At 42.3% G+C, this 66,347-nt stretch overlaps 1 protein-coding gene across 1 annotated transcript; it reads left to right on the top strand.

The window, feature by feature from the left end:
* The first annotated feature begins 30,695 nt into the window (after positions 1-30,695).
* On the top strand, positions 30,696-57,048 carry LOC124711873 (spermine synthase-like). The gene is made up of 8 exons (XM_047242112.1): positions 30,696-30,756; positions 31,377-31,597; positions 38,586-38,697; positions 46,437-46,559; positions 46,685-46,839; positions 50,211-50,300; positions 54,296-54,487; positions 55,858-57,048. Exons 1-8 carry the CDS (start codon positions 30,696-30,698, stop codon positions 56,008-56,010), a joined length of 1,107 nt encoding a protein of 368 aa, XP_047098068.1. The 3' UTR covers positions 56,011-57,048.
* Positions 57,049-66,347: the final 9,299 nt, after the last annotated feature.

Below are 66,347 nucleotides of genomic sequence, written 5' to 3'. Positions count from 1 at the left end.
ACTAGGGAAATAATACGTGTTCTCAAATAAAAAGCGGGAAAAAACTCTACTAGTGTGTGAGTATAAGCGCGGTCCTCGCTGGCTCTGCTGCCTGTGGGAACGTCGTTTCTTACAGCTGGGGAGATAACCGTTTCGTCATGGCCAGTGTATCCCTCTTCATCGTGTTCAACATCAGCTTCTCATACCCAGTACATTCCAACTGCGTGGGGGATCTCGCAATGCACTCCTCACGAAATTAGAAAAATATTGTTGGTATTTCTGGTTGTACACAATTTCCGTATATCGTTTATGCAAGTGGTTCCAGAAGTCCAGCACATTCTTCGGGCGGTCGCGAAGCAGGTAATGCACCGCTTGTACTCATATCCATATCACCGCGTTCGTCTTGGCTCGTACGTAGTAAGTTCTGTCCAGAAAAAGAAAAGTCGTAGGGTCAATGGCTTGCTGTCCTACACGGAGAAGGAAGGAAATCGTCTTCTTCAGTAGATGCCTCAGTTCCGCAGAGGGACCGCACATAAGACGGTGGGCGTGGTCGTCTCTGACCTGACACACTTAGCATAACGGGTAGTTCAGCATATTGATGGCGTGGAGACAGGATCCGATGACTTGTTTACCGTTAAATACCAGCTACCGCGTCGTTCGTGTTTCTGTGCCAAGGGTGGTATGGTGAACTGTTCGCCACATCACCAGCCAGTAGATTGCGGGGGGCTGCGCTTCCACAGGGTTGGCGGGGCTCCTGCTCGTGAGTATTCGATAGATATCTCGCGCTGTCAGCGGCCAACTGGCCGGGAGATCTTTCATAACGTAACTGCATTCAAGGACAAAAAATCTCTGATATGATGAAATGGTTCAAAAATGTTCTTTATAGTCACTGGTGCAATTGGAGCACCTGTTGTTAGTTTGTCTATCAAGAGTCCCGACAAATTCGGCTGTTGTCCATCCCACATTTTCAACATCGTGCTGAGATAAAGGGCCACCGTACGATCGTGAACGTGTACGAACCTGAGGCGTGTGGGTAGGATCATGGCATCATACTGGATCTTGAAGAGTAATCCCGCGCTGCCAGTATGCGTCGAGCGATCATCGTCCGCATCGGAAGAATCTGTGCCTAATGGGGGATACGCGACGCCAAGTATATATTTATGTAGGCGACCCGTTGAATCACGTCGAAGGCGGTCTCACGTCATTTGCAAAGACGATCCCCAGACATTTTGTACTGTCCTGCATCTGGAAGAGTACAACGCAGTCAGCCGGCCGCAGTGGCCGAGCGGTTTTAGGCGCTACAGTCTGGAACCGCGCGATCGCTACAGTCGCAGGTTCGAATCCTGCCTCGGGTATGGATGTGTGTGATGTCCTTAGCTTAGTTAGGTTTAAGGAGTTCTAAGTTCTAGGGGACTGATGACCTCAGACGGTAAGTCCCATAGTGCTCAGAGCCATTTGAACCATACACCCCAGTCAGCAGGTACTACAGTACCAACATTCAGGGCGACCGATTTGTCTACGTTCACACAGCTACCAGTAGCAGCGCCATATCTGTTGATCAGTCCAACGCCGCATTTGTGTCGTTGCCAGTCGGCACCACCAGTAATAGCTTGTCTGTATACTTGCACTGAAAAGTGTGTCCCCACATCGTAAGTCTTCTCAAGTGTTTTACATATATTATCGTGGATAAGGGACAATCTTGTCGCATTGATCTCGGAATAGTAAGGGGCCCCACCAATCGGCGATTAATAAGCACTTTGGAGGTGGCCCCTTGTAGTCGTCGTGGCAGTGTGGGGCTGCAGAAACATCATTTACGTTAACACTTTCGGAATGTAGGTATGGCTGACACTGTCAAAGGCTCGGTTGAAATCTATGGATGTCAGAGCTCCACGTAGTTGACATGCTTTCGCCAGTGCGACCGAATCGCGGTATTCGCCGCGTGCCGCTTGGACGCTGCTATTGTCGACTAGAAATATCTGGTCAAGTGACATCAAGCGATGCAGTATTCTTGTAAGCCATGCCTCCATCAATCTGGTAAAAATATTAAAATCACTGTTAAGTAGTGTTAGTGGGCGGTAGTCTCTAAGCCGTGTACCGCATGAAGATTTTTATAATGGGATGATCAGCCCCTGTACAAAGTTAGGCGGATGTGGCACGTCGAGAGACATTAGTTCGCAGCAGATTTCGGTCCAGCAGTGAGGCACCAAGGTTCGTTAGAACTCTAAGGGGCGCTCCTTTGCCTATCACTTCTAGCACTTCGTCCTCGTCAATTTTGTCCCGTAGTATTGCCTCCGCCTCTTGATCGAGCGTCCCAAACGGCGTGTGAGCAACATCTTGTAGGGCAGGCCTGCCATGTTCTTCTTCGGCGTATAAACGAGCGTAATGGTCAACGAATGTATTCGCCATGTCATTGGAACGTAATAGGGCTCTGCGGCGCCGCTTATGTTCGGGCGCAGGATGCATCGAAGGGCGTTCGCCCACGACCCGATGTAGTATCCTCGCGCGGACCGCCTCTCCTGCCAGATGAGAATGCATAATAGCAATAATTCGGCCCATGGCTCGTTGAACCGCCATTGTCGTTCAGGAGAGGGGATCCGGTTGGTACATTCTAGTAATACCGTGAAACAGAGGTTTAAAGTTTGCTGTCTCCACTGTGAATGTTCAGGTACCGACGAAATCAATGCACGCCGTATCGCCGGTTTGTTACATTCCAACCACCAACGTAAAGTCGTATGATATGTATATACGTCGACGTCTGTCACAAGATCGCCAGACTTCTTTAATAACATGGTGACACTCTAGAGCTTTAAGGTGGGCCATATTCACTTTTCATAAGCCGTGGCTTAGCCACACCTGATGCCTTTGGAGGGCGATCTTGCAGATATATACCGGGTGGTCGGTGAAGGCAGCAGGCTATAGTCCTGCATTGAGGATGTCAGTTAGAAGTGGCGCGCGATCAATCCCTGCTGGTGGAGAAGTTAGTTACATACGAATACCCATTTCCGTCCCCATGGATATGTTCCCATGAATCTACCAACGACAGATCTTGTACCAACGTACTCAGTTCTGGGCACCCGTTATAATGTGGGACCTGATTCTTCGGCGCCAGCATATTGTTGAAGTCGCCCCCCGAGGATGTAATGAGCGTGCCGTCATAGAAAGAGCGGGACTATTTCTTCCATGAAGAAGCGTGATCGTTCTCTTCGTTTATCCGTGCCTTACGGCGCGTAGACGTCGATAAGCCGCACTCCAAGTACCGCTACAGCCATTCCACTTGCTGTGTTTAGTCGGTGATGTCCTTCCTTAAGAAGTAGCGCTATTCCACTACCAGTTTCTGAAGCTGGTGACATCGAGTTGTCATAACCATAGAGGAACGGGAATTCGTCGACGTGTACTTCCCGTAAAATACACTCCTGGAAATTGAAATAAGAACACCGTGAATTCATTGTCCCAGGAAGGGGAAACTTTATTGACACATTCCTGGGGTCAGATACATCACATGATCACACTGACAGAACCACAGGCACATAGACACAGGCAACAGAGCATGCACAATGTCGGCACTAGTACAGTGTATATCCACCTTTCGCAGCAATGCAGGCTGCTATTCTCCCATGGAGACGATCGTAGAGATGCTGGATGTAGTCCTGTGGAACGGCTTGCCATGCCATTTCCACCTGGCGCCTCAGTTGGACCAGCGTTCGTGCTGGATGTGCAGACCGCGTGAGACAACGCTTCATCCAGTCCCAAACATGCTCAATGGGGGACAGATCCGGAGATCTTGCTGGCCAGGGTAGTTGACTTACACCTTCTAGAGCACGTTGGGTGGCACGGGATACATGCGGACGTGCATTGTCCTGTTGGAACAGCAAGTTCCCTTGCCGGTCTAGGAATGGTAGAACGATGGGTTCGATGACGGTTTGGATGTACCGTGCACTATTCAGTGTCCCCTCGACGATCACCAGTGGTGTACGGCCAGTGTAGGAGATCGCTCCCCACACCATGATGCCGGGTGTTGGTCCTGTGTGCCTCGGTCGTATGCAGTCCTGATTGTGGTGCTCACCTGCACGGCGCCAAACACGCATACGACCATCATTGGCACCAAGGCAGAAGCGACTCTCATCGCTGAAGACGACACGTCTCCATTTGTCCCTCCATTCACGCCTGTCGCGACACCACTGGAGGCGGGCTGAACGATGTTGGGGCGTGAGCGGAAGACGGCCTAACGGTGTGCGGGACCGTAGCCCAGCTTCATGGAGACGGTTGCGAATGGTCCTCGCCGATACCCCAGGAGCAACAGTGTCCCTAATTTGCTGGGAAGTGGCGGTGCGGTCCCCTACGGCACTGCGTAGGATCCTACGGTCTTGGCGTGCATCCGTGCGTCGCTGCGGTCCGGTCCCAGGTCGACGGGCACGTGCACCTTCCGCCGACCACTGGCGACAACATCGATGTACTGTGGAGACCTCACGCCCCACGTGTTGAGCAATTCGGCGGTACGTCCACCCGGCCTCCCGCATGCCCACTATACGCCCTCGCTCAAAGTCCGTCAACTGCACATAGGGTTCACGTCCACGCTGTCGTGGCATGCTACCAGTGTTAAAGACTGCGATGGAGCTCCGTATGCCACGGCAAACTGGCTGACACTGACGGCGGCGGTGCACAAATGCTGCGCAGCTAGCGCCATTCGACAGCCAACACCGCGGTTCCTGGTGTGTCCGCTGTGCCGTGCGTGTGATCATTGCTTGTACATCCCTCTCGCAGTGTCCGGAGCAAGTATGGTGGGTCTGACACACCGGTGTCAATGTGTTCTTTTTTCCATTTCCAGGAGTGTAGCAATACCTGTATCTGCCACATGTAGTGTATCAGCAGGTAAGGTCGTCTTGATCGGGGATCGCATGATATTAGAATTAATGGATGTGATGCGGAACGCCTTTTGACGTCTTATGTATTGTGGACTGTGCGTGTTAGGCACACATTGTCCTGGTCGGTGTGCTCTACATCGGTGGCTACAGTGAGTCGGCCATCGTCGGTTACAAAGTGGGTTCCGTGGGGGTATTGCTTCAACCGTGATTACCATGGGTGCAGACGGCTGGAGTTTCCATCGTCGACCCAGTTTTGCCAAGATGACTCATGCGGGCGGACCTTCTTAGCCTCTGCTATTATGACCATGTCTTTCTCTACTGTGTCCAGTTTTGGGACATCCTGGGGATTTGCCTGAAAGGTCGATGGTGGAAAGAAGGCCTTCAAATTCGATGGTATAATGTTGGTCGTCGTCGGAGACTCCAGCACTCCCTACTGTGCCGTCTGCCTGTTCTCGTTCATCGTCTCACGTACAGAGAAAGCAATCGTCCGACACTGTGCGACGTCTTTTCTTTTGCCGTTCTGGTGACCTCTGTTTGCGCTATTGTTCATCCATTTCCATATCCGAATGCTTTCTGGAATCCCCGTCGTCTTCGAAGTATGGGACAAAAGCAGCCGTCGGTACCATCAGCCGGCCGATTTCCATACTCGTCTCCGTTCCCACGACGTCGGATTTTTGTTGCTACTGCTCAACGGGGCGTTCCTCGCTTGTCATCTTGGACGCATATTCATCCATTGGTACATCTACATCTACATTTATACTCCCCAAGCCACCCAACGGTGTGTGGCGGAGGGCACTTTACGTGCCACTGTCATTGCCTCCCTTTTCTGTTCCAGTCGCGTATGGTTCGCGGGAAGAACGACTGTCTGAAAGCCTCCGTGCGTGCTCGAATTTCTCTAATTTTTCATTCGTGATCTCCTCGGGAGGTATAAGTAGGGGGAAGCAATATATTCGATACCTCATCCAGAAACGCACCCTCTCCAAACCTGGCGAGCAAGCTGCACCGCGATGCAGAGCGCCTCTCTTGCAGAGTCTGCCACTTGAGTTTGCTAAACATAACCCTGTGACGAAACGCGCCGCTCTTCTTTGGACCTTCTCTATCCCCTCCGTCAACCCGATCTGGTACGGATCCCACACTGATCAGCAATACTCAAGTACAGGTCGAACGAGTGTTTTGTAAGCCACCTCCTTTGTTGATGGACTACATTTTCTAAGGACTCTCCCAATGAATCTCAACCTGGTACCCGCTTTACCAACAATTACTTTTATATGATCATTCCACTTCAAATCGTTCCGTACGCATACTCCCAGATATTTTACAGAAGTAACTGCTACCAGTGTTTGTTCCGCTATCATATAATCATACAATAAAGGATCCTTCTTTCTATGTATTCGCAATACATTACATTTGTCTATGTTAAGGGTCAGTTGCCACTCCCTGCACCAAGCGCCTATCCGCTGCAGATCTTCCTGCATTTCATGGAATGCGCAAGGTAGACTCTTTTCGGAAGGCGGCAGCTTACGACAGAGGCATGGATGGTGTCGTGGATGGTGGTAGAACTTCGCCCTTCGGTACTTAAATTATTCTCCTTTTGACGCGCTCTGTACCTGGCTCTCCTTGCCACAATCCGAGCAGGTCGTAAATAATTATCGCTCTGCAGCCACCAATAAGAAGGTAAGATGGGGCGTGCCTTGTATGCTCGATGCGAACATGCCTCACTCCAATAAGAACGGGATATGTCGTAAAAGTGGTTCATTTTTCGGCGACATGGCTGAGGACGTAAAGCACTGACCACTACGTCTTCCGGAACTACGAAGGGAAATTCGAAAACCCTGCGTGATCGATTGAGACTTTCTGCACGTTGCCATCAGAATGTTTTAATTTCAGCCCATTCTTATGGTCACGTACAATTTTATCACATACTATGTCGTTGACCAATTTAAGGTAAACCACACTACTCATAATAGAGAGGTGGATGCCTATCGTCCTATGGATCTACCCCGATCGCTTCCTATACGAAGCGTTCGATTTCGAAGGCTTTGTGTCGCGCGAATCCAGTAGGGGAGCTGATCTTGATGGTTGACTTTCTGTAGAAGTGAGTCACGCTGCGCCTCTAGCTTAGTTCCGAGGCGTATTCGGAAACTAAGGTCCGATTAGGCGTGGAATGGAAACCGCTGTGAAAATCTTATGGAACTTTGCACATATATGTTGGGCAGTGTCTTTAGTGTGCCTGTCGATCGCTTCTCGTTGATATTTTCAGTTCAGAGAGGAAAGTGATCACGTGGAAATGCCTCAAACAACAGTATCTCCCGCTAAGTATGTGAATCTGATGAGAGATTTCACCTGAAGCAATGCACCCCACATAACGTAAATGCTATTCGTTTCTTTCTTCAAGACAATTTTCAGCCACATTCTGCAGAGGCAATGAAAGCGCTCCTCAGCGTTTTCGATAGGAAGTGTCTGATCACCCACAATACAGCCCTTAATTGGCTCCCTCCGTTGCTCATCTCTGCTCACACGAGCCGCTAGCTATAAAGACAACATTCTGGCACAAACAACGAAATTTAGACCAGCGTAATCAAATGGTTCAAATGGCTCTGAGCACTATGGGACGTAACATCTATGGTCATCAATCCCCTAGAACTTCGAACTACTTAAACCTAACTAACCTAAGGACATCACACAACACCCAGTCATCACGAGGCAGAGAAAATCCCTGACCCCGCCGGGAATCGAACCCGGGCGCGGGAAGCGAGAACGGTACCGCACGACCACGAGCTGCGGACGTAGAGAATCGGCGGAAAGCACAGGCGGCTGCTTTCTTCGACGAGGGTACTGGGAAGTTTGTACAACACCACGACATATGTCTAAGTCGGAGCGGCGACTATTTAGAAAGGTATATGAAGCTGGTATCTGCTCTTTCTGACATGTCCGAAAGAACAGACACCATCTTCAAATATAGTTAAGGCTAACCGGCCACTGACCTTCTTCTTCTGTGCTGGATGCACACGCATTGCCCGAACTCTTACGGGACTCGGTAAGATTGTCTGCCGCGAGTAATGAGTGTAATGGGCAGGGGCACTACGAATGTAGTGTGTGGACATTGAGTTGGGAATGTGAGTCTCACGGGGAGCGTGCACTCACATATCCATTATGTATATTCCCGTACAGGGGATGCATTTTAATTGAAAGTCGCTTGCCCGGTGCATACATATCCAAAGGAACATGCATCGTACTTCTGAACAAAAAAAGGCACTGTAATATCGTATATGTTAACATTGGTTTGCGAGACGAGCTGAATAGCCGATTAAAAGCAGTCGAAATATAATTTGATATTCACAGAGAAATAAAACTTTCTTAATGTTTTTCTCAAATTGTTAAACAGTATTCGCAAATAACTAAATGAAGTGGCTCACGCGTTCCCTGGCATGTGCTGCCCTGGGGTCAGGCAAGTACAGCTGTGTAAGCGCGGCTAAAATGCAAACAAGTTGACGAGGAGACGTGAATTACGATGTAAGTAAAGATAAAGGACAATATATTAACAGGTACCATATAGATACAAAACAGCTTACAGCGATGATGACGCTTAAATGCAAGAAGTAAAGTTCGGAACGAACTTAGATCAAACGCCTCGATCAGTTGTCAAATAAAGATGGGTCGTTAACAGTGTACAACAGGATGTCTTCTGTTACTGGTGTTGCAGTCTTCAGTCTGAAGACTGGTCTCATGAAGCTGTCCACGCCAGGCTATACCGTGCGTCTCTCCATAACTGAACCTACTTCCATCTGAACTCGCTTCACCCTTCACTCCATTACTGTACTGACGATTTCTTGATTCAGTCCCATCAGCTGATCTCTTAGTCCAGTTGTGCCATGAATTTCTTGTTTCCCTAATTTGATGCAATATCTTGTGACGGGACAAAAGATTTAGAGTGCCGTCACGGATTCTTTAGCGTTTCAGCTTATTAATTTAGAGGTTGGAAAGACGTTAAAACTATGAACATTGTTGTAACTTTATTGATGTTATGGAGCTAATGACATTGCACGTCAATATGTTGTAGAAAAACGAGCAAACGTCTGCGCTTAGAAGTACGAGGAAGTTGCGGCAAAGACTCCCCAATGCGCCGGCAGCAGAAGTCAACAGATGACCGCGCTAGGGATCCCATCTCATCCAGCTGGCCACTACATGACGCAGCGAAGGCCGCAGGACAATAAATATTGAATTGTTAAAAGCGATGGAATCGTAATATGATTGTCAAAAAGTTGGTGCCCCTACGGTTAATATGGGTTAGATAGTCAGTTCTGTTTCAGATCATGTAAAGGAAAGTCAACATTAAGTTATTGCGTGTAACAGTCGCCTGTGAAAGACAGACTATCGGTGATCTAGCTGAGATCGCAAACGCTAAATTTGTTGGGAATATCATCGATGAGCTTGTCTGATGTGAGATATCGATGTAGATGTTGTTGGGAATTTTTATCTGTTAGTCTGTGTGATCGATTATCGAATACGAGTTGTGCAGTGTGTCTGCCAGTAAGAGATTTCGTTCCGTAAGAGAGGATTAGGGTACGTTGAGGGCAGTCAGTTTTTTTTGCAAGGTGTCCAGAAGTGACAATCGCAAAGATGTGTCTTTTTTCAGGAGTTTTAGAGATAACGAAACAATGAACCATTATTTGTCGTAATATTATTCAATTATAGTTAAAGGTTAATTATGCATCGGAAAAAGTTTTAATAAGAATTTCAACTGAGCGATAACAGAAAAAAGTAATAACTTCCCTAATTAATAGCTTATTTCAAGTATTTAAAGAAATAAAGATAACAAGGCTAAAAATATAAAAAAGATTAAATATCTCAGAGGTAGATTACGCTCTATCGCTGATCCATAGTAAAATTATAACTGATTGCATTGATCGGAATTCACGTTATAAGATACGAGTTTTAAAATTATTATTTGAGAATTCTATTTAAACTGAAATAACCGTAAATAATATTAGCAGCAACTACCAGTAAGGTTTGTAAAGTGTGCTAATAGGCATTGAGTTTAATGAAGTAATTTTACGCACTCTGTCGTAGAGTATTTCACCGATCGATAGCATTTATTTGCGATAAAAGACCAGCACTAGCCGAAGTTATCTCTCACAGAGAAATTAACAAATATCTTAACGTAATCGTAATTTCAATTGTTCTATTTGATAGTTCATGGTTTGCATAATATTGCGTGAAAATAATTCCAATACGATTTGTTGATGTGACGATTACCATGGCAAAGTCCTGTGTAACAGAATTAGAGTTCGTGATTAAGACTCATTTAACAAGTGCCAAGGACACAAGGCTTACTTAATTAATATTTATTATCGGAGAATATACTAGTTCCAACGCTTAAGATATATTTACCACTTTCAGCGTGCCTTAATTTTACTGTTAGGGACAGTTAATTGCATTCATAGCATACTGATGCTTTATGCATGAACTGGTGATTCATGCCAGTGTTCTTCTGTAATGCCATTGCACATGCGTTAACTGCGCGCAGCCACGATGACGTAAATGTAATAAACAATCCTGCATTAAAATTTAACTTTGTATTCGTACTACGAATGAGGTGTTGCTAATGATAATGGCAGGGCTGGAGTCTCATTGACAGGTTAGCGTAGCATCTCGCCACGACAGTTAGTTCATGGGTTATACGATCTACCCATCCAGTCTTCAGCATCCTTCTGTAGCACAACATTTCAAAAGTTTCTACTCTCTTCTTGCCTAAAGTGTTTATCGTCAACTTTTCACTTCCGTACAGAGATATAATGACTTGCTAGGACTTAAATTTACATTCATTGTTAACAAATTCCTTTTTCAGAAATACTTTTGTCCTACAGTCAGTCTGCATTTTGACCTACTCCTGAATTACCCCTACCTGATTCATAACGCTGTACTCACCTGACCAGAAATTTTGATCCTCCTGCCATCACACTTAACTGATTGCCACTATATCTAATTTAAACCTACTAATTTCCCTTCCTAATATATCTAACGCTGCCTTCCCGATTAAGGGATCTAACATTCCACACTGTGACCTATAAATGCCAGTTCTGGTTTTTTTTTCCTGATAATAAGATCCTCCAGAGTGCTCCGCTCCCACAGATACGAAGGGGGAACTATTTTACATCCGAAACATTTTAAGCAAGAGGATGATATCAGCATTATGAAAAGCAGAAAATATGTATGCAGTATTTTCCCCTTGTTTTGAGGTATTTACAGTACCAACATAGCAAAGCCGTATTGACTATTATTACAAGACCAGATAAGTCAGTCATACAGCCTGTTGCCTTTATAACCGCTGCTCGTCTTTAGAAACCACGTGTTTGTCTGACTTCTTCACAGGCACACCGTCGACAAGACTGAAAGTGTTGTAGAGGTCCCTGTATCGTTCAGACACGGAATCTACGACACCTCGGCACATTTCTCTTTACCTGTCTTACTCTTCATTTGACAGAAGTCTGAAAAGTGAGCAAACTGTTGGGCTATATATATGTCAGCAACAGCGAAGCACTGTAGTGTGACAACGATTGACAATGTGTCTTTTCGCATTGCTGTGCTTCCTGTACAAGTTATCATATGCGAGGAGGAATAATATAGGTAATTAAAATAAAGTCTTATGTTATGCACGGAACTACAGTCTAAGATAAAAATTAAAAAAAAAACTCATAACGAAAGACTTATCCAAATGGGACGGAAATCGGTAGATGTATTGTACATGTATAGACAAACAAATGATTACAGTTTCAGAAAAATTGCATGATTTAGTCAAGAGAAAGAGCTACACAAACTGAGCAAGTAAATAACGCGTTGGTCCACCTCTGGATCTCGCGCAAGCAGTTATTCGGCTTGGCATTGATTGACAGAGCTGCTGGATTTCCTCCTGAGAGATATCGTGCCAAAGTATGCCCATGTGGGCGTTAGGTCGTCAAAATCTCAAACTGGTTCGAGAGCCCCGCCAATAATGCACCATACGTTTGCTATTGTGGAGAGATCCGGCGACCTTGCTGGTTAAGGTAGGGTTCGGCAAGCACGAAGACAATCAATAGAAACTATTGCGATCTGCTGCAGGCAATATCTTGCTAAAATGAGAGCCCAGGATGGCACCTTAAGAAAATGGCGTGAAAGAAAGGACACTTGTACTAACTTCAGTCGCCCGACCACCACCTCCTCCTAATTATTCGTGGAAAAAATTACTTGGACATAAGTCTTTATTTAAACAATTTGAAACAGGTGTGTTCCACACAAGGTCTGGACTCCAACTGACTTAGCACACTTCGCCACCACCAGAGGGCTCTCTCATCTGTGACGTAATCCAAGATGGAGGCAAACAGTGTGTTCGCCACAAGGGCTGGACTCAAACTGGAGTGTAGATTAACGTCGATGTATTGTTGTGCTGTAAGGACGCCGCGGATAACAACCACAGGGGTCCTGCTACGGAATCAAATGGCACCTTAGACCATCACTCTTGGCTGCGGTTATTTGTCGGGCGACAGTCAGGTTGGTGTCTCACTGCTGCCCGGAGCGCCTCCAGACGCGTCCTCTCTGGTCATCGGGGCTCATTTCGAAGTGGGGCTCACCACTGAAGACAATTCTACTCCAGTCAATGAGATTCCAGGAGAATACGTGTATGGATACGTCCCAGACAGAGGTGGGATAGCAGCCTGACTGTCGCCCGCCATATGGCCCGACAGTATTGGGACAAGGGTGATATGGCCCCTAAGTACTGTTATCCAAGATGGCGGCCGTGACGTCAGATGATGACGCAAGTATCGTTATCCAAGATGGCGGCTTTTGGCGGGAAAGTGCCACGCCCCCATTCCCCATAAAAAATGGCGGGAAGTTCAAATTCCAACAGGATAATGCATCACACCCCGGTTATCTCTACTAAGCAAAGTAAGTCGCGGGAAAATAGCTCACTTAGGCTACCTCCACTAACCTAAGCCACTCGACCGCCACTTCTTCCTACGAACTGGCGCCAAGTTTGAATTTTGGTGGTAAACAAAGGTCAATTTACATATCTCTAATAAACTAAGAAAATGGCGCGAAAGAAAGGACACTTGTACTAACTTCAGTCGTCCGACCGCCACCTCCTGCTAATTATTCGTGGAAAAAAGTACTTGGACATAAGTCTTTATTTAAACACTTTCAAACAGGTGTGTTCAACACAAGGTCCGGACTCCAACTGACTTAGCACACATCGCTACCATCAGAGGGCGCTCTCATCTGTGATGTAATCCAAGATGGAGGCAAACAGTGTGTTCGCCACAAGGGCTGGACTCAAATTGACTTAGTACATATCGCCACTGCCAGAGGGCGCTACCGTGACGTCAGCTGATGCAAATACCGTAATCCAAGATGGCGGCAAACAGTGTGTTCACCACGAGGCCTAGTACATATTGTCACCATATAGAAATCTGTCCGATGGTCAAATGAGGGTATGTTCGTAGGGTAGCGTCAGCTGAATTTCGTTATTAGACCATGATGCGACTTTTTCATTCTTTATCCACTTACAAGGCACGTAACTCTCCAGACCACGATTTACAATCTGGTTAAACTTTGTCCATAATTCCTATACATCCATCTTACGCCAATTCACTGTTTAATCGAGATGTTAATAATTGCTTATCTGCTGTATCTAGCAGAAACACACTCCTAGCCTTCTTCACTGATTTATTAACTTTCGTAATCATAGTTGCTATAGTGACATCATGATCGCTAATCGCCGTTTCTATATTGGCATTGCCGATAAGGTCCAGCCTATTTGTAGCTACAAGATCTAAGATATTTCCAATGCGTGTGAGCTGCCAAGCTAGCTGCTCAAGACTATTTTCAGAAAACGTTTTCAAACGCGTTTCGCATGACTGTCTGACTGTACCCCCCGGAATGAATCCATAGACATCTCAGACTACACTCGGCAGGTTAAAGTCGCCTCCAGCCAGTACTGCATGATCTGGGTATTTACGCGCTATTGACCGTAGACTTCCTTTGATAAGTGACCCTACACGAGGAGGTTCGAAGCAATCGATCGTCGTCTTAGGGAACATGGGACTTTGAAGCCCACTAGCGACTGGTGGAGGCCTAAAAGGTCGATGATACCTCAACTGGAGGAGGAACTTCTTCGTGTTGTTGACAACAACACTAGTGTCAGCGTGAGACAATTAGCTGCAACAAGCAACGTTGATCAAAAGACTGTCTGGGTACGAAGAGTGCTACTTCCGAACCTGCTGTACATGCGAAGAGTTGTACAACCCGAACTCTAACATGAAAATAAATCATTTCCGGACCCATGCCCATATAACATCCACTGCCGTAAAAGAATTAGTACACCATTTTAGAGGTTTCCAATCCACACAAGACTTATTATTGCAACAGTGCATATGAAGTACATAAAATAATTGCATTTACAAGCTTTTCTGAGGTAACAGCTATCGACCCATACTGAAACACTCATATAAGTACGTGGTGAAGCCTCCACGGGTGGCATCCAGTCGATTGTACAGGTGGCGAATACTGTTCTGGGATACATTATGACACTCCTGCTCAAACTGTTCATGTAGCTCTGTAAGAGTTGTCGGTTGACAAGTTAGATGAGCCACTTCTCATCCCGCCACATCCCACATGTACTCGATTGGATACAAGTCCTGAGATTGTGCTGGCCAGAGAAGCTGCTGCACGCCTTGCAGAGCACGTTGAGTTTCGCGGGTAGTATGTGAGCGCGCTTTATCCTGCTGGAACGAAGTATTGCCTTCCCGCCGAAAGAACGGCAAAAGAACACGTATGACAACACTCTGCACGTAGAGAGCGCTGGTTTGCGTCCCCTCCAGAAACACCAAGGGTAGACGAGCGTTGTAGCTTATTGCACAACAGACCATAATGCCTGGTATAGAGCCAGCACGTCTTGGACGAATGCACTCTACGAGACAGTGCTCGCGAGGTCTACATCGTACATGCAAACGACGAACACTTGAGTGCAGGCAGAATCTGCTTTCATCGATGAGGGCCATGACGCGCCATTCCATGACCCAAGTAATCCTCCGACACCAAAAGTTGAGTCGTGCACGTCGATGCTGTTGCCTAAGTGGAAGACGGGCAGGAGGTGTGTGTGCCCGTGGTCTCACAGCTATTAACCAGTTCGCAACAGTTCGTGTTGACACGATTGGGCTTACAAGCCCTCTTATCTGCACTGTGGCAGCTGTAAGATCTTCCAGTGCTGCCCTTACAATACAACGATCTTGGGGGGCTCTGTGCTGTATGGCTGTCCAGAACCTCGTCTACAGGAGTGGGAATGTTCAGTGACTACTGAAATCAGTATCGCTGCATAACTGACGCAGCACGTCCAACTTGTGTGTCAATCCCCCGAAAGGACTATCCCGCCACTAGGAAGACCACAATTTGACTCCTTTCAAACTCGCTAGGTTGGATACAGGATGAACGAGTACGTCTCTGACGCATGGTTGCCTGTTTACTTCGCATTTTTGCGCCACATTGAGCCTTCTGTCTGTGAGCCTTCCGTATTAAAGGGTAGACATAGATGGCGCTCTAAAGGATATGACATATCCTGTCTGTTGGCGGACGAGGGTGAAACGTTTATCGGTATATCTACTATGCCCCAAGTGGAATATGCCGTTATCGGATTAAAATCGGCGTCATTTTTCCAGGTGTATTAATTTTTCTCGGCAGTGTATTTTCTTCCGCTACGTGTGAGGAATGTTTCCTGAAAATTTGGCCATTTCTTTTTGTTTCACTTTGTAAACTCCTACAAACTGTTCACCCAGGTATTTGTATGAGTTGACTGATTCCAGTTGTAGTCACGGAAGACTATGCTTTTTTTCCATTTCACGAATACATAACTTTACATTTCTGAATATTTAAAGCAATTTGCCAATCTTTGTTTCACTTTGAAATCTTATCAAGATCTGGCTAAATACGTTTGCAGTTATATTCACCTAACAGACAAGACTGAGGTTACTTTTAGTATTATCTACATTATCTACCTGGCCATTATTATACAACTTGAGTAACAAAGGTACCAACAGACTTCCTTAAGGCACACCTGAATTTTCTTCTTATTCTGTCTATGGCTCTGCACCCATGATAACATGCTATGTCTTCCCTATCGAGAAATACTCAGTCCAAAATTTCGTTTGCTGCCTTTAGTAATAGTATTTTCGTAGATGTGATACTGAGTCAAATGCTTTTTGCAAGTCAAGAAAGTCTGCATCCGACTGTTTCCTTTATCCATCATGGTTTCAGGATGTCATGTGAGAAAAGCACAAGTTGGATTTCGCCTGTGACATATCCTTTCTTCCACTCAGTGGACACAGTTCTTTATATACAGGGTGTTACAAGAAGGTACGGCCAAACTTTCAGGAAACATTCCTCACACACAAATAAAGAAAAGATGTTATGTGGACATGTGTCCGCAAACGCTTAATTTCCATGTTAGAGCTCAATTTAGTTTCGTCAGTATGTACTGCACTTCCTGATTCACCGCCATGATTTCATACGGGATACCCTACCTGTGCTGCTAGAACATGTGCCTTTACAAGTTCGACACATGTGGTTCATGCACGATGGAGCTCCTGCACATTTCAGTCGAAGTGTTCGTACGCCTCTCAACAACAGATTCGGTGACTGATGGATTGGTAGAGGCGGACCAATTTCATGGCCTCCACGCTCTCCTGACCTCAACCCTCTTGACTTTCATTTATGGGGGCATTTGAAAGCTCTTGTCTACGCAACCCCAGTACCAAATGTAGAGACTCTTCGGCTGTGATACAATACGACATTCTCCAGGGCTGCATCAGCGCATCAGGGATTCCATGCGACGGAGGGTGGATGCATGTATCCTCGCTAACGGAGGACATTTTGAACATTTCCTGCAACAAAGTGTTTGAAGTCACGCTGGTACGTTCTGTTGCTGTGTGTTTCCATTCCACGATTAATGTGATTTGAATAGAAGTAATAAAATGAGCTCTAACATGGAAAGTAAGCGTTTCTGGACACATGTCCACATAACATATTTTCTTTCTTTGTGTGTGAAGAATGTTTCCTGAAAGTTTTGCCGTACTTTTTGTAACACCCTATATATATATATATATATATATATATATATATATATATATATATATATATATATATAGAGAGAGAGAGAGAGAGAGAGAGAGAGAGAGAGAGAGAGAGTAATAATAATTATTAATATATATGGTTCAAATGGCTCTGAGTACTATGCGACTTAACTTCTCACGTCATCAGTCGCCTAGAACTTAGAACTAATTAAACCTAACTAGGATGCACTGACAAGCTGACACAAACAGTCATCGTCTCCGAACTGTTCCTCTGCAGTAAGCGGTACATTTTTTCTTTCTTTGTCATCAGTCTTCTGAATGGTTTGATGCGGCCCGCCACGAATTCCTCTCCTGTGCCAACCTCTTCATCTCAGAGTAGCACTTGCAACCTACGTCCTCAATTATTTGCTGGATGTATTCTAATCTCTGTCTTCCTCTATAGTTTTTGCTTTCTACAGCTCCCTCCACTACCATGGAAGTCATTCCCTGATGTCTTAACAGATTTCCTAACATCCTGTCACTCCTCCGTATCAGTGTTTTCCACATATTCCTTTCCTCTCCAATTCTGCTCAGAATCTCCTCATTCCTTACCTCATCAGTCCACCTAATTTTCAACAATCGTCTTTAGCACCTCATCTCAAATGCTTCGATTGTCTTCTGTTCCGGTTTTCCCACAGTCCACGTTTCACTACCATACAATGATGTACTCCAGTCGTAGATTCTCAGAAATTTCTTCCTCAAATTAAGGCAGATATTTGATATTAGTAGACTTCTCTTGGCCATCTTTTTCCCATTGCTAGTCTGCTTTTGATGTCCTCCTTGCTCCGTCCGTCATTGGTTATTTTACTGCCTAGGTTGCAGAATTTCTTAACTTCGTGACCATCAATCCTGATGTTAAATTTCTCGCTGTTCTCATTTCTACTACTTCTCATTACCTTCGTCTCTCTTCCATTTACTCTCAATCCATACTCTGTACTCATTAGATTGTTCATTCCGTTCAGCAGATCATGTAATTCTTCTTCACTTTCACTCAAGGTAGGAATGTCATCAGCGAATCGTATCATTGATATCGCCGGCCGGAGTGGCTGAGCGGTTCTAGGCACTTCAGTCTGGAACCGCGCGCCTGCTTCGGTCGCAGGTTCGAATCCTGCCTCGGGCATGGATGTGTGTTATGTCCTTAGGTTAGTTAGGTTTAATTAGTTCTAAGTTCTAGGGGACTGATGACCTCAGATGTTGAGTCCCATAGTGCTCAGAGCCATTTGAACCATTGATATCCTTTCAGCTTGAATTTTAATTCCACTCCTGAACATTTCTTATATTTCCATCATTGCTTCCTCGATGTACAGATTGAACAGCGGGGGCGAAGGACTACATCCTTGTCTTACACCCTTTTTAATACGAGCACTTGGTTCTTGGTCGTCCACTCTTATTATTCCCTCTTGGCTATTGTATATATTGTATATGACCTATAGCTTGGCCCTACGTTTTTCAGAATTTCGAACATCTTGCTCCATTTTACATTGTCTAACGCTGTTTTCAGGTCGACAAATCCTATGAACGTGTCTTGATTTTTCTTTAGTCTTGCTTCCATTATTAACCGCAAGGTCAGAATTGCCTCTCTCGTGCCTTTACCTTTCCTAATGCCAAACTGATCGTCATCTATCGCATCCTCAATTTTCTTTTCCATTCTTATGTATATTATTCTTGTAAGCAAATTGGATGCATGAGCTGTTAAGCTGATTGCGCGATAATTGTCGCACTTGTCAGCTCTTGCCGTCTTCGGAATTGTGTCGATGATGCTTTTCCGAAAGTCAGATGGTATGTCGCCTGACTCATACATTCTACACACCAACGTGAATAGTCGTTTTCTTGCCGCTTAGAAATTCTGATGGAATGTTATCTATCCCTTCTGCCTTATTCGACCTTAAGTCCTCCAAAGCTCTTTTAAATTCTGATTCTAATACTGGATCCCCTGTCTCTTCTAAATTGACTTCTGTTTCTTCTTCTATCACATCAGACAAATCTTCACGCTCATAGAGGCTTTCAATGTATTCTTTCCACCTATCCGCTCTCTCCTCTGCATTTAACAGTGGAATTCCCGTTGCACTCTTAATGTTATCACCCTTGCTTTTAATGTCACCAAAGATTGTTTTGACTTTCCTGTATTCTGAATCTGTCCTTCCGACAATAATTTCTTTTTCGACGTCTTCACATTTTTCCTGCAGCCATTTCATCTTAACTCCCCTGCACTTCCTATTTATTTCATTCCTCAGCGACTTGTATTTCAGTTTCCCGGAACATTTTTGTACTTCCTTCTTTCATCGATCAATTGAAGCATTTCTTCTGTTACCCATGGTTTCTTCGCAGTTACCTTCTTTGTACCTATGTTTCCCTTCCCAACTTCTGTGATTTTAGAGATGTCCATTCCTCTTTAACTGTACTGCCTACTGAGCTATTCCTTATTGTCGTATCTATAGCCTTAGAGACCTTCAGCCGTATCTTGCCATTCCTTAGAACTTCCGCATGCCACTTCTTTGCGTACTGATTCTTCCTGACTAATGTCTTAAACTTCAGCCTACTCTTCATCACTACTACGAGGGTTGGAACTTAAATAGTGGCAACACTGCTGTGGAGACACTATGCAATGGAATCTAGTATTGTCGCTGATAGCACACGTTGTTGACATACCTACCTTCCCCCCGAGCAAATGGACTCGCCCGTCCCACGTCACCGGCGTGCGCACAATCGAGGGAAACACGGTCACTTGTGAGCGAGCGGTGTAACGTGTGTTACCCTAACGCATTTCGTTCCTCCACGGCAGACCGTCAGTTCATTTTTGAAGCATCACCTGCGACAAGCTTTTCGAAAAGAAGCAGCAGCAATTTCTGCGCAACCCACCAATCATTTTGCACGACAATGCGCGGGCGCATATAGCGCAAGCTGTGGCTGCCCTGTTCGGTCGATGGGACAGGGAAGTACTGTACCATCCACCATGCTCCCCGGACTTAAGTCCTTGTGACTTTGATTTGATTCTGAAGATGAAGAAACCACTTCGTGTCATTCGCTTCAGTACTGTTGCAGAGATTCGACAGGCAATAGACCGCTCCATTCGCACCATCAACAGAACAGGTTCTGCTAACGGTATACTACGCCTTCCTCCTCGCTGGAAACGGTTTCTACACAACGCCGGTGACTATTTTGAGGGACTCTGGTAACAGGTGCAAACATGTAACTCTTTTGTATCAGTTGTGAATAAATAGTTGCCACTATTTAAGTTCCAACTCTCGTATATTGTGAGCTGAGTCTATATCTACTCCTGGGTACACCTTACAATCCAGCATCTGATTTCGGAATCTCTGTCTGACCATGATGTAATCTAACTGAAATCTCCCCGTATCACCCGGCCTTTTCGAAGTATACCTCCTCCTCTTGTGATTCTTGAAGAGAGTATTCACTATTACTAGCTGAAACTTGTTACAGAACTCAATTAGTCTTTCTCTCTCATTCCTTGTCTCAAGCCCATATTCTTCTGTAACCTTTTTTTCTACTCCTTCCCCTACAACTGCATTCCAGTCCCCCATGACTATTAGATTTTCATTCCCCTTTACATACTATACAGGGTGGTCGGAAATTCCCGTTACAGACTTCTAGGACATGTAGAAGGGAATGAGTGCATCGTATTTTGAATAGGAACCCATGTGCGGAAACGTCATCCAACGAGACTACAGAGCGTCAAAGTTATAGACTCGGGCGTCTGTAAATGATGTACGTATACACGAGGTGATTCCGTGATGATGTTACAGACTTTCTAGGACGATGGAGAACGATAAATGTATTAATTTGAAGTAACGATCCTTGTACCGGAATCGACGGAGTCGAAAGTTATAAACGAAGTTCTGATACCTCTGACAGTTGAATACATGTACTGGTTCTTGTGTTGCGAAGCGTGTAGGTCTGGTAACTTTCAGTGGTGGTACTGTGGACAAAAACGAGAGAAAATGTCCAATAAACGTGGACTCTAAATTGCATACGTGAGGAGCTATGACCATTCGTTCATCTTCGCTAATGTGAAACACATCTCCCCTACTGAGCAAGTGTTCATAGCTGTTAAGGTACGCACTTTAGATCCCACGTGGGCTGATGATGTCTGTAACATCATCAAGGAATCACCCCGGGTATACTTACATTTACAGACGCTCGCGCCTATTACTTTGACGCTCTGTAGTCTCGTTGGATGACGTTTCCGGACATGGGTTCCTATTCAAAATACGATGTACTCACTCCCCTCTACAAGTCCTGGAAGTCTGTAACGGGAATTTCCGACCACCCTGTATTACCCTTTCAATATCCTCATACACTTTTTCTCTCTCTTCATCTTCAGCTTGCGACGTCGGCATGTATACCTGAACTATCGTTGTCGGTGTTGGTTTGCTGTCGATTCTGATAAGAACAACTCTGCCACTGAACTGTTCACCGTAAGACACTCTCTGTCCGAGTTTCCTGTTCATAACGAATTCTACTCCCGTTATACCATTTTCTGCTGCTGTTGATATTACCCTATACTCATCTGACCGGAAATCCTTGTCTTCTTTCCACTTTACTTCACTAACTCCTACTTTATCTAGATTGAGCCTTTGCATTTCCCTTTTCAGATTTTCTAGTTTCTCTACCACGTTCAAGTTTCTGACATTCCACGCCCCGACTCGTAGAACGTTATCCTTCCCTTGATTATTCAATCTTTTTCTCATGGTAACCTCCCCCTTTAGCAGTCCCCTTCCGGAAATCCAAATGGGGAACTATTCCGGAATCATCATGACACTTCTGCGGATACACCGTTACGTGTTTTTAATGCATTGCGTTCTGCATCCTCATGCCGTTGATAATTGCTGATGGGGCAGTCCCCCCCTCCCTTCCCCCCCTTCCCCTCTCACCCCCCTCGCCAAGGACAAGAGTGTGCCCTGTACCTCTGTCCGCACCTCCGCCCTCTTTGATAAGGTCGTTGGAAGAATGAGGGATGACTTCTTACGCCGGAAGTCTTCGGCCGCCAGTGCTGATTATTAATCAAAATTTAAGCAGCGGAAGGATTCGAACCCGGGACCTACTCCTAGACCACGGGTACATAACTCTGTAAAATTTATTCATATCCTTCCGCATTTAGAGTACTTATAAGCACACCAATAGTATCACATCCTAACCAAGGAAAAAAAGCACCCGCATACCGTAATACCAGTTCCTTCGCTGTTGGCACTATGCATGAGGGCAGGTATCGTTTCCCAGCCGTTCTCAATCCATCGGATTGTCTCAGGGTATAGCTCCTCCACAATTTTCGATGGTCCGTGTCAGTGCTTAATTTCTAAAATTTTAGGTAACGGAATGCACCTTTTCAGCCATACAACCTAAACCTCTCCCAGCCATAAAAATCGCGAGCTTCGAGTTTTGAAAATCTGTAGTAAAACTTAGGTGAAAAACCATTTTTTTACAACATACTGTTTCGTAATTCAGTTTTTTAAAACATGATATATTGTAATAAAAATAGTAAAACCACCAGATTTAATTTAAAGGCGAAATGTACCGATCGCAACATATCTTGGTATTGCTAAGATCGTTGGCAGTGGTAAACAAAAGAGACTCGACACAAAGGTTACCGATACGTACCGATCAAAGCTTCGGGACAAAGTTCATCTATCATCGGTATACTGTACACACACACACACACACACGCAGTAAGTCGCCCCACGTTCCTGTCCACTGCACTGCGTTGGTAGCCCATTGTCGGGTTCACCGATGCCGTGGCCGGCCGGGGTGGCCGAGCGGTTCTAGGCGCTACAGTCTGGACCCGGGCGACCACTACGGTCGCAGGTTCGAATCCTGCCGCGGGGATGGATGTGTGTGATGTCCTTAGGTTAGTTAGGTTTAAGTAGCTCTAAGTTCTAGGGGACTGATGACCACAGAACTTAAGTCCCATAGTGCTCAGAGCCATTTTTCTTTTTTTTTTTTTAACTGATGCCGCGGCATCGGTAAGTTACAGTTACATTGCGATTTAATACAGGTGTACTGTTTTAAATCTCCAGTGCAGACTTGTTCCAGCGATTTCAAAAGAATCCCTGGGACTTGCTGGAAAACCGTTTCTACGGAAATTAAGCCCTTGTCCCTACTCATTAGGTGTACCTGATCGTTTTGCCGTGGTTATTCCTTCGCTTTTCCACTTCACAATTACATCAGCAGTTGACTTGGGCCGTTTTAGGATTTAAATGTTGTTGATGGATTTCTTAGCCGTGCTCCGGTGACATCCAGTAGCTAGCACACGTTGTAAGTGACTGAGCTCTCGTGAGTGACATAAGCTCCTGTTACTGTTTCTCTACTGACGTCAAGACAACCCACGCCTACTTGTGTACTGGCGTGACATTTGGTGGTCACTTCTGCATTACATAGCGGTGCCCGGATACTTTAGATCACTTAGTGTACATCACTCATCCTTGCAGTGTTACGAGAAGTAAACTGAAGCAGTGCTTCTAAACTTCCTTTGTGAAGCGCGCTGCCACTGAATTGATCGAGAACGTTGAATCTGTAATAGCGTAAGAGCACAGTTATAGGTTAAAATGAAATTCATGCATTTATACAGATACGATTGTACGGCTGGTTGTAATGTAATGAGACTACTCTCTTGTCACACCTCTTACGAACGGCGTTCAGTAAGTAATGCAACACTTTTCTTTCTCGGTCAATTTCGGTTGAAAAAAATGAGGATTTGTTGCGGGTCATCGTGGAATATTTCCACTTCAGCCCCTATATTTTCATGAAGTTCCGATAGGAAGCAGAAAGCTGTAATTGAGTTTCTTTTAGCGGAAAGCTAGAGCATCGCAGATATCACAGGCCCTTGCAGAATGTCTGCGGAGATCTGGCAGGGAACAAAAGCACGGTGAATCGTCGGGCGAGGCGTGTGTCACCGTCGCGCAAACGCGTCCGATCTTCAGCGTGCCGGATGGCCACACACAATTTGACTCCAGAAATGATGGAACGTGCTGACAATCTCTGTCGAGGTAATCAACGGATCACAAACACCTCGCTGCTCTGTTGGTAGTCCTGACACACTTGTCCACCAGTCGGGGTATTCAGAGGTGTGTACCCGCAGGGTACAGGCAATAAGGAGCGACGGAGGACCATTTGTTCGGAATTGCTTGCGCGTTACGAGGCCGATCGTGACCGAACACTGTCACAGGCGATGAAACACGGGTTCATCCCTTCGAACCGAAAGCAAAATGGCAGTCCATGAAGCGGCGCCATACGCCTCTCCTCCGAAAAAAAAAAAGTTCAAAGCCGCACCCTCAGCCGATAAAAACACGGCGGCGGTCTTCTGGCACTCTGAAGGAGTTGCTATGTTGGTGTCCTCCCTCATGGTGCAACTATCAACTCTGAATTGTATTGTGCTAACTTCAGGAAATTGAAACTGAAGGAAATTGAAATGCCGGCCGGAGTGGCCGAGCGGTTCTAGGTGCCACAGTCTGGAACCGCGCGACCGCTACGGCCGCAGGTTCGAATCCTGCCTCGGGCATGGATGTGTGAGATGTCCTTAAGTTAGTTAGGTTTAAGTAGTTCTAAGTTCTAGGGGACTGATGACCTCAGAAGTTAAGTCCCATAGTGCTCAGAGCCATTTTTGAAATTGAAATTCAGCGTTTTCGTCGCCACAAAAATGCAAGCGAACTTCTCCTTCTTCATGACAACGTAAGGCGTCACACAAGGCTACGTATCCGAGAGGAGCTCACAAAACTTCATTGAACAGTTACTCCTCCTCTACCCTACAGCCCTGATTTCGCGCCTGGCGACCTCCACCTGTTTGGCTTAACGAAGGGATGCACTCTGCGGGAAGCAGTTGGTGGATGTGGGGAGATTATTGGCTCCGGCGTCGACCAGTAACGTGGTACCGTGCGCGCGTGCAGGTCCTCCCAGTAAGGTGGCGAAAGGGCGTCGCACTGAAAGGAGATCATGTTGGAAAATAGGCTTTTATAGCCAAAAGAGTGGGAAATAACATGGCGTATTCTACTCCTGAATAAAACCAACCTGTTTTAAGAAAAAAAGCGTTGCATTACTTATTCAAGCCCTTCGTACTTCGCAGAGGCAAGGTGCGTTTTTCATGAGGTGAAGCCCGCACTCGTAGATTTTTAGTACTAAAAGTGGGCGGAAATCGAATTTATTTATTTACTAGCTGACAAACCTGGCTGTTCATTTTGCCAGTTTTCCGGTAGAAACGAAAACAAAGAATGTACTGTGTTCGTGGCGTAATATCCCGAACAGTTTCCGTTTCGCTTGTTTACGACGCTATTTTGTAAACGTCTATATGGCAATGCCTCTTCGTAGCTCTACAGGGTGCATCATAATTAATGGCGTAAACGCATACTGTTGAAAGAAGAAGAAACTAGAAGCAAAAAAGTCTCAGTAAACATAGGGGCGAAAATGCATACCTTCAGAGCTACGAGCAATTTTTCATCGTCCATGCTGTGAAATAAATCTCTTCTACTGCAAACTCGTTGCTTTCCATAATTTGGGAAGTGGCAGTATGGACCAAAACAATCAAAATTTTCCAGTAAACATGTGCTCTAAAACGCTTTCCTTAAGAGCTATGAGCACTTTTTCATCTTCGCTACTTTGAAACACAACTCTTCTAACGAACAAATGGTCATAACTTATAAGGTATACGTTTTAGAGCACATGTTTACCCGACATTTTTTTATTGTTTTGGTCCATACTGCCACTTCCCAAAATATGGAAAGAAAAGAGTATGCAGTAGAAGATATTTGTTTCACAGTATCGAAGATGAAAAATTGCTCGTAGCTCCTAAGGTATGCATTTTTGACCATATGTTTACTGAGACTTTTCTGCTTCTAGTATCGTGTACTTTCAACTGTATGCGTTTGCGCCATTAATTGTAATACACCCTGCATATATGAATGTTTTCGCCTTCAGGCGTTTGCGCTTTGCAGTTGAAAGCTGCCGGCTTCAGTAGTTTCCCTACGTCGACTAGGCTGTACGAGAGTCTTAATAGTAAGGTATAAATGCATTAAAGCTTCATGCACGACGCGGCATTTTCATCTCAGTGTTTATGACGTCACGTCTCTCGAATTATGTGCTGTACAGCAATATAATCGTTTAGTTACATTCAGCGACATCTGTAGATAACAGTCTGCAAAATGGCTCGCGAATGGAGTCAGTAGTAATGAAGTAATAAATTTAAACGTCACGCAGAATGCGGCAATTCTTCGCCCATCTCACAAGGGGAGGCCACGACGTTGGGATCACGGATTTACTTCAGACTTTGTACACCTTTAGTAGGCCATCAAAACACCACGATGTGCAAGTAGTAAAGTGCACTGCTCTGGCAATTCCGAGAAAATCGCAAGAGAAGTTTTACGTGTCTTGTTCCCTAACGTGTGGTTCCTGAAGAGGGGCAGCAGCCTTTTCAGTAGTTGCAGGGGCAAGTCTGGATGGTTGACTGATCTGACCTTGTAACACTAACCAAAACGGCCTTGCTGTGGTGGTACTGCGAACGGCTGAAAGTTAGGGGAAACTACAGCCGTAATTATTCCCGAGGGCATGCAGCTTTACTGTATGGTTAAATGATGATGGCGTCCTCTTGGGTAAAATATTCCGGAGGTAAAATAGTCCCCCATTCGAACCTCCGGGCGTGGACTACTCAGGAAGATGTAATTATCAGGAAAAAGAAAACTAGCGTTCTACGGATCGGAGCGTGGAATGTCAGATCCCTTAATCGGGCAGGTAGGTTATAAAATTTAAAAAGGGAAATGGATAGGTTAAAGTTAGATATAGTGGGAATTAGTGAAGTTCGGTGGCAGGAGGAACAAGACTTTTGGTCAGGTGAATACAGGGTTATAAATACAAAATCAATTAGGGATAATTCAGGAGTAAGTTTATTAACGAATAAAAAATAGGAGTGCAGGTAAGCTACTACAAACAGCATAGTGAACGCATTATTGTGGCCAAGATAGACACGAAACCCACGCCTACTACAGTAGTACAAGTTTAAATGCCAACTAGCTCTGTAAATGATGAAGAAATTGATGAAATGTATGATGAGATAAAAGAAATTATTCAGGTAGTGAAGGGAGACGAAAATTTAATAGTCATGGGTGACTGGAATTCGAGAGTAGGAAAAGGGAGAGAAGGAAACATAGTAGGTGAATATGGATTGAGGCTATGAAATGAAAGAGGAAGCCGCCTGGTAGAGTTTTGTGCAGAGCATAACTTAATCATAGCTAACACTTGGTTCAAGAAATGGCTCTGAGCACTATGGGACTCAACTGGTGAGGTCATTAGTCCCCTAGAACTTAGAACTAGTTAAACCTAACTAACCTAAGGACATCACAAACATCCATGCCCGAGGCAGGATTCGAACCTGCGACCGTAGCGGTCTTGCGGTTCCAGACTGCAGCGCCTTTAACCGCACGGCCACTTCGGCCGGCCACTTGGTTCAAGAATCATGAAAGAAGGTTGTATACATGGAAGAATCCTGGAGATACTAGACGGTATCAGATAGATTATATAATGGTAAGACAGAGATTTAGGAACCAGGTTTTAAATTGTAAGACAATTCCAGGGGCAGATGTGGACTCTGACCACAATCTATTGGTTATGAACTGTATATTAAAACTGAAGAAACTGCAAAAAGGTGGAAATTTAAGGAGTGAGACCTGGATAAACTGACTAAGCCAGAGGTTGTACAGAGTTTCAGGGAGAGCATAAGGGAACAATTGACAGGAATGGAGGAAAGAAGTACAGTAGAAGAAGAATGGGTAGCTCTGAGGGATGAGGTATTGAAGGCAGCAGAGGATCAAGTAGGTAAAAAGACGAGGGCTAGTAGAAATCCTAGGGCAACAGAAGAAATATTGAATTGATGAAAGGAGAAAATATAAAAATGCAGTAAATGAAGCAGGCAAAAAGGAATACAAACGTGTCAAAAACGAGATCGTCAGGAAGTGCAAAATGGCTAATCAGCTATGGCTAGAGGACAAATGTACGAATGTAGAGGCTTATCTCACTAGGGGTAAGATAGATACTGCCTACAGGAAAATTAAAGCAGTTGTATGAATATTAAGAGCTCAGATGGAAACCCAGTTCTAAGCAAAGAAGGGAAAGCAGAAAGGTGGAAGGAGTATATAGAGGGTCTATACAAGGGCGATGTACTTAAGGACAATATTATGGAAATGGAAGAGGATGTAGATGAAGATGAAATGGGAGATATGATACTGCGTGAAGAGTTTGACAGAGCACTGAAAGACCTGAGTCGAAACAAGGCCCAGGGAGTAGATAACATTTCATTAGAACTGCTGACGGCCTTGGGAGAGCCAGTCCTGACAAAACTCTACCATCTGGTGAGCAAGATGTATGAGACAGGTGAAATACCCTCAGACTTCAAGAAGAATATAATAATTCCAATCCCAAAGAATGCAGGTGTTGACAGATGTGAAAATTACCGAACTATCAGTTTAGTAAGTCACAGCTGCAAAATACTAACACGAATTCTTTACAGACGAATGGAAAAACTGGTTGAAGCCGACCTCGGGGAAGATCAGTTTGGATTCCGTAGAAATATTGGAACACGTGAGGCAATACTGACCTTACGACTTATCTTAGAAAATAGACTAAGAAAAGGCAAACCTACGTTTATAGCATTTGTAGACTTAGAGAAAGCTTTTGACAATGTTGACTGGAATACTCTCTTTCAAATTCTGAAGGTGGCAAGGGTAAAATACAGGGAGCGAAAGGCTATTTACAATTTGTACAGAAAACAGATGGCAGTTATAAGAGTCGAGGGGCATGAAAGAGAAGCAGCAGTTGGGAAGGGAGTGAGACAGGGTTGTAGCCTCTCCCCGATGTTTTTCAATCTGTATATTGAGCAAGCAGTAAAGGAAAAAAAAGAAAAATTCGGAGTAGGTATTAAAATCGATGGAGAAGAAATAAAAACTTTGAGGTTCGTCGATGACATTGTAATTCTGTCAGAGACAGCAAAGGACTTGGAAGAGCAGTTGAACGGAATGGACAGTGTCGTGAAAGGAGGGTATAAGATGAACATCAACAAAAGCAAAACGAGGATAATGGAATGTAGTCGAATTAAGTCGGGTGATGCTGAGGGAATTAGATTAGGAAATGAGACACTTAAAGTAGTAAAGGAGTTTTGCTATTTGGGGAGCAAAATAACTGACGATGGTCGAAGTAGAGAGGATATAAAATGTAGACTGGTAATGGCAAGAAAAACGTTTCTGAAGAAGAGAAATTTGTTAACATCGAGTATAGATTTAAGTGTCAGGAAGTCGTTTCTGAAAGTATTTGTATGGAGTGTAGCCATGTATGGAAGTGAAACATGGACGATAAATAGTTTGGACAAGAAGAGAATAGAAGCTTTCGAAATGTGGTGCTACAGAAGAATGCTGAAGATTAGAATAGAATTGGGGAGAAGAGGAATTTGTGGCACAACTTGACAAAAAGAAGAGACCGGTTTGTAGGATATGTTCTGAGGCATCTAGGGATCACAAATTTAGCATTTGAGGGCAGCGTGGAGGGTAAAAATCGTAGAGGGAGACCAAGAGATGAATACACTAAGCAGATTCAGTAGGATGTAGGTTGCAGTAAGTACTGGGAGATGAAGAAGCTTGCACAGGATAGGGTAGCATGGAGAGTTGCATCAAACCAGACTCAGGACTGAAGACCACAACAACAACAACCTAACTGAAACATCTATGTGTAGAGGGCGGACGTTAGAGTTCACAGTGGTCAATCGGTTTGCGTTCGAGCTACAGAAGACGAACGGGTATGGGGCGACACTTCAACTCCCGCTCAGGCCTTCATTTTTGTAGTACAGGTGTAAATTCTATGATGTTCAAAAAATTTGCACCTACGCTATTCGTTCTCGCTAGTTTCGCTACGTCTCACCGCGACGCAGGTTAACTGTTGAATTGGGCCTGTCCGTGTCTGCAGCTCGAAGCCTTGAAGCCGTAGAACTTAGAACTACTTAAACCGAACTAACCTAAGGACATCACACACATCCATGCCTGAGGCAGGATTCGAACCTGCGAACGTAGCAGTCGCGCGGTTCCGTACTGAAGCGCCTAGAATCGTTCGGCCACCGCGGCCGGCTCAGCACAGAAGTAACAAATTAAACGTCGTACATGATGCGGCCGTTTTTGACGCATCTCATTGTTTATGACGTCATATCTCCCGACGTATGACAGGCAGGTGGTTGTTACGCCGACAGCGATTGTTGCCAGACACTAAGGGATACGTGTACTAAGTTTGGTTGAAATCTGTCCAATGGTTTAGGAGCGGATGTGGAACACACATTTGTGCAGCGTTCGTATTGTTGTCAATCGTTTAGAGCCACCCACGGGAAAACATACAGCTTAAGATATGTGGGGGAGCGAGACTCATCCTGGAAATGAAAACAGAAGTATACTGATTATCATGAAGATATTGCGTCTCGATTTGTAGAATTCCAGGAAGCAGTAATTGCCACTGTAAGAGATTATAACTGCTGTGGATATAACGGAGTGGTTTGCAATTCTCTGGCGTTATGTAATAATCAAGATTCAGCAAGCATACCTGCAAACAAAACCGGGGATGTACCAGGCGATCACGAAGAAATATACTCGCGCGGTTTTCCTTGTGTTGCAACACGCCCGATACGTTGCGCCGCATGGAGGACAGATATATAGCAGGGTCTACATGTTACCGAGCCAGTCTTTCCACCATGCCCGTCGACACCATCCTTGTAGGTTTCTCTGTCAACCGTTCGTGTACTACGAATGAAGGTAAATTACGCTATTTTTAAAGATACATTTCAAATGCTGCGATAACACAGTACGGATTGTAGTCATAAAGTTTTAATTGTGATTTAATAAAAATTAAAACGATACGTTAAGTTTGCAGCCCTGGTGTACATTGATATCCCCCTGCCACAGTACCTTAACACGCCGCTAGAGGAGACAAAGGAGAATGGCACAGGTCGTTATTAAAGGGAAGCTTCGTGCGATGATTTGTTTTTAGCTGCAGCAGCCGAAATGTTGTGGCTATGTCGATCCAGATGACTTTCTTTAGCCGTCTGTATTGATCTGATAAAGCTATAGCATTTCCGCTGCTGCCGGAAACGAATTACCGCTCGACACTCCACTACAATAATGTGTTGCGCCAGTTCGTGCAGCCTCTGTTCTGGCTTACTACAGTCCTGTGACGCAGTGATTTCTGTGTGTACCAAGACTGCAGACCTGTATCTGCAAACAAACAAATAACTAATTACGTAACTTAATTTTTTTGTGGTGACTACCTCTCGTAGTTAGTTATCGTTATTTTAAACAATCTAGTGCAGCAATGAAAAGATTATATAGAGTTGAATTTTACGTTTTTAACATTTTGGTTACGGTTGTATTTGCAGATGAACGGAAAACGTTACTGGAAAACGTGGAAAGTGTCTTAGGCGATTACCTTCCGTTATTGAAGTTTCAGAGAAGTATGCATGTTGGTGACATCTTTGTATCAGTGTATACAGCGGATAGAGACTCTATAGTGAGTGTCAAATGTTTTTCGGCGGGTGGTGTGATTTGTGCTATCGAGTATTACAAAGAGGACAACGAGAAACCACTTCTCAATTTTGAGGTGAGTTCTCCAGTAAAGTTTAATTTCTGTTCTTGTTTTTTGAACTCAAAATGTAAACGGTGGTCGAGGTCGCCAACGTGTTGGTGTTCGGTCTAGACTTAAAATGATACTGATACTGAAAGGAATCTTCAAAGCCAGTTATCTTTTTCGGTAATTTGTTATTTGCATGTTGCATGGATCGTTCAGTCACCAAGGTAAGAAGAGGTGTTGCCATAAAGCTCTTGTTGTGGGTTAAATCTCAAACCTCCCCACAATTTTTCACATAACGGACGGATTTCGCGGTGTTATTGAAGTTCCCTCCATTGAACTGGGCTTTAAGATTGGCTACCCCCTGCTGCTATTCAAGACCAATGGAACGCTTACAGAGAACACTTTTCGTACTGCATTGTCCACCGTCAGGAACCCAAACATGACAAAACTACATGCAGGTAGTACCTACAGTAACACACTTTACATGTGCTTTATAAAGGAGCAGTACTATAAGTGAACGAAAATATTTCTGATGGGATGAATAAACATATCTACCTAGATCTTCTGCCAACGATGTTGTGTCAATTCAAATTACTGATCAGTAAATTAAAACTGTCGGCTGGCTGCTCCAGAATTGAAACCAGAACACCTGTTTTCCATAGGTAATGTGCTGTACTCTTTTTATCTAGCGAAATAGGTATGTTACCGCCATCAACATCTAACCTGTCTTTCTGTTATATATTCCATTTTAAATGAAAATTTAGGTGTACCAATACGTGGTACAAGAGGGAAGTTCCCTCTGTCATTAACGTCACAGTGGCTTGTAAAGTGTAGATGTGAAGTACTTATTTCTGTTTTTAGTCAGCTTTCCATTATAAGCAGTATGTGGTTGTTATTACCACTAAATGAAAGTAATCCTGGGACCGCAACCTAACCACAGCATTAGGGAAGCATCCGATTCCACCCGTCTGCTTTGACCTGTGACGTCATCATTATGGCGGAAACGTCAACTTGCAGTGTGTACAAAATGGCGACGATACCGTTGCTACGTACGCATGCCAACAAACGGTAACAAAATAAAAGCGGCACAAGAACGTCTCACTTCGACAATAAAATGAAACTAACGGGACAACCGAATGAAACTAATGGGACAACTGTGGGAAGTAGTTTTATGGCGGGGACAAGCTAATTATAAAACAATACGAAACACCACACCATGCCAAAACATATTATAAGAGAAACTCTACAGCCATAAAACCAACAGTAATCGTACACTTCACTCGACCTATATAACTCAAACGAAGCCCACAATACCAAAACACCACATTTCCCTTGACTTAGACAACTCAAACGTAGTTCTCGATATCTACTGGCAAACCACAAATAAAAAGACCACAACCATAAACTTCATACACCTACATAACTCACAAAACACCGCCGAAGCCAATACTCGAAAACCGAAAGAAGCCCATATTGACTTGAATATTTAAAATGCAGCTGAAATACCATGAATATAAAATAGACAAAGCATCACAATTACTGTAGAATAGTCTGCCCCCAGTAGCTGAATGGTCAGCACGACAGAATGTCAATCCTAAGGGCCCAGGTTCGATTCACGGCTGGGTCGGAGATATCTCCGCTCAGGGACTGGGTGTTGTGTTGTCCTAATCATCATGATTTCATCCCCATCGACACGCAAGTTGCTGAAGTGGTGTCAAATCGAAAGACTTGCACCCGGTGAACAGTCTACCCGACAGGAGGCCCTAGTCACACGGCATTTACATTTTACTGTAGAACAAAACCAAAACAAAAATTACCTACCAACGAAAGCCTCGACAAATCATCTCCATAAACGCCATCAACCTCCCACTCACAATCCCACCCAATACCGTTCCCAAAAACAAAACCCACAAAGAAAAAAAAAAATGAAAACAAAAGTCAATCACACCTTACAAAACACCACATTTCCCTTGACTTAGACAACTCAAACGTAGTTCTCGATATCTACTGGCAAACCACAAATAAAAAGACCACAACCATAAACTTCATACACCTACATAACTCACAAAACACCGCCGAAGCCAATACTCGAAAACCGAAAGAAGCCCATATTGACTTGAATATTTAAAATGCAGCTGAAATACCATGAATATAAAATAGACAAAGCATCACAATTACTGTAGAATAGTCTGCCCCCAGTAGCTGAATGGTCAGCACGACAGAATGTCAATCCTAAGGGCCCAGGTTCGATTCACGGCTGGGTCGGAGATATCTCCGCTCAGGGACTGGGTGTTGTGTTGTCCTAATCATCATGATTTCATCCCCATCGACACGCAAGTTGCTGAAGTGGTGTCAAATCGAAAGACTTGCACCCGGTGAACAGTCTACCCGACAGGAGGCCCTAGTCACACGGCATTTACATTTTACTGTAGAACAAAACCAAAACAAAAATTACCTACCAACGAAAGCCTCGACAAATCATCTCCATAAACGCCATCAACCTCCCACTCACAATCCCACCCAATACCGTTCCCAAAAACAAAACCCACAAAGAAAAAAAAAATGAAAACAAAAGTCAATCACACCTTACAAAAAACCAAAAAGCTGCCAACAATACCCACAACCTCATCCCTACCTTCCTCCTCCTCCCCCCCCCCCCCCCCTCCCCCACACACATACACACGAATCAGACGCCTAAAACTAACCGCACTGGGGCTCTCAAAAAACACAAAAATTCTCAGAAATTATCTAATCTAAATGAGATTGCAGGTTGGAAGAGTGCATCTTCACTCTCCCTATAACAGATTTAATTGCCCCTCAAAAATTCCCCTATGGTGTTAGTGCAAGCCTCAGTGTCACAATCTTTAAACTGAATACTATGGTTAACTACTAAATGTTCATAACCCCTCTTCCCCAAACACCTATACAATGAAACCGAGCGAAGTGGTGCAGTGGTTAGCACACTGTACTTGCATTCGAGAGGACAACAGTTCAAACACACATCTGGCCATCGTGATTTAGGTATTCCATGACTTCCCTAAATTGCTTCAGGCAAATGTGGGGATGGTTCCTTTGATAGGTCAGGCTGACTTCTTTCCCTCATCTGATGGGACCGATGACCTTGCTGTTTGATCCCCTCCGAACTGGGATTTCATCTGGAACTGGCAACTTATTTGCTTTCAACTCTTTCAGCTACTTCTTTAAGCCAGGGATACCTGCTACTATGTCCTCCAGGAGTCTCGGCGATGGTCGAATGATAATATGTTGGTATGATCCTTCAGTGTGAATGATTTCTTAAACAAGAAATTTAAAACTTAAGATTTCCCATTGCTGTCTTCTACTGCTACATCAGACTGGTCAGCAAGTGACTGGATAGAACCAATCAGCAATTTTATGTAGGAACAGAATTTTCTCTATTTCTTGACAAGAACTTCTGCTAACATATTCCCACCATTTCCACCATTCAATGGACAATGATAATGTGAATGGGATTTCTTTAAAATCAACTGTTTCTTGCATGTAGTGTGCATTTTCTTAATTTTTGCTTTAGAAATTGAAAGTTTTTTCGTATATGTGTGGGAATCGACATTCATGTTTGCATTCGTCCACTTCGTATTTGACATTGTAGGGCCTCTTTTACAGTAATACTCAGGCTTGAATTGAAATACCTTCTTTTTTTGTCCACTTCCATTGCGAGCACATAATCCACCTGCCTGGCCCCATAGATATCAGCCACAGGTGGAGATCTTAATGATGTGGTAGCATAACTCAAGAGGTGCTGGCATATATGATCACCATACTCTCTGACACCTTATGTACAGGGCTATTACAAATGATTGAAGCGATTTCATAAATTCACTGTAGCTCCATTCATTGACATATGGTCATGACACACTACAGATACGTAGAAAAAGTCATAAAGTTTTGTTCGGCTGAAGCTGCACTTCAGGTTTCTGGCGCCAGAGCGCTCGAGAGCGCAGTGAGACAAAATGGCGACAGGAGCCGAGAAAGTGTATGTCGTGCTTGAAATGCACTCACATCAGTTAGTCATAACAGTGCAACGACACTTCAGGACGAAGTTCAACAAAGATCCACCAACTGCTAACTCCATTTGGCGATGGTATGCGCAGTTTAAAGTTTCTGGATGCCTCTGCAAGGGGAAATCAACGGGTCGGCCTGCAGTGAGCGAAGAAACGGTTGAACGCGTGCGGGCAAGTTTCACGCGTAGCCCGCGGAAGTAGACGAATAAAGCAAGCAGGGAGCTAAACGTACCACAGCCGACGGTTTGGAAAATCTTACGGAAAAGGCTAAAGCAGAAGCCTTACCGTTTACAATTGCTACAAACCCTGACACCCGATGGAAAACCGATGGATCGGTTGTGGTGGAGATCATGATCAGCAATTCATGTCATGGCCTCCACGCTCTCCCGACTTAACCCCATGCGATTTCTTTCTGTGGGGTTATGTGAAAGATTCAGTGTTTAAACCTCCTCTACCAAGAAACGTGCCAGAACTGCGAGCTCGCATCAACGATGCTTTCGAACTCTTGATGGGGACATGCTGCGCCGAGTGTGGGAGGAACTCGATTATCGGCTTGATGTCTGCCGAATCATTAAAGGAGCACATATCGAACATTTGTGAATGCCTAAAAAAACTTTTTGAGTTTTTGTATGTGTGTGCAAAGCATTGTGAAAATATCTCAAATAATAAAGTTATTGTAGAGCTGTGAAATCGCTTCAATCATTTGTAATAACCCTGTAGTTGGTGTCTGCCACACTGGTGTTGCTTAACATACCATCACAGCATTTTGAAAGAGTACTTCTGTCATAACTACAGTCACATTTAAGGTGGGTATGAAAATATCATGGCAGTTTGCTCTGAGGCAAGTACTTTTAGCTATTTTGTATATTTTTTGTTATTCGCTTCTTGGCCATTTTTGCATATGATTTGCAACAAACTGGTTTTGTTCATCTGATCTTTCCTTGTTATTTAAAACACATACTTCTTGATTTGGTGGTCTATGTCTACTAACATAAAACATTGTTGTATGCCATTATTCTTGATACAGAGCAGGTATGAGTGATGAAAATCTCAGTGGGTTCATAAAGAATGTTACTTCATCTTCTTCTACTACATATTTACTTAGGTTTCTTTCATCCTGGTTGCATGTATCTATATTACTGATGTTATTGCCCCAATTAACAACACAGTCATCACCAGAGCTGTTTGTTTCAATACAGTCTGAAGGCTGAAATTTTTCTAACGTGAATCTAAAAGATCTGATAGTTGACAAGTATATACCTGTGATGACCATCTAAAGAACAAAGTTCTTTTTTCCAAATTTAAAGATAAGAGTGCAAAATATGTTCATATTTCTCATGACTGAATTATGAAATTGAACACTTTTTCTGAAAATAATGGTGTGCTCTTTAGCTATGAGAGTTGACATTTATAATTGCTGTAATGAACTGAATAGATAAATGAACAGCTGAAGTATTCTCAATACAGGGGCAGTGGCGAGGAGGGAGGGGGCTATGGGGGCTATATCCCCTCCCCCCTACCCCAATGGAGTATCATATTGCACTGGATAAAATGACTTAAGAAATCAGTGAATATATTACTCCAACAGATGCAATCTTTTTTTTGTGGAGTAATGTAGGTTGCAATGTATTTCAAACACATTTTAACAAAAGAATAAGAGCAACAAATAGCTTACTATCTAAACCAATAAATATCATTTAACTTAAAATGGGCATCTTATTATTTATTAATACACATTTTTTACCTTGAACTCCAAAACGGTTACCAAAAACTGCTTTATGCAAAACCAAATTTTACCATTTTGTCAGTGGAAGACCCCAACTCTCCTTTAGTTAAGTGATATTCCAGTCCCCCAAACCCCCTCTCCCCCCTAAGACCCCCCCCCCCCTTGACCGACTTCTAGAATCGCCCCTGTCTCAATACATTGTTATGCGTGAGATGACACAAATAATGACAAAACATGTAATTGTAATTGCACATAATAAAATTTGTTGGTAGATCTAATCAATGTATGTAGAACATCCGTGCTTGCACAGTGAAGTGAGAGCATTCAGTGCAGCACCAAGAGGATGATTTGCCACATTCATCCTTTTGATGTTACGTGGTATGAGTCACCAGAGTGTCAAAATGGTGAATGTGTTACATTCGTTGCTATGGCACTACAAAGTATACTTCTTTTGAACTTTGAAGATACTGGACTTTCCATTTTCTTCAACACTATCACAACTAATCATATTCAAGATTTTTTCGTAGCAAGGAACACAAAAAATTAAACTCCCTGATTCACTTAATTCAGAATCACTATTTTGGCACATCTGCATTTTTGGCATAAGAGAGATGATAATACTCTTCTGTACAAGTGCTGTTTTTTACGTGTATATGATGTTTATCTATACAGTGGTCACATACAACCATCAACCCAATAACACGGGTCAAGACAGCTGCAATCAAGATTGTCACAGTACCAGTGTTGGTGCTGTTTTATTTTTTATTGTTTCTGATTTGATCTGAGTTCCATTGACTTTGTTAATGAATGAGCCGTTTCAGAATTTGCCTCAAATGATTTAAAGAAACCCTGAAACACCTGGATCTGGATGGCTGAACAGGAATTTGATCCTTTGTCCCCCGATTCTGAGTCATGTTTTAACCAGCACTCCTTGTGGGATATGGAACGAGTAAAGTTTTATAAGATAGACTTACTGTCAAAAAGTGTATATCAGAAATATATAGATTTCAGAATGGATTCTAGTATGAATATCTTGATTGAGCTCCACTTGTAAAAATATTTGATTTGATTTAATCATCTCTTCAGTTCCAAGCCAGAGTACAATGCTACATATTGTGGAATGTTTCCAACACATGAGCTAGTGCACAATATTCATTTCTGTAGCAATCCCTTGAAACTAACTTTCCAAAAACTATAATTTTAATGTTATCTAGGAGAGCAGTAATTTCAGTTGAAATATTCTTTATTCCAGTGTATTCGGAAACTTGAGCAAAGTTTAATCAAGAAATGTCATGGCAAAAGGAGCAATGCCTTTCCGGCCATAGAACTTGGAGCTGTTGTCGACAGATACTTCACAGCAGCAGGTAAGTTTATTTCACATGTGCCTTATTATTACTGACAAAGTGTTTAAATTCTAGAATACAGTAACAAATTGTCCCCTTCAGTAAGAATGTATGAATGAAGTATAGAAACAAAATGAGATACTTGCAGTTTTTAAACATGTAAAAGTGCTACATTTTTGGAACTAGTTCACTATCTTTAAAAAACAACCTCATATTATCCAGTATACCATTTCTCAATAAATTTTTGATCATTATTAGTCAATCTATTCTTTAGCAGTCATTGCTTTCACATTATGTTTTTCCCAGCAAGAGAATAATATCTGAAATTTGTTATGAAAAAATTCTGCATAAGATGTAGGACTAGTTGATAGAATAACAAAATGCAACAAATATTTGTCTGGTGAAAAATAATAATGATTCAAATTCAATCAAGTCTGTTTTCTGGAAAAAGACTGAACAACTAGCATATCAATCAGTTACAGTGCAAGTGTCATCACTTTTCCATATCTGCACCAGTGACTATTGAAATAGTTCATACATTCTTAACCAGGTGCAAATAGTGCTAACAAAGCATGGTTCACAAGGAGATAGCAAGTAACGACCAGAAAATGAAAGTGAATACTGCGTGGAAAGTGGGAATCCATGAGGAATGTGTATTTTCAGTTGTACACATATTGTCAATATTGTATGCTCTTGTACTTGTTCCTGAATACTGCAACACTCTCATAGAAGGAGCAGTCAAATGGAAACCAAACACCCACCACAACTAGATAATGGAATTGTTCCATTCAGAAGTAATTGCCATACACATCAAGACATTTATCCCAGTGGGAGGCAAGATGATCAATTCCTCATCAGCCTGAAACCGAAGTCCATGCACGTCTCTAAGGTCGCAAAAGATGTGAAAATCACACAATGAAAGATCCAGGCTTTATGGAGGATGTTGCAGTATTGTCCAAGCAAATTGTCGAAGAGTATCTTTTGTTTAATTGACAGTGTGGGAGTGGATGTTATTGTGCAACAGGATGCTTCCTCTGTTCGTCAAGTTCCTTAAGTGTGGAACAACAGTCAGTTCGCGGCAGAGGCAGCAATGTGCCGTAGAGTCAGAGGGCCTAGGAATTCTGTTGGACGGAATTATCCTGTTGCACAACACCACATGCCCCTCACTGACAGTTGGACAAAGACTAAAGTCTTGTGATTAATCTTTTATCACATGATTTTCACATCTTTGGTGACCTTAAGAAAGACATGCGTGGACATCGGTTTCAGTTGGGCTAATAATTGATCATATCGGCTCCCAGTAGAATAAATGTCTTAATGCCTGCAGTGATTACTTTTTAATGGAACCAGTCCATGGTCACATTATGGCAGGTGTTCAGTTTTCATTTGATTGCCTCTCATAGAATGAATAGGGAGGCCATTTGTGTGAAGGTCGTGTCATATTATATTTTATGCCATAAGCAGGCATTCATCTCTTTCTGCACTGTCAGCAATTGCTAACACAAAAAAACCAAAGCAAGTTTAAAGAAGAGGTGTATAATCCAAAGAGTTAAGAATTGCTCATTCTTTTGATTGAATAGTAAATCAAGAAAGGTAGCGATGGATAAGGGGAGGGAAGGGGGCCAGGCTAGGAAGACAGCAAGGGGATGGAATGGAAATGTGAAATTTGTGAGCTCAACTGTGCACAGACAGGTGGGCTGCAGGTGCACACAGTGAAGTGGAGGAGTAGATTGGGAGAGGGAGGTGAGATCAGAAGATGATAAAGACTGCAGAGGTGAGACCGTGAATGTAGAGTGAGAATGAGAGGGAGTTGGAGGTTGTTTCAATTTTGTTTAAATGGATTTTGATAGCTTTAGGTGTTAAATACACCATTAGTGGTTACCTGTAGTCCCTCCATTGTTTCCACTCGGGACTTCCCATATTGTAATTGTAGTTTATGTTCATTTTTTAAATTTCATATTGCAAGTTCTTATTTTGTACAGTGTTCTTTGTGCTCAAAGAGGATAAAAGATTAGTGACTGGAAGGCAATAACATCCCACATTCTGGTATTGTCATTATTGTTGTGGGTTGGCAGGAGAGCCAACCCCGTATTATTAGAAGAAGCCGAAAGGCACGCGTTTTAGCTCATGCAGGCTGGCGTGAGGTCATGGAACAGGTCAAGGAAATTAGAATTTAGAAAAACGGACGTAGCTGGTGGAATACTTAACTTTAATCCATAAATGGTGAACGTCGCTCTTGACGGTACATTATTTACAGTATCAATAGTAACTGGTAATGGCGCCTTGCTAGGTCGTAGCAAATGACGTAGCTGAAGGCTATGCTAACTATCGTCTCGGCAAATGATCTGCTGTGTGGCGGCGCTCGGTCTGCAATCACTGATAGTGGCGACACGCGGGTCCGACGTATACTAACAGACCGCGGCCGATTTAAAAGCTACCACCTAGCAAGTGTGGTGTCTGGCGGCGACACCACAATTATCTTTCTGATATGTTTCTGTACATTACTCCACTGAATTCCTGTTTTCCTACTGGAGTGTAAGTAATATGAGTGTAGTAGCCAAGTAATACATGAAGACGGTTCAAGTAACCCAAATAATGGCTTGATTCATGAACAGTAATGAAAATTAGACTCTCCTCACACAATATTTCCAACTGAGAATACTGTACCTGATTGGACACAAGGTGAACAGCATTGGTGATAGAAAGTCCAAATGCCTGAAATGTCTCCATCCTGAACAATTTCTCAAAACTGGCATCAGCAAATTACAAGTAACCTGGCACCAGATACTATAAATTGTTGCAACATGGCAATGTTCTGTTTGTTATAACTGATGAGCTTCCTGTTATAACTGATGAGCTTCCACGTTGGTGTAACTGTGGTCCTTCTGCATGACTGGTGTCATAGGTCTGGGGATTCCGTAACGTTACTGCAGCAGTTGTGTCGAGCTGTAGCCAGATAACTCAGTGAAAAACACTTAATTCAATAAATAACTTGGGAGACAGAGAATGTTGACACTATGCTTGGGCTGACCTTGTTCAACTCAGCATTTGGCCCGCATGTTTAATGTTGCCACTGCCACTTCCTCACACCAGCTGCCATCCTGGTGGGCACATCTTCTGACAGTAGTGCCACATTGCCTTGTGCTTCAATTTGATCACCCACTGCCAGAGAAACTTCAGAAAATTGTGCTATTTGCCTTCTAGTGCAGTATCTTTTCTGGACTTAACAGATAATTATGTTGCACACCATTGGCCTGTGTAAGAGTTATTACAGGCGTCAGTAACATATTGACACTTGCCCAGGCCCTGTATGACTGGTTTGGTTTCTTGCAATATCAGTATAATTCAACTCCTGTCGCTGTAGTTGGTTGATTAGTTTGTAGGGTAAAGGGACTAAACTACATGTTCATCAGTGCCGTTTTTCTTAGTCACACAGGTCAAGGATTAAAATCATACTCCAAAAGAATACTATCACCTGAAATACAGGGAAGGAACAAAATGTGTAAAACTAAGTGTGTAACCACACCGAAGGAGAAAATGAAAGTAGCAAGCAAAAATGGAAAACATTAACTATAAGGAAGAAATGATGGAAAGTTTTAAAACAATATATCAGACACCCTGGGCTGGCAGATCGCAAGACTAAAAAAGGGATGAGCCAACCATTCTGCAGCACATTAAAATTGTCACCCTAAAATCACAATGCAAGAGAAACACAGATGGTGAAGAGATGAACACCAAGTCAGAACAGAAGGCACCAGACCAAATGAGGAAAAGTTAAAATACAGGTAGGGTGAAAGCCTGAGTGAGAAGGCCAGACACCTACCCTTAGATTGAGTCATAAAAACCGCCCTCTCGAATAAAACTTAAAACTATATCAGCCATTGAGGCATTGTCACTTACCACCATAGGTAATACATCAGGGAGGTTAAAAGTCCACCTCAGGGCACCAGGATTGGGACAGTCCAACAATATGTGGACCACTGTCAATTGAGAGCTGCAGCGACACTGGGCTGGGTCCTTGCGACAGAGCAGATGACCACGAGTCAGCCAAGTATGGCCAATGTGGAGTCGGCAAAGGACAATGGGGTCCCTGCGAGTGACTCTGTGGGTGATCTCCACACATTTGTTGTGTCCTTTATAACATGTAATGTATTGGGCACAGTTAATGCCATTCAGTATGCCAGTTACCAAAAACTTTATGGCACAATACCAATTGGAGGTCATTTTCTGGTGTGCCGATCTCCGGACTCCATTTATGAGTAGCCTCTTTGGCTAGCCTGTCAGCAAGTTTATTTCCCAGAATTACAATGTGTCCTGGGGTCCGTATGAAGATTGCTGACCATCCATGTTGTTCAAGGACATAAATGGAATCATAGATCACCATTACCAGAGGATGGTGAGGATGTGAGTATAGTACTGGTTGAGAGCTTATAAGGCACTCAAGGAATTACTACAATTGAGTAAGGACTCCCCTGAGAAGGAACAGATGTACTCAAGAGCGCAAGAGATGGCTATCAGCTCTGCAGTGAAAACACTACAGCCATATGGCAAGGAGCACTGTTCAGTACGTCCTGCATAAGCATAAGCGAACCCAATGTAACCGTCAAGCCATCTGTGTAAATTGCTTCTGAACTCTAGGATGTGTCAAGAATAGAAGGAAGTAGGTGATGGAGGGCTGCAGGATGAACTGAGTCTTTTTGGACTTGTGATAGGTCCAGACAAAGCTGTAGTCAAGGTATACACCATCGAGGAGTATGTGAGTGGACCCAGAGAAAAGGTGATTGAGGGAAAGACTCGAGTTCAGTGAGAAGGGACCAGACACAGATGGCAAATGTAATCCCTGATCTGGGCTGCTGTTAGGGAAAAGAAGACAGTAATGTGGATGTTGAGGCAAACTCCGAACATGTGCAGTATCGTTGGCAAGCAGTTGTCGCCTGATACGCAATGAAAGAATCCCAGTTTCCACAAGTAGGCTGTTCACTGGGCTTGTTCAGAGAGCTCCTGTCACAAGTCCAACTCCACAATGGTGTATAGGGGCAACCATCCGCAGTGCTGAGGGTGATACTGAACCATATGTCAGGCTCCCACAGTCAAGACGGAACTGTACGAGGGCTTTGTACAGCTGTTTAGGGCAATCTGCACCCCATTTGGTGTGACTCGGGCACCCAAGAATGTTAAGGTGCTGTCAGCACTTTTGCTTAAGCTAATGAAGATGTTGAAGTTGAATTAAGCTAGCATCACAGATGAGGCCTAAAAAGTGATAATAGTCCACTACATTAAGGAGATGGTAATCGAGATAAAGCTGTGTGTGCAGGGGAACTGTACAATGGTGAGAGAAGTGCATGGCGTAAGTCTTGGCAGTGGAAAACTGAAAGCTGTGGGTGAGGCCTCATGTGTGCATCTTTAGTGTGGCTCCCTGTAGTCGATGTTTAGCCACACCAATAGTAGATGAGTGGAAGAAAATGAAAAAGTCGTGATCACATAAAAAAGGTGATGTTGAGGACCCCACAGCTGCTGTTAGACCATTAATGGCCACTAAAAAGAGAGGTACTCTCAGTACGGAGCCCTACAAGACACCATTCTCTCGGATGAAATGGGAACTGTGTGAAGCACCGACTTGAGCTCAGAAGATGTGGAGTGATAGAAAGTTCTGTATGACAATTGGGAGAAGGTCCCAGAGACCTCACTCATGTAGTGTAGTGAGGATGTGGTGTTGCCAAGGGGTAGCATAGGCTTTCGTCAGATCAGAAATGATGGCAATAAGATGATGACGGCAGGAAAAGGATGTTCATACGTTAGACTCCAGGTATGACAATCTGTCAGTCGTGGAACCACCTTGGCAAAAGCCGCCCTGGGACAGAACCCGAAAGCTCTTGAGACTCAAAGAGCCAATACAACCGCCGGTCACCATATGTTCAAGCAGCTTGCACAGAATGGTGGTGAGGCTAATAGGATGATTGCTATCAATATCTAGTGGGTTCTTACCTGATTTTAGCACTGGAACGATGATACTTGCAATGTGATAGTAAAGTAAAGGTAAAGCATTTTTTTCCACTTGCAGTGATAATTTGCCATTGCTCCAGATGTGGTTGAAGATGGCAAGGAGATGGCACTGGTTATCCACTGATAGATATTTAAACATTTGAGGTTTGATATGGTCTGGTCCAGGAGGAGTATCTCACACCACTATGAGATGCATTCATTTGTGATGGTAGTAGGACAATAAACTGCATATGTGATCATAAGTAACAGCTAATGGATCTTGTAAAGGGGCAAGCTGACACAGTAATTGATACACCTTAGGTGGATTCCACAAGAGGAAGAAGGCTTTGCACAAATTCAAGTCTGTCACACTGAAAGCCAAAAAATGCTGCCCGAGTGTGTGTTGTGGGGGGGAACCTGACAAAATGGTTGCAGCGAAAGTAAGCTGTTCAATCAGAGGTGGTCGCACGGCGTGCATAATGAATAAATGTGATGAAACTGCACTTAAAGATTGCACATGCAGAAACCATTCCAAAATCATCGCCAGTCACGTAGTAACCAAGAAATACACAAAGCCAATCCAAGTAACACAGATATGACTTTATTTATAAACCGCTGAACAGTAATGGAAATCAGACTCTCACTGATCCCCACATAACAAGGCACAGAGCACTGATGTGAATAGTACAATTGTAAGAACATAAAAGAGAGTCAATGAGCGCTGCTCTGCACATATACATGTGCAAGTCACTGGCAAATGGTGCAGTGGAGACTACACCATGCGCACGTCTTAGACAGGCAGTTTCCGGCAGCTGGCTCAAGCTGATACAGTTGGTGACCAATTCAAACACGTACATGCAGTGACGCTACACGCGGCACACTCACATGCACTAGTAGCAGTATACAGCAATGAGACGCGCATGTTGTTAATTTGGAATCTCTCCAGGACTGTCAACATATCAAAAAATCTATGGACAAATTTTACTTTGCTAGCCAGTGAGGATTTGGCTCTCACGGTAGTGCTCATAAAATTTTTTTTCCCCTTAAAAACATTGTGAAACAAATACTGCTTATTTAAAAGGACTATGTTTTATCAGAATTTGAGAATCCTTTACAAGAGGAATACAGTGGTATAGTGCTTGTTGTGGTATACAGTGGAAGTTCTCTTGTTGGTAGAAGTGGACAACTGGGTCAAATATGAGGACCTGTGCTGATTTGGTTGGTCTTAATATATTACACATTCCTTGTGTGTCTTTATGAAATACTTAACTGCAGACTACAACTAGTGTAATGTCACTGTCGCCCCTCTTTTTAAAGCACTCATGAATGCTCTTCTTCACCTAGACATAGTGAGCATCCCTTGCGTCTTTTTCTGAAATATTTGACTGCAAACTACAGCCAACATCATATCAATAGACTTCTCTATCAAATGCTCTCAAATACTGCTAAAATGTACACACTGCAGTTTCACTTTTAAAACGTCATTTTGCTTCGGCTTATGGTGAAATGAAAATGTTAGGAGCATTGTTGGCTCAGAAAAATGCTTTACCCTTATTTTATTATCACTTGATAAAAACATTTTATACTGTTTTGTGCTATAATAGGTTATTCTTGTATTTTATGAGTACTTTAAATTCTGAATCAAAATTTCCATAATGTAATGTGCAACTGCATTCAGCTCCATGGACATAAAATTCCATACAGTTGAATTGTAGCACGTGAATCCCTTATAAACATATTTAGGCTTTTGTAATGTGTTTGAAATTGTTTATCTACAGATGACCGTATTTTGGAATATGACATTGACAGTATTGTATATGAAACTACTTCGCCTTATCAGAGAATAAGAATTATGCATTCTCGAACACTTGGAAATTTACTTGTTCTGGATGAACATCAGAGTGAGTAATCTTCATATTTATTTGTGTACATTATATCTGTGTGTGTGTGTGTGTGTGTGTGTGTGTGTGTGTGTGTGGTGCATGGAATGAGTCAATCTAATAATCTACTTATATTTTTTCTACAGATTTGGCTGAAAGTGATCTGATATACACAGAAACATTAATGCAGCGAGGGAAGGAAAATTATGAAGGAAAAGAGATAGTGATTTTGGGTGGAGGAGATGGAGCTCTTTTATGGGAACTTTTGAAAGAGAAACCAAAGTTTATTACAATGGTAGAGGTATGTATTCACAATTACTGTCTAGTTTATTCTTTTTATTACAGTGACCATTAAAATTTTTTGTCACACTCTGTTTTTGGTAATAAGTTTTTCAAGGCAAACTTTCATTACAAAACAAAATATTAGTAGATAACTATGTTAAATACAAAAATTTGAAGCCCTGGTGTAGATTATATAGACGATAGATCCAGATGTAATTTCATTAGATGTGGTTGAATGGTGGTTACCATGTAGAGAAGCTGTGCTATGACCCACTCAGATAGCCAAGCAGGATTAGACAGATGGCTCTAAATCCTTTGCATTAACTTCCATATCAGGAGCTAGATGTATACTAACATAACAGAGTAATGATTCGGCATATTACGCACCTTACTATTTACATGAAAAATCCCACTTGTGTGCTAAACCTGTTGAGGCAAACTGTCAACAGGCCATACTGTGTATGTTTATTTATTCTAATCATATACTGTTAAATTTGGACTTAGTTGCAACAGTGTGGATTTGGTGACTTTTTTCATGTTCATGGTTTGATGACAGTCATCAAACCATGAACATGAAAAAAGCTCAAGGTATAGGGGTCCAAGAGTATGTGTAACTTCTGCACCACTTGAAACAGTTTGTTATTAGAGCACAGTTAGAATCCATTGTGACACTGAAGTCAGTTACATGACTTGCCTTGCAGTGAAGAACAAAACTGTGTTAATAGAACTCCCAACTTTAATTTGCCTCATCAAAGCAAAAGATGGTTGAGAAGAAGATGATGCTACAGCCACAGGCTGTTGTTCATTTTGCAGTATATGTAACAGAAATTCCTGCTATTGTTGCTGGAATTTCCAGTGCTTTTCTTGCTGTTGTTGCAGTTGTTGCTATTGCAGCTGCAGCCATTGCAGCCACAGCTATAGAAACTCATGAGCCATGTTTCCCAGTGAATAGCTGCATGCTGAGAAAGTCCCTCATCACCATGTTTCTGTCAACTCAGCATTGGTAGGATGCAGTTTGCTAAATCACACTAGCAATGATACAGTGACTGGTGGAACAAACAGGCAGTTCCTGTGCTTGATGGTGGATTTCACAAAGTGAATGACTAGCCAGAAGCAAAGTACATAGCATAGTGAATGTCATCATAAGGTTAGGTTGTGCAAACCACCCATGAAGCAATACCAATTGAAAAGCATAAATACAGGCAAGGCCAATCACTCTGATTCCATTTGTGCATATCAAAGGCTTCAGAGAATAGTGAAACCTGCCAGACAAATGCGGGGCTGTGGTATTTAAGGACACGGTCATGTCAGTGGACAGGCCTATGAGACATGCCCGTGATGGTGGCAGTGACTTCTATTGGAGAACACTGCAGCCATAATATGAAGCCCAAGTTTGTTTGCCCTGATAATTCCTCCATATCAGTACTCGGGACTGGGGTGGGGAGGGGGGGGAACCTGATTATCGTTGGATTCTAAGTTGGTAGTTCTTCATTAAATAACAATAATTTTCTGTAGAGTGAGAATTAAGATGAACAAAGTTATGTTTGCAGTCTATTCACAGTAAAACACACTGTAATGAAATGCTGTATGGTGTGCACTTTAAGCTGATGTTTTATGTGATATGCAGACAAGGGAACAAACCTGTTAGGGTGTGACCTATGCAAAGTCTTGGGTGCCATAGGGGTTGTGTTCTGTGTTTATTACTTTTCTTGGTATGTATCAGACAGATGATTCAAAGAAAATTCTCTTTGCAGATGACACAAGTTGTATTGTGAAATACATATAATGCAATGTAAATAATCTAACTAATAGAGTATTCATAATGGGGATAGATAAAATCTACTCACCAAGCAATGGCACAAGGAAACATAGGTAAACCTTAAGTAAATATGCAAGCTTTTGGAGTCAGAGGCTCCTTCTTCTGGCACAAGGGTCAAAGGGGTGGGAACAGGTATGAAGAAAAAGGACTGGTGAGGTTTAAGAAATGCGGAGAGTTCAGAAAGGTTGCCCAGAACCCTGGGTAAGGGTAGGTTTACCAGATGGGATGAGAAGGAAAGAGTGATTGTTGGGGACTGCTCTGGACAACAGTTGAAAACCTTAGAGTTAAAAGGTGGATGATAGGGCAATAAGTAAGACAGAGATTACTGACATAACATCATGCATGAGTTGATAAGAGCAGAAAGCTAAGTACATTGTATGTGGTATAGGTAGATGGCAGGGAAAAGCTGATAGGTCAGAAAATAAAAGATATAGAAACTAAAAAGAAGTGAAGGAAAGAACAGTCGCTGAAAAGAAATGCTGTGATCAAAGAAATAAATGTAAATTAAGGCCAGGTAGTTAGCGATAATGAAGAACAGATTGTAACACCAGTTCCCAGCTGCAGAGTTCTAAGAAAGCGGTATCTGGAGGAAAATCTAGATGGCACAGGTTGTGAGACAGACACCGAGAACATAGCTGTCATTTTGTGGAGCATGCTCTGAAACAGGATATTGAGTTCTTGATAACAACAGTGCATGTTTTTCACAAAGTGGAGTAACACTCTAGTACATCAAAATGGAATGTGTACTTAATGCTGAACTCTTGTGAAATCAAAATTTTATTGTCCCCAGCTGGTCAAACAGTCAGTGAAGTTGTCCATTTTAAATTCTTAAGAGTGACAGCTGATGGAAAGCTGTCTTGCAAGTATCATGTTAGACATACTGTACAGAAACTGAGTGCTGCTGTCTTCTCTACAAGAATAATATCGCCACTGTTTCTGACACTGACATGTAATGTTTTGAAGGCTTGTTTACAGCACTTACTTTCACTATATAATCTGGTGGGGTATCATATTTTGGGGCAACTTTGTGTACTGACCAAGAATATTACTAGCCCATAAAAAGTTGCACAGATCTGCAGTGTCAGTTTACAAACTTTGTTTGGATGTCCTGGAATTCTGCCTCTACCATCCATGTACATACAAACCACAATAGGATTTGTTATTAACAATATTGACTCATTCAGGTGAATCTGCAGTTTTTATTCAGTGAATGCAAGATGGACAAACAATTTGCTGTTAGTTAACACTTCCTTAAGTCTCCTACACAAAGGTCTTTAAATTATGGTTGGAATGTTATGTTGAGCCATACCCGTGTACAATAGTTGCTTGCAGTAGATGAAAATTTTTCTCTCAGATATGTTATTTATTTGTACACTCTTTAACAATTTTTTGCTTTTGTTTCTTAGTTATTTAGTTTATTTTATTTATAAATTTTTTAATCAGTATTCTGTAAACTATGCATTATCTCATTCCATATCGAAGTAACTTCGGCTGGCATGATCCCACATAACCTGATGAATAATTCACTAGTGCATTGTAACTTTTACACTGTTAATTTCCTCTTTTTACAGATTGATGAGCAGGTGATGCAGGCATGTCAGAAACATCTTCGCTCTTGTTGTGGTAACTGTCTAGATCAGTATAAAGGAGAGAACTATGAGGTTTGTACAGAACTGGTTTACAAACTTGCTATTGGAAAAATGCTCATCAAAGTTGCTTCATATTTAGGAGATATGTTGCTGTTGCCACACAAGGAAGTGTTGTGATCATAACTATTATGTTGTAAATGTTTTGGATAACTAATTACTTTTTACTTTCATAACTCCATACATCTCATAATATCTGATAATTATCAGCCTATAGGCAAATTAAGCTGAGTTCAATGTTGAACACTCAGTTCAATTTTTAACATTTGTTGTATGCTTCTACAACACTGCTGCCACTACCATTATACTATCTGCATTTTTTTTAGTTATTTTTGTAACTTACTGTTGACTAATATCTACAGTGTCAGTAGCTTCCATACACAAACAATATTGCATCAAATGCTGTTCATAAATGCATTCCATTGGAGGTGTCACAAGCACAAACATGCCTGAGTAGGGACTGTCTTGCATTTGCCAGTGTATGCTTTGTTATTTATTTATTTCTTGTTCCGTAGATCCAGTTAGTGAGTCAATCACAAGGATATGGAACGTGTCAAATTGTACAGGTTTCGATTTAAACTTACAATAAATACAGGGGCAATTCAATGGCAAATTGTACATAGTTTAAGTAAGACATACTATAAATATAGTAACAGATACAATGTCAGCTAGATAACATAACAACCATTTGACAGAAAAAGGAGTTTCAAATAAAGGTTAAAGATAAGAGCACAAAGTTAAATAAGATATTAGGCCTACAAGAGTAAATACATGTACAGCCAATCTGTTGTTACAAAAAGTGTGCTAATGCCCAAATGCACAATAAAATCAATTGAGCTACTTCTAGACACAATACGTTTAGTGATGGTATACATTTTCTTTCAGGTATTCATCCACAGTATAATAAGATTTCTCTGTCAGGTAATCTTTGAGAACTCGTTTAAATTTTGGCAGTTCTGTATGAACACATTTGATATGTAGTGGTAGAGCATTGAACAGCTTAATGCTGGAGTAGTAAACTCCTTTTTGTACCAGAGTGAGACGTTTCATTTCTAAATGTAGATTGTTTTTGTTTCTGGTGCTATAACCATGGAATTTACTGTTGTCTTGGTAGATGGAATAATTTTTGCACACAAAGGTCAGCAAGGAAAAAATATACTGTGAGGCAGTTGTTAGGATACCTATCTTCCGAAACAAGTGCCTGCAAGAGTGTCTTTGATGGACCCCACACATTATTCTGATTGCTTTTTTTTGGATGGTGAAAACTTTTTTGCAAGTGGTTGGTTCCCCCAGAATATGATAGCATATGACATCAATGAGTGGAAGTAGCCAAAGTAGGCAACCTTAATAGTGTCAACTTCAGCCACTGAAGAAATTACCCGTGATGCAAATGTTGCCGAGCTAAGTTTTTTACATAGATGAAGAATGTGAACTGACCAATTACATTTACTGTCTATGTAAGCACCCAGGAATATTGTGTCTTCAACTTTCTGTATTGGTTGATCTCTACATTTTATGTCAATTTCATTGGGATTACTTTGTGATGTATGGAACCTCATATAATGAGTTTTATCTGCATTGAGTGAGAGACCATTTGAGGAGAACCAATTTAAGATGTCATTAAAAACAGTATTTGTAGTTTTTTGAAGATCATGATCAATCAAATCGTCAATTAGAATTGTGGTATCATTGGCAAACAGGGTAAATTTGCTATTTGTCTCAGAACAAAGAGGAAGATCATTAATAAAGATGAGGAAAAGCAGTGAGCCCAAAACGGAGCCTTGAGGCACATCACACGTTATCGTGCCCCATTCAGACGGGGCAGGTTCTCCAGAAGAGCCATTTAGCATTACAGTCTGCTTCCGATCCTGTAGATATGATTGTAGCCACAAGCCAACAGTACTACCTAAACCATAGTATTCTGCCTTTTTCCAAAGAATTTGGTGGTTTACACAGTCAAAGGCTTTCGTAAGATCACAAAAAATATCCACTGGAGACATTTTTTTGTTAATGGCTTCCAAAACTTGGTTGCTGAAAGAGAATATTGCCTGTTCAGTACAAAGACCGGCACGAAAACCAAACTGATTTTTGCTTAAGATACTGTGGAAGTCGAGATGGTCTACAATCCTCCTGTGCATGAGTTTTTCTAGAATTTTCGAGAAGGTAGTTAATAGGGATATTGGGCGATAGTTTGTAACAATGCTTTTATCCCCTTTTTTAAAGAGAGGAATCACTACAGCCAACTTAAGTCTGTCACGGACAATCCCATCTTGTAGGGATGCATTGTATATGTTGCATAAGACGGGACTAACAAATTTATAACAGTGTTTCAGTATTTTACTAGAAATATTGTCCACACCAGCAGAATTTTTATTTTTTAATGATCTAATTACTCTTATGACTTCGCTTACAGTAACTGGAGATAAGGATAACTGTGGGATTCTGTTGCTAATAGCTTTCTGTTGGAGGGACAATGATTCTTCCATGGAACCATTACAGCCTGTCTTCTCTGCTGCTCTCAAAAAGTGGTTATTAAATATTTCTGCAACCAACTCAGGTTTCTTTATGATACTGTCCCCTGTTTTCATCTCTACCTGAGACATGTTCCCTGTTGTCCTGCCAGTTTCCCTCTTTATTACATTCCATATAGTTTTAATTTTATTTTCTGAGCTTTCAATTTCTGATTTTATGCACATACTTTTAGATTTATTTATAACCTTCTTGAGAATGCTACAGTAAAGTTTGTAGTGTTGTCGTTTCTTTGGATCATTACAAGTCCTGAGAGAACTGTATAACATCCTCTTTGTTCTACAAGATGTTGTTATCCCTGTAGTGATCCAAAACTTCTTGGCATTGCCTATATGACTATTTCTAACTACTTTTTTGGGAAAGATGGACTCAAATACAGACATGAATTCATTTAAAAATGAATTGTACTTTTTGTTTACATCTGTTTCCCTATAAACTCGGCTCCAGTCTATCTCTTTTAGGCTATCATTGAATTTTTTAAGGCCCTGTTCATTTATTATCCTAAAAGATTTCCAAGAATGCTCGGAACTGTTGCACACACTGATGTAATTGAGCCTAAGCAATTGACCACCATGATCAGAAAGGCCAAGGATTGGATGTACAGTGATCTCATTGCATGTAGACTTATCTATAAATATATTATCTATCAGACTTTTACTGTTAACAGTAACCCTAGTTGGGAAATCAACTATTGCCATCAGATTATAAGACTCCATTAAATGTACTAAATCAGCTTTACTATTGCTCTCATTTAGGAAATCAACATTAAAGTCACCAGTAATTATCAAGTTCTTGGACTTTGAGTACAGTATGGATAATAAAGAATCTAAGTGCTTAAGAAATACATTCAAATTCCCTGAGGGAGATCTATACAGTGCTAACACTACAGCCGTGAAGTCATTTACAGTAATCTCAACACCACATACTTCAATTTGTTGCTCTATACAATGGCTCTTTAAATCTAATGCATTGTAAGATATGTTGTTTTTTACATAAATTACCACTCCACCTTTTTCCATGATGGTTCTTGAGTAATGCGCTGCCTGACAGTAACCACTTAGCTGTAACCTTTCAATATCTTTCACATGATGTTCACTAAAACATAATACATCAGTATCTTTTATTCCTTGTGGTTCCTCTAACAGAACAGTAATGTCATTTACTTTATTACTAAGTCCTTCCACATTTTGGTGAAAAATCGTCATTTCTTTGGAATTAGAGACAGATCTAAACTTTTGCCTAAAAAATTATCTGTAGCTACAGACACAGTACGTTCATTACTAACAATTTCCTGAAACATTTGAGTTTGAAACCGAGTCTGACTTGATGGTTGGAGCCATTCAAGTGCGATTGGTTCCAACTTTGGGGTACATTTGTGGACTTCTTCCAATATTTTTGTTTTTAAGAGGGTACCTAATGCTTTTTTTCCTGATCTGTTCAGGTGCGATCACATTAACTTGTAATTTTTTTTCTTTTCACAGATTATTGTTGATGACTGTGTAAAAGTACTTGAGAAATTCATCAAAGAAGGCAAGAAATTTGACTATGTGTTTGCTGACCTTACTGACATACCACTATCGTCAACACCACAAGGAGAACTGTGGGATTTCATCAGGCTAATTTTAAATATCTCATTCAAAGTTCTAAAACGAACGGGAAAGTACATGACTCATGTAAGTTGAGACTTTATTGCAGGTTTAGTACCAGTACTCACAACATTAACAACTATATTAGCAGATGTTATTATTTATGACACATTTTTACCATTATTGATAGACTGTTTTCTTGGGCCCAGCTGGACTGACAGTTTTATTTTTCTTTATTAATACAACACAAAACCTAATTGTTTTCACCATGAGCTTCAAGCAATAGTCATACTAGAAATCATGCATAAAGCACACACACAGAATGGTCACTCAAAGCACTTGATGAAAATTAGATCAGTTATTAATTAGGAAAAGATGTTCTCAACTTGAAGTTTTTTTTGAATGCCACAATGTTTTACAAGGCATGATCCTAAAGGAGGTGACATGCCCTTGCTTCAGGATTGTACACTTGCTTAAAACCAGCACATCTCACAGTTCTGCAATCCATTGACCTGAAACATCAATATTCCCCATCTTCTTACTGCCTCTGCCCCCTTTCAACTATCCTGCCTCTGCTCCTCCATTCTCCTCTTCCTTTTCTGTCCTTCTTTTTGGTTTCAGATTTTCCCATTTCTTCCTGACCATAATTTAGTATTTATTTTAATTAATTATTCATTTTCTTCATTTTATTTTGTGCTTCTCACGTATGTTTCTGCTATTCCTAGCCTTAGCCCTGACTCCTTCCCCCACCCACCACTACCCTTCCTCTCCCTCCCCCCCCCTCTCTCTCTTATGCAAATGCATGTGTGTGTGTGTGTGTGTGTGTGTGTGTGTGTGTGTGTGTGTGTGCGCGCGCGCGCGTGTGTGTGTGTGTGTTTTTAATTAATTTTCTCAGCCTGTTTATTGGATGCTTCCTAATGATATCGTGTTGCCATATATTAACCAGTATGAAAGATTTTACAGTGAAACTACTGTAATATACCATAATTGTGAATCTCTTTAATTGACCTATCAGATTTTTTATATTAAGCAAACAGTTCCATTAGTAGCAAAATAGCAGTAGAATAAGTACTCTTACAACAAACAAATTGGAACGGCTTCTGCAGGATGGACAGATATACAAATGACAAGACAATCATTTAGCTTAACTGCAACCTGTATCTCATTTTTTAGAGCAGTAGGAAAGTAAGAAGATATTACTTATAATACCTGAACCTATTGTATCTTTTCTGCATACCAAGGATTCCAAAATACTTGTTCCTCATCCACAGTTTGTGGATGATATTGTTACTCAGAACCATACACCCATTGTCTTTGTTTTGTATATATCACAGTTTTTCAGTTTTGTCATGTACTAAGCAGATGCTGCAGTTCTGCCATTCACACTGTTACTCTTTGTTTTATTGACTTTACTGAAATTATCAATATTGTTTTTACACTGTCAAAACTTGTTGTAGGCCAATGGAGTGTCATGCCCAAGTGCTCTCAGTATGTTTGAGTCACAACTTAAACAGCTTCCCGTACCAGTGAAATTTACGCGTGACCAGGCCTTTGTACCATCATTTATGGAAGACTGGGTCTTCTACCAGGTGCAGCCAATATGCAGATAGCTTTCAACACAGACCATTTATATAGATCCTTGGGCTTTCTATCTGCTACAGCTTGATCTTAAGTTCAACGTTATAAAGTAGTGAAGCATTCTACATTGTGAAATGGTTTAAGTGAAATAATGTTACATTACGTGAAACAAAATATTTTGTTCAGTATTATAGATGTAGCACATTTTTGTGTTAAATTGACTGATTTTATATGATTATAATAAACAGTAAATATTATACACTGTGTAAATTTATTTAAAAGTTAAAATTCTCAAGGATTCATACTGAACTGCATAAGAAAGGAACAGAGAGTCATGAGAGCAGTGAAAGTTTTTGATGCCAATTGTTTGGTAACAGTTCGGAAAAGCAATTGTAGTGCTTTTGGTTTTGGTTGTCTCTGTCACCTTTACTAGTTATAATGTGTTTTGAATCATGGGACATTGTATCATTTATGTTCCTACATTTTCTAGGGTGATTTCATCTCAAATCATACAGGTCATGTGTACTTGTGCTCATGAATTCCTCTGGAAAAAATATATATTAGACTCTATGTCATAAGTGTTAAGAAATAAAGTATTTTCATTTTATCTTAATTTTTGTAAGTGCTATGGCCCTTTGAAAAATGTGTATTTTGTAAATAATTCTTAAAACAGTAGAGAGCAAAAAACAAATATAACTAATAAACCAAAAGTACTGGAGACCTGGGAGATGTTTTGTATTACAGCTCCCTATTAGTGTGTTGAAATTTAGTTGATACCCAAACACTAACGGGCTTCCTTTAACTTACAAATTTAAGACAAAAATATGTAATTTAAGTTAATTTTTTCACTTAAATTTTTTTTTTTTTCTAATTTGGGAAGTCACAGGAATCTCTCTTTTCTGTCATATTACTAGATGCTACTTATTTATTTATAAACAGTATCTTTTGCATGCCAGATATCTGTATTATGTTAATATTTATTACTAAACATGTAAAAAATTGCATTTTACAAGTTTTTACAAACTACTTATTTGAAAACACCTGTAACAACAACTGTACATATAATAATTTTTTCTTCTGATTTTCGATAAATTAGTGTAAGCAATGTTTTGATTTCATTTCTTTTTCTTTTCGTGTCATTATGTTAAAGAAACTGTAAACAACTTTCGATGTGAATATTAATATTTATGTCAAATTTCAAGCAATGATATAACAGAATTGAAGTGTAACCCATGTTGAATCTATTGTAACATGTTTAAAATTGTAATTGTGCGCCTGGTCCATACGTAGGCAATGTATTAGGATATGTAGAATGCAAAACCTCTGGTGAATACCCTGTCTGTAGGGGAGCGGTAAAAGGTGGATGGCAGGGCGAGCGCGGGAAAATGCACACGGGCGCTGCACGGCATAACGGGCTCAGCAGTAGTAGTCGGAGTTGGGCATCGGTCTGAGAAACACGCTCCGGATCGAGGAGGCTCTCCTGGAAAACGTGATTTCATTGCGCCTCGGATGTGCCGTTTCCGACGACTATACAGCATGGCTATATTCCATAGGCACTAAATGGAAAAGGATTGCGACGCTAAGAAGAAGCCAAGTGCCGATACATCAAGAGCCATAGCTGTGATTGTATGTGTGCTATGCGCCTCGCCATCTCACCGCCCGCCAACCGCCGCATCAACACGAACAGGTTGAAACATTTAGTACTGTATTCGTGTGGACCAGTGTTACTTTTGTTCCTGACTGTTCAATAACAACTTAACTTTTACCAGAATTGTCCTATCATTTAATTATCCTCATCACTAACCAAGACAGGTTCCTTTCCACATGTGTAATCCGAGTGTCCCGAAATGAAGATTTAAAGAGTATGTTAATAAGAATTACCTGCAGACCTATCTATGCTAGAATGATGTTTAAGGAACTTTATTGTTAATGAATATACAAGTAAAGAACATAGGTCTGACAAAGTTGGAAGATAATGTTGAAATTGGTTTAGTAATGAAGTATAATTAATTTGAGACAAAAATAATGGTAGTTAAATAAGCAAGAAATAAGACAAAAAGAGTAGTAATTCATATATTGGAAACCTTGAGTGCTTAATGAGTTCAATAGTCAAAGAATTTCAATACAGTGACAATTACAGTTTCAGGGTCCCCCCAACCCCCCTTTTCTTTTCTATTCATTTAAATTCTGAAGTGTACTGAACTGATTTGAGCAGCAAAGTTAAAGTCAATATAAAACCTAAATTTATCACTGTTTTACCCTTCTTAAAATTGACATTGTATGTGTGTTTCAAAAGTGCTATTTCTAGGGTAACCTAGGCCCGATTTCAGTCAGATCAATAGACAAAATGCAGTTTGTAGTAATCATTAAAGTGTAATGTTGTGTATTTATAGCTTGTCCAAATTAGTACAGAAAGGGAAAATATTAGTTCAGTAGATTTTTCTGGTTCTAAAATTTACCATATAATGCAGTATTACTACGTGTTGTTATGCTTGTACGTACATCCACTTGTACAAGGAAAAAACTCACTTAATGCCTAATTAGGCTGGCGACCGTATTATTAACAATTGGTAGCTTCTGCTGTGTATGTTTCTTGCCCGTCCTAACGTGTAGTTGCACTTTAGACTTGCTTGACATATCATTGTTGTTACTGAGTTGGTGTAAGTCTGATTTTGCCTCCATTCAGGTACACGCGGTCAACATATTTACTAAAATCCTTTCTTATAAGGTGAAGCTCGTCAACTTACCATAGTACAGGCTTTAAAGAGTTAACGTACGCCCGAGCGTAGACGTTACAAGTGGCAACCGTGACAGGACATCCAATTGTTATCGGTCACAAATTAATGTGAATACCGAGCAGTGGATGTTCAGTGGCACGAATTGCAATATTATTTAGTAAAATAAATAACAGTGAACGTCAAATACGATAATGTAGTGCAATTTGCATTCAGTATGGACGGGAGAGTAGACAGAGTAGATGTGCCGAGCGTAATGGAAGAGGCGCATGGCAATAGCAGGAGTTTACGCGGCGAGATAACAGATGGCGTTAGCGAAAGGCAATTGGCGTACATACAATATCACGAACATGTTAATGAACAGATTGAAATGTCAAGATTGCCTCGAACACAGCAAGAGATAAAACAAGAAGTAGGGGATGACTTTGTAGACGATAGTGGGTACTTGAACGAATCCACTGACATGTTTGATTCTCCACAGATAAAGAAAGAATCGAAAGAAACTTTTGAGGTAGGATCGGAACACACTGATTCCGTAGAACAAAACAGTATGAAAATTTTAAGCATGAACAATTTATTTGAACAATTAACCAAATTGTAGGACAGAGTGATCAGCTTCAAAAACAAGTCAGTAATCAGGTTAGTCAGCTCAAAACACAGAATGATCAACTTAAAACACACGTTGCAGAGCAGCTCAAAACACAGAATGATCAGCTTAAAACACAGGTTAGTCAGCTTAAAACACGCGTTGATGACCAGCTTAAAACACAAAGTAATCAGATTAAAGCACAGGTCGAAGAACAAGGAATTAAAATTAGTAAACAAATAGAACAGGTAGAACAAAAAGTGGGTAATTTAAGTTCTGTGGTAAATACTATGAAATTTGAAATTGACACAATTAACAAAAATATGAATACTATGCAGGGGGAAATTGACAACATTAACAGTAGGCTTGATGTTGAAATTCTCAACATCCAAGAGAAAGTAGAGCCTCTAGTTGAAACGAAAGTAGACGAAAACGTTTTCGGTCTTAAAACTGAGATCGTAAACGAATGTCAACACGGAATATCACAGTTGAAAAAGGCAGTTTCAGACACTGAAAGAGAATTAGGCGAAAAGGTGACCGGATGTGTACTAAAGTGTGAACAAAATACATCGAAAATTCAAGGCAAAATTTTCGATCTTGAGGGTAAAATTAAAGATAGGCCTGGTGTTGTCTGTAATGGCACACCACTTATGAAGTTATTGGAAGGTGAGGAACGCTTCGATCCTGCCAAGAAACATAACGGATGGCATCCGTTAGATTTCATCAAAAATTGCGAGAGAATATTTCCTGAACACTTGTCTGATCAGGAAAAGATAAACGTAGTAATTAGCGCCTTAGCAGGTGACGCTAAGCGCTGGGGAATTAATTTGAATACCGAACGAATGACGTTCGAAGAATTTAAGCAAAAGTTTACGGAAGAATATTGGTCCGAACAAAAACAGGATCATTTGTAGCGCGAGTTTATCATGGCCAAACTTCATGATAACAGGGGCAGGAATTCTTTAAAAGATTTCTGCGAATATTGGTATCGGAAGTTGACGCATTTAAGAGGAAGAAGATCCGATTCTGAAATAATATGGGAGTTATATAAAAAGCTTCCAGAAGATTCGAAGAGATACGTGGGAAGCAGTCATCACAGCTTCCAAGCGTTTCTCGAAAGGGTCGAAGACGACCACTGGCGCGAAAGTTGTGCCAATTATCAAGATATTGGTAACAGGGATAATCGTAATAATGACGAGAGAAATGACGGCGAAGGGTTTCGCGTCAACGTGATACAGAGAGGAAGAGGCAGAGGAAGAGGAACGGGAAGTTATCTAGGTCGCGGTAAAGGGTATACCGCGCAAGATAATAATGACGCGGGAAACTGATTTCCGCGAACGTTACGGGCCAAACGGAAGCGGATAGTACATACCGGCCCCGATTTAAGAAATGTTACCGGACCGACAGTAAAGTTATGAGACAGGTTAGAGACAGGCGTGGAACGACGCAACGTGTTGTTGCGAAACAAGCGTCAGGTGCGGGCATAAATGAGTCATCGTTGCCGCGCAGAGCGCTACATGTTAACAGGCGAGTGGAGCATCAGAGGGCAACGGCCCAGCCTAGCAAAACAGCTGTTCAGAGAGAAACCGATAGCAATGCGGCAGCATTAGATACGAGCACTGCCGTAAGTACTGGTGCATACATTACGAGTGGTAATTCCGTGGCGAAGGAAATAATAGATGAAACGGTGGAGACACAGAGAGGTGCGGTTAGCAGTGTTAGCAAAAAAGTAAATGGAGAGAATGATCTAGCAGAAGTAACTGATTGGTGTGTGCAGATTGACGATCTGTACAAGGGCCTAAAGCAATGTGAGTGGGAGGATTTTAAGGAGGAGTATGAGGCAAGGAAGTTGATTAGTGAAAAAGGAGATAATAGGGACGTCGATAAGGTGACGTGGCCCAAAGTTGAAGAGGAGAGAGTAAACAGCGCCGCGCTGAGTATGCGTGCTGCCGATAGGACGATGATTAAAGATAGGAAGGAATTGGAGGATGAAATACTAAGCATTGACGAGGAAGTAACTTCTGTTAACGATCCGCCAACAGTACGAGCTGCTACCGAAAAGCACCGTGAGGAAGGAGCAGGTAATTACCTGAAAGTAATTGAAGTCCACGAGGATTACACGAAATATGAATTAACAGTAGATGTGAGTAAAGCTGATAATGAGGACGTTTTGCCGAAAGAGGATACTGAGTTAAAATCTAAACCTGACGAAAACGGAGAGGAAGAACTTAGTGCCTGTCTCAGAAAAGCTTTTATGTTAGAACCTGAAAGCGATCCAGAATGGTCGGATTCGGACGATAGTTCAAATGACGAATATTTCGGTACTGGTGAAAATAATGGGGATGCAGCTAATTGCGAAATTGTACCTAATGATGACGAAGTTTCAAAACAAAACCCAGATGTTGAGACTGAACAAAGAAAGAAAGAGCCACCGGACGACTCAGGGTCTATTTTACAATGAGTTCAAGTAAGTAAAGACTTTGAACTCCAGAAACCGAAAAAGCTGCCAGATATAAATGGTTCATAGGTCAGGAACGTATCTTGGGACAATGTCACATTCGACCAAGGTGCGTTGTGGAAAAAACAGGAAGGGGCATGATTTAGAGTCTGGGGCAAGTTTATATCGGACTTTGAGACTGTCATGAACACCTTACATCATGAATCTACTGGGTTCCCACCGGAAGAAATTTTGTTAGGCAGCAGAAGTAAAAGTTTAATTGAGGAAAAACTAGAGTTTCCGCCTTGTACAAGCTTGGGGTTGAGTCAAAAGAAAGAATTAGTCAGAAATACGGCAAAGCAAAAAGCTGAATCGAGATCTAAAACACATGATAAAAATCTGAAAGTTTCAAAATTTAAAATTGGAGATTATGTTCTCTTAAAAACCCATGAAAAATCTAGTGAACTGAACCATGAAATTTCCAAATTTAAATATATTTATAATGGAGCGTATATAATACAGAACATTCCACAAGATAATGCTTACTACCTGATCTACCCAAAATCCAAAAGACCTTTAGGTGTAAGAAATATTGTGCACCTGAAACTGTATGTTCCTAGAAGTGAGTGAACTAAGTACAATCAGAAAACAATTTACAGCAAATATGCTGTATATTATGCTGAAGCTAATTTATGCCAAATGTAACAAACCTTTGTAACTTAGGTAGACCAATATCAGTGTACTAATGTAATTATGTGAGTTTCAGATTACCAATTGTACTATAAATGTAAAGAGGTATGGAGAAAAAGGGCTGAAAAGAAAGGATAAATGCTATCAGCCAGATAAAAGATGGGACTGTCAAAAATGAAAATGGGCAGTGTATGAGCCATAATATAAAGGACTGCCAAACACCAAAGAGGGCAGATAAATAGTCAAAGGAGAATTGTAAGTGTGATACAGGAGATGTGACAATATGAGGTGAAAAGGACTGCCCAAATCTGAATAATAGGCAGCAAATGTGTGTAGTAATTTTCTAAATATTATTGTGTGTTTTTTTTTAGTAAGCAAGGAAATGGACTGCCTTTCAATGCAAGCAGCAACAAAGTGTCTTATAGTGTACATAGATATTTGCATTTGCTTTTGTAGTTAAATGTTTGTGTTCCAGATTTTGAAATTATTTCTTTGAGAAATTTAGTAAAAATGAGTAATTTGCTATTTAAATAATGTTGTGATAGGAGAGTGGACTGTGCCAAAGGCACTTAAGTAAATGATAAGTAAATGTTCTTGATATGTTAAAAAGTGTAGACCTATATAATGTGAGTGAAAGGAAGCTTGTGGTATAAAAAAAAATTTTTTTTGGATGGGAAATTCACATAAAGATTCAGAACCACTGTATAAATGTAAAATTTAGTGTTCCCATCAAATTTGTACTTAGTAAAATTTACTGGAAACAGGGGCATGTGTAACAACAACTGTACATATAATAATTTTTTCTTCTGATTTTCGATAAATTAGTGTAAGCAATGTTTTGATTTCATTTCTTTTTCTTTTTGTGTCATTATGTTAAAGAAACTGTAAGCAACTTTCAATGTGAATATTAATATTTATGTCAAATTTCAAGCAATGCTATAACAGAATTGAAGTGTAACCCATGTTGAATCTATTGTAACTTTTGTGGCGGTGTTCGTAGCGACAAACAATTCGCGGTAGAAACGGCTTACGAAGTCACCGCCACACTTTTAATAGCGGGCCGACCGGTCCGCTGGAACAGTGAACAGAAAGATGAAAACCCAAACACTCTGGTTAAATAAAAGTCGGTACTTATCTTTATTGTCGAAGATACAGAAACACAATAGTGAACTCCGTGTCTACAGAGATCTGTCTAGTTCGAGTCGGAGCGGCTAGGTCAGCGTCGGCTGACGACAAACAACAACTCTGCTGTGATGAACACACAACTGACTAGCAAGTACACAATTCGGTGACGAGTATACAACTGAGCAGCGAATACAGAACTGTCCTAGCGCTCGCGACTCCAGCGCTTAAGAAGCCAGAAGCCAACGGTGGCGCGCGCAGACTTGCGGCGATTTCCTATATCGCTGGCGCTGCTTATGCGGACGGCGTCTGGACTTTGATGCTGCCAACCTTTTGGCAGCGGGCTCGGGTGGCATTACTGGCTAGGATATAACACTCCTCCCCCCCAAATCGCTGCACCGTCGTTGAATAATGACGTGGCGAGCGTCGACTGCGGGGGAGGGGTCTGGCCGCAGGCGTAGCAGAAGAGACCGGGGCGGAGACTTTTGTCGGTGGCAGTCCCCGGTCCGCACCCCAGCATTGGCTGCGCGGGGCCTCGGGAAACACCAACGGAAAACCAAGGTCAGGGTGCACGCCTGTGACCACGGGCGCAGCTTCTGGTACTGGGCGCGATGGGGCGTCGGGACCCACGAAGAGAGGCAGCGTCTCCTGACGGCTGCTGAGTGGGCGCCGGACAAGGCGCTGCGGTGTCAGACTCCTTGGGGGTGCCCAAGGAAAGCGGCTGCAGGACAGGCTGCACAGCCTTCGCTTGGGAAGGCGGCCCGGCTGAGGGCTCGATGTCCATCAGCTCCGAAGGCGGTGGCGACTGAAGAGGGACCGCAGGCACCGGAGCGACCACCTGGGGCGCTCCCGGATGAAGCTGCGCGGGAGGCATCAACGGGACGGGCTGTCGGCATGGTAGCGGCGACGGCTGCTGCTGCTGCTGCCCAGGGGGCGGCAGCGAAGTCGGAAGGCGCGGCTGGAACCTGCCGCGGACCAAATCTGTGGACAAAGAACGAGCGGCAGAATCCGGGCGGCCAGCGCGGCGCAACTGGTTCTGATGCCTCCTGTGCACCCCAGTAGCACCTTGAACAGTATAAAAACCGCGACCCTGGACACTTATCACGGTACCACGTTCCCAATGACGGCGACCGTGATAAACTCTGAAAAAAACGGCGTCGTTGCGCTGAAAACGCGTGCGATGCTCAGAAGCGGCGGGTCGATCCGGGGGGTGCAACAACCGTAGTAGGGTGCGATGACGACGGCCGTGGAGAAGCTCTGCAGGCGAAGGGCCGTCACGTGGCGTGGTCCGGTACGACGACAGGAACGTGATGAGGGCCTGCTGACGAGAGTGCGTAGCACGAAGGCGGTCCATATGATCCTTGAATGTGCGTACAAAACGTTCCGCTGCACCATTTGATTGAGGGTGGAACGGCGGAGTAAGAACATGGCGAATGCCATTGGCAGAACAAAAACTTTCAAATTCAGCAGAGGTAAATTGTGGACCATTGTCAGACACTAAAACTTCTGGAAGACCCTCAATACAAAAAATTGAAGTCAATGCCTGTATAGTTTGTGCAGACGTTGTAGACTGCATGGGCACAACAAACGGAAAATTACTAAATGCATCTATCACGATGAGCCAACGAGAATTCCAATATGGACCAGCGAAATCAATATGTACTCGCTGCCATGGACCGGCAGGGCGTGCCCACTCAAAATAGCGTTGAGGCGGAGCAGCTTGGTGTTCAGCACACGTCGAACAATCTGTAGACATCTGCGTAATCTGCTTATCAATGCCGATCCATGTACAATGACGGCGGGCAAGCTGCTTGGTGCGGACCACTCCCCAATGACCTTGATGCAACAAGTCGAGGACCTTGGATTGGAGCACTTGGGGAACCACTACACGAAGCTGGTCATTCTCGGTGCGTAACAGCAAAACTCCGTGCGAAACAGACAACAGATGATGTTGCGGATAATAGCGACGAACCACAGGATCCGATATGTCCTTTGCCTTGGACGGCCAACCACATTGAACAAAACGTAATAATAAACTCAGATGAGTATCCGTAGCTGTCTCACGTGCCACCTGACGATAATCAATCGGAAAATCCTGGAGGGATTGATGCTCATCGGCGTCAATCTGATGGCAAGAGTCGTCAGAGGAATCGAAGACATCATCCGCAGCAATCGGCAATCTAGAAAGCGCGTCAGCGTTTGCATGCTGAGCTGTAGGGCGATACAGTATCTCATACTGGTATTGTGATAACAAAAGAGCCCAACGTTGTAGTCTCTGAGCTGTCCGCTGAGGAACTGGTTTAGACGGATGAAACAGTGACGTCAGGGGCTTGTGATCTGTTACTAAATAGAATGGTCTACCATAGAGGTAGTGATGGAATTTTGTGACACCGAACACAATAGCCAACGCTTCCTTGTCCAATTGGCTATAATTACACTGAGCTTTGTTTAGCAATTTAGATGCGAAGGCAATAGGACGTTCGGTGTTACCGACTCGGTGAGACAACACAGCAACGAGGCCAAAAGAAGAGGCATCACAAGCTAACACCAGAGGCTTGTTAGGGTTGTAATGGACCAGACAACGATCATTCAGTAAAGCCTCTTTAAGCTGCTGAAAGGCTGATTGGCAATCAGCTGACCACACAAACGGAACATTCTTACGGCGGAGACGATGCAACGGTGCAGCAATCTGTGATGCATTAGGTATAAACCTAATATAATACGTCAATTTGCCAAGAACTGCTTGCAATTCATGCAGATTGCGAGGGGCGGGCAAATCACGAATAGCTGCTAAATGTG

Source organism: Schistocerca piceifrons, chromosome 8 (assembly GCF_021461385.2).
Source record: "Schistocerca piceifrons isolate TAMUIC-IGC-003096 chromosome 8, iqSchPice1.1, whole genome shotgun sequence".
NCBI lineage: Eukaryota > Metazoa > Arthropoda > Insecta > Orthoptera > Acrididae > Schistocerca > Schistocerca piceifrons.
Note: the sequence above shows the minus strand (reverse complement) of the source record. Positions and strands in the feature narration are given on the sequence as shown.

What these genes read in the sequence shown, in the direction of transcription:
- LOC124711873 (XM_047242112.1), top strand. Translation starts at nt 30,696, where the DNA reads ATGCCCGTCGACACCATCCTTGTAGGTTTCTCTGTCAACCGTTCGTGT. An exon ending in ATAAAGGAGAGAACTATGAG is followed by an intron (nt 50,301 to 54,295) that starts GTTTGTACAGAA and finishes TTCTTTTCACAG; the next exon opens with ATTATTGTTGATGACTGTGT. An exon ending in CGGGAAAGTACATGACTCAT is followed by an intron (nt 54,488 to 55,857) that starts GTAAGTTGAGAC and finishes AACTTGTTGTAG; the next exon opens with GCCAATGGAGTGTCATGCCC.